At 40.3% G+C, this 70,222-nt stretch overlaps 5 protein-coding genes across 6 annotated transcripts in view; 3 read left to right on the top strand and 2 right to left on the bottom strand.

The window, feature by feature from the left end:
* LOC146483956 (tetratricopeptide repeat protein 16-like) overlaps positions 1-10,049 on the bottom strand; it is a 10,286-nt gene extending 237 nt beyond the window's left edge. The window contains exons 1-11 of the mRNA XM_085105284.1: positions 9,626-10,049; positions 8,113-8,448; positions 7,521-7,650; positions 7,089-7,202; positions 5,541-5,641; positions 5,202-5,360; positions 4,522-4,610; positions 3,758-4,002; positions 2,316-2,523; positions 1,191-1,330; positions 1-693 (exon numbers count right to left, since the gene is read on the bottom strand). The exon at positions 1-693 is cut by the window's left edge and continues 237 nt beyond it. Of these exons, the coding sequence (XP_084961410.1) occupies positions 517-693; positions 1,191-1,330; positions 2,316-2,523; positions 3,758-4,002; positions 4,522-4,610; positions 5,202-5,360; positions 5,541-5,641; positions 7,089-7,202; positions 7,521-7,650; positions 8,113-8,448; positions 9,626-9,951 (2,025 nt within the window). The 5' untranslated portion in view covers positions 9,952-10,049 and the 3' untranslated portion in view covers positions 1-516. The remainder of the gene's footprint in view (positions 694-1,190; positions 1,331-2,315; positions 2,524-3,757; positions 4,003-4,521; positions 4,611-5,201; positions 5,361-5,540; positions 5,642-7,088; positions 7,203-7,520; positions 7,651-8,112; positions 8,449-9,625) is intronic.
* Positions 10,050-12,021: 1,972 nt separating this feature from the next.
* Positions 12,022-19,225, bottom strand: LOC146483955 (uncharacterized). The gene is made up of 5 exons (XM_085105067.1): positions 18,893-19,225; positions 16,513-16,604; positions 15,647-15,812; positions 14,107-14,278; positions 12,022-12,559 (listed from the first exon to the last, which is right to left on the bottom strand). Exons 1-5 carry the CDS (start codon positions 19,025-19,027, stop codon positions 12,111-12,113), a joined length of 1,014 nt encoding a protein of 337 aa, XP_084961193.1. The 5' UTR covers positions 19,028-19,225; the 3' UTR covers positions 12,022-12,110.
* Positions 19,226-22,746: 3,521 nt separating this feature from the next.
* On the top strand, positions 22,747-29,927 carry LOC146483954 (uncharacterized). Its single transcript, XM_085105486.1, has 2 exons — positions 22,747-23,070; positions 29,014-29,927. The coding sequence occupies exons 1-2, from the start codon at positions 22,747-22,749 to the stop codon at positions 29,920-29,922; spliced, it is 1,233 nt and encodes a 410-aa protein (XP_084961612.1). The 3' UTR covers positions 29,923-29,927.
* Positions 29,928-34,269: 4,342 nt separating this feature from the next.
* Positions 34,270-38,647, top strand: LOC146483953 (uncharacterized). 2 transcript variants are annotated; one of them, XM_085105066.1, is made up of 3 exons: positions 34,270-35,775; positions 35,832-36,880; positions 37,563-38,642. In XM_085105066.1, the coding sequence occupies exons 2-3, from the start codon at positions 35,867-35,869 to the stop codon at positions 37,677-37,679; spliced, it is 1,131 nt and encodes a 376-aa protein (XP_084961192.1). In that variant the 5' UTR covers positions 34,270-35,775; positions 35,832-35,866; the 3' UTR covers positions 37,680-38,642. The 2 variants fall into 2 exon arrangements, with proteins under 2 accessions (XP_084961192.1, XP_084961191.1); XM_085105065.1 differs by having other exon boundaries at positions 34,270-36,880; positions 37,563-38,647.
* Positions 38,648-44,338: 5,691 nt separating this feature from the next.
* Positions 44,339-69,970, top strand: LOC146483952 (transcriptional protein SWT1-like). Its single transcript, XM_085105297.1, has 23 exons — positions 44,339-44,448; positions 47,022-47,232; positions 48,044-48,910; positions 57,289-57,330; positions 57,457-57,498; positions 58,687-58,771; positions 59,200-59,261; positions 59,620-59,670; positions 59,953-60,063; positions 60,482-60,569; positions 60,743-60,831; positions 61,476-61,545; positions 61,675-61,727; positions 62,356-62,450; positions 62,878-62,940; positions 63,542-63,630; positions 64,506-64,587; positions 65,261-65,468; positions 66,237-66,373; positions 67,139-67,282; positions 67,723-67,810; positions 68,234-68,301; positions 68,795-69,970. The coding sequence occupies exons 2-23, from the start codon at positions 47,080-47,082 to the stop codon at positions 68,886-68,888; spliced, it is 2,781 nt and encodes a 926-aa protein (XP_084961423.1). The 5' UTR covers positions 44,339-44,448; positions 47,022-47,079; the 3' UTR covers positions 68,889-69,970.
* Positions 69,971-70,222: the final 252 nt, after the last annotated feature.

Below are 70,222 nucleotides of genomic sequence, written 5' to 3'. Positions count from 1 at the left end.
AGCCAATAACAACACAAAATGAAAGTACTGTTCAACGGCATTCGTTTGAATGGTCACGCTTCGATTTCATCTGCAGACTGGAAACTACTTTTAGAACTACATGATCAGATAAACGGTATCACAAGAAAGTATAGCCTGACAAAACAGACGACATTTCACAATACGACCAAGGTTTCCCGTCGTCTTGGGGGGAACTATGGAGCGGTATCGGGGTTAAAAATAACTCGATGTCTATTTCTTATTTCATCTTGTCTGTTAGGACCACCTTACACAGCACCACAGAAAAGTGCTGCTCAGTAGCTTTCGTTTGAACGGTCACAATTTAGGATTTCATCCACAGACTCAAAAGTAAGAAGAACCGTGTACAGCCTAATAAACAGCACCACGGGGAAGTACTGGTCAGTAGCTTTCATTTGAATGGTCACAACTTAGGAATTTATTCTAAAGACTTCAAAGTTAAATCCGTGTCACAAATTTAATTTTGACGCGTGAAGAAAACCTGGTTTGCTTTATTTATCAGGCGAGATGAACCAACAATTTTTGATCTTTCGTCCTTTTTTCAGTGAGTCCTTCAAATTTCACCAGACTTCTCTCCGCATGCGCTGACGACTTGTGAACCTTGGACTGGACCCTTGGACCTTTGAAGCTTAAATCTTGACGGGCGCTCAACGCCCTTTGCACTGTTTTTGTAGCCTGGAATTCAAAACAACAGTTTTGAGATGACAATACAAGCTTATTCAGTATTCAGTAACATTCACTTTTCAAAATTGATTCTCCTGTCGCTGGAACAGATGAGTAAGAACGAATGCTAGGTTTATCAACAGAGTTGATAACTAAAGGTAAATTGACCACCGTTAAAGAGATTCGAGTGCCGACGTTTCGAGCGTAAGACCTTTATTACTGGAGCGAGTCCGCTGTGACAAAGGGCTAACGCTCCAAACGTCAGCACTCGAATCTCTTTAACGGTGGCCAATTTACCTTTAGTTATCAACTCTGTTGATAAACCAAACATTCGAGAGGTATTGTAACCTGTGTAGCAAGCGTTTCCGTCTTATTTTTCCCTGCGTATTTTTTTGTTCTTTGATCTTTGATGGGACAAATGCAAACCGCTAATAATGGAATTGAACGGTTTTACTGTTTCCTTACTGGATAAGTTTTGCTGTAGGACTATACATGTACTTGCCGCTTACCTTTTTCTTTCCCTTTATAATGTTGATGTGAAAATCTCGTTCCTCCATACAAGCTTTCACTTCAGGAAACACGGAACCTCTGATGGGTGGAAGAACAACTTTACCGCCAAACTTGGATGCTGATTTAGAATCTTTTGAACCTTAGACAAAAAAAATCAAAACTTTGAATGCACAGGACGAGATCAAAATTCTCTTGAACAAAACGTTTACAGAAGTAAATAAAGGTAAAGAGCATGAGAATAACAATTACACCACAAAGGAACGAGAAAGATGGGAGGCTTTTTACGATATTTCGAACTTGGAATTCGTCGGACAGATTTGTTCGCTCACATTGGTGCAGGCCAAGTAGCGAATGAGAGACAAGTTCCCACCCCGATTTTTTCTTGCTAAAAATAAACATGGAAACAAATTTTCCACGTCAAATCGGAGGTGTGAATTCCCCCACTTCTTTGAAGGGCAAACTTACAAAGGTTTTTTTCTTCTTCCTGAGAAAAACAGTTTCTCGTTTTTCTGGCTCTCAGTAGATCAATATGTGACATGGGCATGGAGAAACGAAGCGCATATATGAAGTGCCGTTGGGCTTGCGAGGCGAAAAGAATAAAGAGAACGGACCGTATCTTCAGCCTTTGGTGGCTTCTGTGATTCACTAAACAAGCTGGCACAAAATACGAACTCTTTTGCAGTCTGAGCATTGCTCTTTTCATTGCAAGACTCATAAAGGCTTTGTAACACAGTTTTCAGTCTTTGCTACAAAAGAGTTTTTCGTGGCTTTAGCGAACATCACAATGTCATCATTTGGTGGCCATTAATTCATTAAGGCGCTGTTTCACTAGGCAATTTTTCTTGCAACTTGTCTCGCAATTTTGTTGCGACACAAGTTGCCCGAATCATTGCCTAGTGTTACATTCCCTGAAATCAACATGTCTCGCAACGTTTTTGGTGTGAAGTAAAACCGACTTCTACTTCTCGCAACGATTGCGGCAACAAAAAATAACAAGACATGTTCATTTCAGAGCACGTTACACTGGGCAACGATTCGTGCAACTTGTGTCGCAACAAAATTGAGAGAAACTCGACTAGTGTAACAGCGGCTTATGTTGTACCATTGAACTGCTTGAACATTACCTGCAGCATGCTGGGAAAGTTCTCGATAACTGCTTGTTTCTCTGATAGCAGCCTCGGCCTGACGTGCAGCTGCCATACCCACGTGACTCTTCATGACGTCAGTGATCGCTCGCCCAGGAAACAGCCGTGAAAATATTGACACGATCTCCTTGTTTTCGGGGTCTAAATACAACGACATAAGGACATCTTGTCGAGCACCATCCATGTCCTTGTAAGAAACGCAAACAAAACCGTCAGGATTGCTTACGGATATGGATATATATTAAGTAAGGAGCAAGTCGCCTATATACCGGCTGGACAATTTAAATATTAACTTCTGAGAGGCACGCGTACTTGCGGCGTTGAATATAAATTGCTGCAGTGTAATATATAGCAAATATATACTAAGGACGGGAACTGCATGTAATGCAATGTGCATGCATTTTGTGGATACCTACAACACTGTGGGTGATCAGAAGCTATTAGAAGAATACGCAATAAAACAAACCTTATCTATTTGCGGCGAGGTCTTTATTTCTCTCTTAGTGGTTAGTAGACTGATTCATTCCTATCTGGAGTATTTTAGGCCTACCACTAAAGGTTAGGCCCAGGACTAACTTTTCATTTCTTTACCTTCGAAATTTTCGAACGTTCAGGCAACAGAAACGTTTTAACACAGACTTCTTGTAGCGAAAAGATCAGGTTACATGTATAGTATACTAGTATAAAGGGATGTTTATCCGGCACTAGCGATGAAGACGTACTGGATGCGCCTAATAACATGACGACAACCTAGAACATTGCGGGGTCACTAAAAGAACCGCAATGAAACCAAGATTTTGACATTTTGTGGTTGTGTTTTAAAGGAACATTGAGTTCTGCCGTTATTTTTTTTTCTAAGTGGCAAGCAGAATTCATTTCGATACTAGTATAAGGGATTTTTATCGCTAGCAATGAAGACGTGAAGTCCGTAGTGACGTGATGTCAGTGGCATCAAAGTGTAACCAAAGTGTGAGCTCAGCACAAAGTCAGATTTGCAGACCACAGCCTCGTACTCCTTCACTGTATCTCATATCATAAACAGCAATTAAAAACTTCTTTCTTGAATGGCTAAAGAAATGCTTAGGTTGGTCGTGTGTTTAAACGCTCTGTGATATTGCACTGCAATTAGAGTAGTATTATTTATTTTGCAGGTAAGAGTCATGTACCGTTAAAAACTATTATCAATAAATCGCTTAAGAAAAATTTCCAAATGACTGGTAAAGAATATCTGAAAAATGCGCCAAAACCAGGCTTGCAAGTTCTCTTTCTCAAGGTTTTTCGTTCAAAAGACAAAGGTTCAAAGGTCTTTAATAGGTTCGACTCCTGATAGGAGCACTCGGATTTCCTTTTTCCGAGTATGCCTGTGTCACTCACTGAATAATACATCATTCTCAAGATCCAAAAATGTTCAACTGTAGTACCTCAATCATGTATCTTGCCCTGGCTCGTGATAGATAATATGCTCCAATCCGCGGGTTGTAGTGGATGGATGTGGTCAGGTGATCAATAGCGTCAAGATAGTGTCTGTCGTAATACTCCAGTATACCAAACTCATTAAAGACAATGGAAAGTCGGCATCTAACAGACCAGTCACTGTTGTCCATCTCTAGTGCCTGCTGATAGTCTGACAGCGAGAAGTGAAGCTCATTCAGGCGGAAGAAACAGTCTGCAATGCCAAAACAACAATATTGTAAAAAAAAAAGTGTCTGACACGTGTGCATTTTTTGCGTTATATTTCGGAGTAAACGCGCGCGCGCGTTTAATGTTAAGACTGGAGCGAGCATGGAAATGAAAAGCGATGCCCACGTGTGGCTTTCAACTCTTCATGTCTTGCAGTTCCCGCTTTCGTGGAAAACAACAGAGTATTTTTGCCGGGAAAAAATGCACAAAAGGAGTAGAGGTCAGGATGAATGTAGCTTGCGGTACTGTACACTACTGCACGTCTAGCCTTTACCAGCAATTCCATTCCGGCATTCTGCCATTCCTCCTGCAGCCAACGCGCTATGAAAGTGGGGTGCAGGCGAGCCCTATCAAATTGCCTGTAGTGGCACACGACGTGAAAAAATTCTTGAAATATTGCTTGATATACTTGATTTACCTAGCAGACTGTCCGATGGCAAGACTGACCATGCCAATTAAATTAACAATAAAGAAAAAGAAACTGAGCATTAACTATTGAATTCACCTCCTCTGTTAATGTAAAGCCCCTTTTCTTTCTTTTCTCCTTTGATTGCTTTGTTTAATAGAACCACTGCTTCATCATAATATCCTTTGCTGTGAAAAAAGAACAAATTAAAGAGACATAAGATCAAGGTACAAAATACCAATACCTGTATGCTACCCAGGTGGGTTACTCCAGGTTAAAAGTGATGGGGATTAGAGATGCGAGGGATTTTTTGGGGTTTGAAATTCACGATATTGGAATTTTTTTTTGGTAGTTTCATTTTACCAGGATTTTTTTTGGTTTATGGGAAGATTCGGAGTAAAAATTTGTTATGGTATGTTAAGCACACGTTACTCTTTTCTGAGTGTTTTTATGGTTCTTAAATTCAGCATAGGGTTTTTTTGGGGGATAACTTTTCGTTTAGGCGATTTGTTTGGCTCTCGCTTCGAGTCCGAGGGATTTTTGTGGGTGTTAATTGCGCCAATTGCACCTCCTGTCACTTTTAATTTGGAGTACCCCTCCCCCCTGGGTATGCTACTAATGACCAATTTACCAATAACAAATCCTTAACATGCCAGTAAATTTGTATGAAACACAAATCTCTTCCTGCTACTGCATAAGGAATTACACATGTGATAGTTACAGCTGTATGTATTTTCAAAATACCAACATACGCTTTTATCTTAGCCAGTTGTTCTTACCTAAAGCACTCCACAGCAAAGTCATTATAACAGAGAAGAAGCTGTCTGTGTGCTTCTTTGTATGTGTTGTTTGACTCATTGTGATCTGTCTTGTCCATGGCTAAAAGATAATCATCTATTGCAGCATTAAAATCAGCCTGTCTTCTGTGGAGTGCACCACTGCAAAGAAATGAATTTTGATTTAATTTAGCAAGAATCTGTTAGAGCCACACTGTACATACATTTCACTCACATGCAAACAGCTGCAGAACAGGAAATTACGTTTAAAAAATAATTGTAATTCACCTTTGTTTCAACTCTTTTTAAAGCAAAGATTTCAGAAACTATTAAATCACTCACCGAAAGACATGGAATTCTGCTACAGATGGATTTGTTTCTATGGCGATGGAAATTTTAGACAGGGCTTCTTTAACTTTTCCTACTAGATGTAATTGTATGGCCTGCCAAGATAATTAGATAATTGTCACTGACAATACAATAATTTATGAAAAAAATTACTTCACTGTCTGTATGAAGATACATCAATGCTGTGATTACAAGTGACAGCCAACATTTTATGGCAATCAATTTGCTTGGCTATAACCAGCTGTTATCTGATGACCAGTTATCCCAGTGTTAAATAATACCCCTATACAGATTTATCTATGAACTATTACCATTTAGCAAGGATATGGTAATTAGGAGAAGCAGACTGTGTTCTTGTGGTTTCAGGGGTCCCAAGAGAGAGAAGGGATAATTAGTTCATTAAAAATAAAAAACAGAAACGACTGATGTCCAGCTTTCATAGGAAATTTTGAAACATTACCATTTAGCAAGGATATGGTAATTAGGAGAAGCAGACTGTGTTCTTGTGGTTTCAGGGGTCCCAAGAGAGAGAAGGGATAATTAGTTCATTAAAAATAAAAAACAGAAACGACTGATGTCCAGCTTTCATAGGAAATTTTGAAACATTACCATTTAGCAAGGATATGGTAATTAGGAGAAGCAGACTGTGTTCTTGTGGTTTCAGGGGTCCCAAGAGAGAGAAGGGATAATTAGTTCATTAAAAATAAAAAACAGAAACGACTGATGTCCAGCTTTCATAGGAAATTTTGAAACATTACCATTTAGCAAGGATATGGTAATTAGGAGAAGCAGACTGTGTTCTTGTGGTTTCAGGGGTCCCAAGAGAGAGAAGGGATAATTAGTTCATTAAAAATAAAAAACAGAAATGACTGATGTCCAGCTTTCATAGGAAATTTTGAAACATTACCATTTAGCAAGGATATGGTAATTAGGAGAAGCAGACTGTGTTCTTGTGGTTTCAGGGGTCCCAAGAGAGAGAAGGGATAATTAGTTCATTAAAAATAAAAAACAGAAACGACTGATGTCCAGTTTTCATAGGAAATTTTGAAACAGTTCTACAGTACTATTTACAACTTATAACCTACATAGAGAACTATTAAAAAGTAGTGAATTAATTTAAATTCTAATATTTTTCACACCCTAAATCGATTGATCAAACAATCAATCAATCGATCGATCGATCAGTCAGACTGTCAGTCAGTCAGTCATTCAGTCCAATCAATCAATGAACCAACCATTCAATCATTATTTTATACCATGTAGCATCTGTAAATAGTATTTGATTGTGCCTTATAAAAAACACTTTCTATTTAACATTACTAAAAAAATTGATCAATGAGCCCTACGATCCCTCGCTCCATTTGGGGAACATCCAAAGACTGGAGATGAGCCACTACAGATGCTATGATATACAGCTGTATTAAGGATGGACGGATCATTGGGCAGCCAACCTTGGCTTCTTCTAAATATATTCTATACCAACTGAAGGCTAAATAAATTAAATTAAATATAAAGTAAATACTGAATTGCGGCTGATCTGACCTGTTGTCTACTATCCTTTGCTCTTTTTTCAAGTGAGGCCATCAGAGTTTTTGCTTCTGCCTTTTCAGGGGCTAGAGCTAATGCATCCTTGACGTCATAGTAACAGAGAGTAGACTAAAAAATGACAGACAAATTAGAAAAGAGAATTACACCGGTAACATGCTGTACATAATTGCATTGTTCAGAGTAAAAAAGGAAGGGCATCATTAATTTTGGCAGCATTGCTGGCAATGGCCTGATGTTATGACCAGTGCACTGTATTCGGTGTTTTCATCATCATCATCCTCATCAGCCTTGCCACAATATAACAATCATAGTTTGCAGAATTTTAGTTTGGGCTGGAAGTTTAAAACCATTGTACAGTTGACGTTTTTAACAGAAGATAGCTGAACATTCAAATGATATTGACCCAGCTGTTGTCACCACACTTACATTACGGAATAGCTCATGGAGTCTGGCTCTCATTATAAACAGGTCAGGATTGTCAGTTTCTTCTTCAAGTCTTTTATTCACAAGTGCTAAGCATTCTCCATGTCGCTGAAGAGCAGCAAGGCAAGCCACACTGTTAAAGAAAATATACAAATAATTTCATGAATTCATGACATTATGAATACCCCTAAACATTAATTATGAAAACCCCTAAAAAAAATAAGTTCTTGTCAGAAATATTTCCTCCTAAAAAAAAGTCCACCAGAAAATTTTAACCAAATGACAGTTGTATGGGATTTCTACATATAGGTATAAGGATAGCAAAAGGTCTTTCAAAAACCTCAACTTGTAAAATTTGAGCCAAATTTCATGGGTTTTGCAGTCCTTTTTTTTATGAAGCTGTCTTGGAGGAGCTGAGTTCTCACGCTTACAAAAAAAACTACTTAGTAGTCCTTTCTGTTTTGCAAAGTTGCAATTTACCATTCCCTATTACTTGTATCCACAATGTGTTTCCTTAAGACCACATATATACGTAAATGATGCCAAAAAAAGAGAAACAAGTGTCATCCCAAAAAAAGGTGAATAAGTGTCACACCTTCTTGTGTGATAGCCAATCACTTCCGGCTTCATTTCTGCTGCCCTTGAAAAAGACTCCAAAGCTTCACCATAGAGCTTCTCATCAAACAAACACTGCCCTTGAAGGAAGTAGAGAAATGCTAATCTGGAGTATGTCTGTTCATTGTCTGGGTCTAATATACACGCTTTCTTGAAATTTAAGATTGCTGATTGGAAGTCACATATCTGTAAGTAACTCTCGCCTCTTGTAATATAATGTTTGACAACTTCTGGTTTCAGAGAAATAGCTTTGTTAAAACAAGATATGGCCTGGTTGTGGTCGTCCCATTCTGATAATCTGCAGCCTGCGATGAAACTGAAAATAGAAGACAGAAAAAGAACATTACTTTAAAATCTGTGCAACTCCGATATATGTGTACACTGCATTGGTGGGAGTGCACATGTAATGGTGATGATGGTACAAATTAGGTACATTTTAAAGAAAAAGTGCTGCTGCATTGGTGGGGGAGTGGAAATAAGATTAATATTTGGTTTCATCAACTGAGTTGATAAGATAATTTGGCTGACATTTTGAGCATTAACCTTTCATCAGAGCAAATCAAGGAATTTAAACACATTATGCTTGGTCACTTTGAAACACTGGACATTCGCATTTTTCTTGTAACGCTCTTCTTCATTTCATGTTAACTTTTCACATTGGATTGGCCAAACTGCAAATAATGTTATTTACAGCTGAGTTACTAGCCAGTTACAGCCATCCAGCCATTTAGCCAGGAAAGCATTACACACTGTAATTTCATTATTATATAGTATGTTCATCTCTTATTCTTAAAACAGTAAAAAAAGGAATAACATGCATCCACAAAGCAATGCATGTGAACTGGGCATAGAAGTATAGGAGCAATTTCAGAATACCCGTCCACTCGCAAGGTGCATTACTCTGAAACCCGTGGTCCATGCTACCGCACTCAACAGATGAACAAGTAAATTAATCTTAGTATTAAACTGGAGTGCTACAGTGGTCCGCAGTCCAGTAATGGATGGATTCAAAGAACGAGGAATGTATTAAACTGGAGTACTAACGCAGTCCGCAGTCCCGTAGTGGATTAAAACTGGAGTGCTACTGCGATCCGCAGTCCCGTAGTGGATCATCTAAGTATTAAACTGGAGTGCTACCGGTCCGTCCGCAGTCGTATAGTGGATGCAAATTAGATGACTGTGGGACTGCCGTAGCAGGTTTTTAAGTTCTAGATTTAGTGGCCGGGTATTCTAGAATCTAGCCGAAGTATATATAGTTACGCTTTTATTTTTATAATTATGTAAGGTTAAGATCTCCAGGTTATATGATGGCTAGGTGGCTTTATATAAACTAAAAACAGACACTGTACACTACTAATACACTGTTTATAAATTACACATTTGAACGTCTGCATACACCACTATGGTTAACTGTACCTAACCTGTGAAGCAAAAAAAGCGCAGTTAAGACTTGCCAGGTTGTTTAACACTTGACAAAGCTTTTAAACACTTACTGTTCTTCAGCCTTCGCGTCAATCACAGTTTCCGTCGTCAAAACTGTGATGGATTTTCGCCGGTACTGCGAATGCGGTGTGTTTGTAGTTGGGACCAGTTCAGCGAGCCGAAAAGAATTAACAATAGTGTTTCTTCTGTTTCGTATTTCCTTTGTGGCTTCGCGTGTAAGAGGTGAAGGTTCGTCGCCACTGTTATTATCGTCCGATTCCGAAAGATGTTCGACGAACTTTACAAGCGGTTTTTGAAGAAGTTCAGTTTCCTGCAAATTGTTCTCACTTTCTTCTTCATTTCCTTCAGGTAATTTAGCTGGTGGGTTGGTCTCCATTTAATGCAGTCAGGTGTTTATAACTCTAAGATTATTGGATCTAAAAGTGGATATTTTCACGCGACTTTTCTCTGAAGCACAGACGCCATGTTTGTTTCGTCTCAATGGAAACGAAATATGATACCGTTCTTGTATCGCTGGCTCAGGAATGTTCCCAGTCCTTCGCGGCTATCCACAGTCCACATTCCACGCGCACCCGTTGGATACAGACGGAAGCCAGAAGCATACCACCTTGACAGGGATAGCGAGGTGCGCTGTGCCAAGTTGGTTATAGTCTTCCCATATCCAACAAACACGAGGCGGAATAATTTTATTAAAAACAGGATTAAAAACAATCAAGAAATATTGTCACACCTCGATGGACTAAAGGCTAGCCTGTGAACAGGCTCCCAAGTGCCGGGTAACCTGGAAGGGCGAAAAGAAAAAATCGGTGAGCCGGGCGGGTGGAGCGCCCTCCTCCCCCTCTCCGAGCTCGATTTTTGTCTTCGCACTATACCCCACTTGGGAGCCAGGCTAACTAAAGGCATGATATATAAATGACAATGTAAGTCGCAGGAGGAGGGGAGGGGTGGGACTGGCAATCAAATCCTGGCATGAAGTATTAGTATGCGAAAGGAGGCAAAATGTAAAATGAAATGTTAGCGTTTTCAAGAGTCGCAAAATAAACTGTCAACTGAAGGGGGAACAGTTAAATCCAACTACTGTATTAGGGCAAGAGACTATGAGGCTCTTGATTAGGGGTAGCAGAACTGAGCAGACATTCCTGGCAGCCAATTACATGGAAACCCGCTTATGAGATACTCTTCTGTTAGTGCTTTATCTTTGTAACCTGTGAATCGAACAGGCTCCCAAGTGGGGTCCCACAGAATTCCGAAAGTAACGGTCTCCCCGAAAGTAACGTTAATTTTTTGATCTACCTATTGAACTTTCGGAAAGTAACGCCATGTTTTCAACTGCGCATACGTTCTGCGCATCGCGAGATACTCGGGTTTCCTATGGGTAGTGCCTACTAATACAGGAACATTTTTGCATGGTTTAAAACTATACGGAGAAAGCAGAACATACCAAATGCTTTTGGTATCTCAAAAAAATTGGGGGTAACCATGCATTTTTCAGAGATAATTAAGCTTCAATTTAGGAAAAAATCCCACAAATTGCTTTATATTTGCGCGTTTTCTAGCCGGATATTAATGTTTAATGATCTCTGAAAAATGCGTGGTTACCCAAAGTTTTCTTTTTGGATTCCAATAGCCCTTGCTAAGATCTGCTTTTCCCGCATAGTCATAAACCGCACAAAAATACTTCGGTATTAGTAGGCACCGTCCTTAAAGAAAAATTGAAAAATGGCGCCGTCACTGAAGGTATTACACATTGAGTTGTATGAACAGTTTTGTGATCAATGGTTTTCCTCAGGAGTTGATCCGGCGATAGAACTATGCAGAGTTTATGGGTGGTCACATACCAAAGAAACAACGAAGAACGACTGTAAACCTCGCTTTACGAACACTGGTTATCTGCGCACTGTTCCTACTGTATAAATTGTCTACTATTCACATGTATTCAGCCCATCTGGCTGAAGCGCAAAATGGAAATGTCAGTTGCGAGAAAAGTAACAGCCGGGCTATTTTAAATGATTACGTTGTTACGAAGCACTCAAGGAACATTAAACAAAGACTCCAGTAAGAGAAATTAAACCCCCTTATTTTCTTTTGACTCCAGTAGGCAAATAAATATTTTTAGTTTCGCTATTCTTAGCATATTTTATTTTGACTTGTAAATATATCTAAGTTTTTGTTGTAAAGGTGTGAAATAAAGGGAAATGTCTTGCTTAAAGCAAACGCCTTCATCACTATCACATACTCTGATAACACTCCTACAATTTTCCAAAACTTCAAGCCGGACATTACATTTTCCTTGCCAGGTCACCAACTGGCAAGATTAAAATGATAAAACTATTACTGATAATTTGAAAGGAAATATCTTAGCTAATATCCATTTAAAATCAGCGGCATGATCACTTCTACAACCAACCCCTATAAATTTTCACAATGATCCCCTGGATGATTAAAATACTCAAAATTATTCGATACATTTTTAGAATTTTGTCTTTGATTCTTATAATTATTTTTGTTGTCGTTCAATTGAAGCATATTTTCAGTTTATTCCTTTCTCTTTTCGGCAGCCTGGTGCTGTTTGTTGTTCTCAAACACATCATAGCTTCTTTCATAAGGAAAAGGCAGCGATATCGGAATATTCACCATTCGAGGGTACAAAGTCGGCGAACCGCGCACAACAGTAGAACAAAATCGTTCCCAATCCACTGGCCCTTCGACACCATACCCCTGCGGTCCAACAACACCAATGAGAGGCCACGAATCTGTAGCACAGTATTGAGTAAAGCACACTCGTCGCGAGCGAGTAGAGTTGTTGGAACGCGACGCATGTGCAGTTCGCACGTGATGGAATGATGCACCACCGGATGGGACTTCGACGTCTACTGCTTTACTGGGGTCAAAGGTCGGATCAGTTATTGCTGATACAAAGACCCCGTCTTTAAAGTGAGATAGGATTGGTTCTTTATGAGTACCAGGAACGACCTGCAGGCACCCTAAAGTTGAACAGAAGAGACAAGGTGGTGTTAGATTAAGCAACATTTCTTGCAACTTGTCTTCAACTGCGTTGAACGCCCGCGGGAGGGGGGGGAGGTTTATTCCCTATAACGGACTACCGGTATACGGGGTGGCTTCGCCCGAACAGGTACGGATTTCACGAGCTGGCCCAGTTTGTTCAAAGAGGGCTAACTTTATCCAGCGAGAATAAGTCACTATCCAGCGGATAGTGACTGTATATGTATATGTCCGTCGCACGTGGACGTGCGACGGAGGGGTAACTACAAACTCGTTTTGTTATATCCATCTGGCGTTAGGGTTAACCAGGGCCAGTTATAAATATGTCTCCTAGTTCTGGTTTGTAAAGGTTAGCCGTAGCCGGTTTGAAAGGTCAACAACAACCGTTTCGTGAGTGGTTAGATTCCAGGTTAAGGTTACCTTATACCTTCAGAGGTGTCTTCAGAGGTGTCTCGCGTCCAAGCGATGTAGCGCGTCCGGTTTAAACTGTAGATACCTGAACCCTTATATCAAATTAAAGCTTATAGAGCTGGCTATCAAACTAAACCAAGAATTTTGAAATAAAATGAATTGCCGAATTTTTAGCACTGTTTTCTCGAATCAATTTTTTTCACTTGGAGGACCCACTTCAAAGAGCTAAAACTCAAAAGGAATTTGTTCGTTTGCCTTCAAATTTGGACATTAGCTAGTTTAACAAATAAACAACAAAAACGTGTCTGCAAATTTTTTCTTTCGAAATATTTTTTCTCCGAGAGCGATTTTTGTACGATCACTCCACATTTTGTTCATCCTATTTTGAAAATACTCTATAACTTTTCATTGCGATTGAATATGGCAAAACGCAGACACGTTTTTTAGCGCTTTGGGTCCCGAAACTGAGGAGCAAATTAAATTAGCGAAAAACAAAATTCGCTTTGACTTGTAGCTTTAAAAAGGTGATTCGGAAGCTCGCATTTAGCGGTCGTGAAAAATTCGTCAAATCATTTTATCTCAAACTTCTTGGTATAGTTTGATAGCCAGCTCTATAAGCTTTAATTTGATATAGGGCTTTAGGTATCTACAGTTTAAACTGGACGCGCTACATCGCTAAAACGCTAGACACCTCTGAAGGTATAGGGTAACCTTAAAGCGAGTGAGACAAGTTTGTAGGAAAACGCGAAATAATTTACAAACAGAGGGAAATATTTGCTCAACCCATGGCTCAAAAAAACGCACCTGATTGGCTAGGGCAGTTTGAAGTGACAGATAGGCATTTCTTTGAAAATCTTGGTAAGAAGTTTTCGGTTTATTGTAGCCTGCGAACAAGCTCTCTTTTAGGTTCGCTGCGACCTAAAAACTCTAGGCTCACAGGCTAGGTTCATTAGCAAACAGGTTCCTGTTGGACACGGTGGGGGTTGGGGTAACTTATTGCTTATCCTGTGTTGGCAAAAAAAAAATTTGTTTACGTAAAAGTGACTTATGACGCTGTAATATGATTTTAGTACGAAACTAACATGCCAGACTTTAGTTACAAGTTATGAGTACCAACCATTTTCTTTGGTTGAGTCATCTACAGCCAGCCCCACAGTAACTATACTGTCATTTGTGTGAGGAAGGAATGCCCAGTCCTGATGCCACTTGATTGCTGATGAGCCGTCTTCACCCGGAAATTTCATGTGAATCTTCTCTTGCATTATGTAGCGGATTGAGGGGCTGTCAACCTGGATTTAACAACAAAACAAAACGTAACGCAAATGGGTGTGCGTGTACGTTGTAAAACCTATTATCAAAAACTGGATCATTAATTGTATAATGAAATTCCAGGGATTTGAATGGCTAAGCGCCCATGGTATATGAGCCATTATACCATGCCCGAGAAAGAGCAACCATTAAATTGTCTTCTGTTTGTTCATGCAAAGCGAAATCAGGAAGATCTAGCAATATTTAAATTACAAAAAAATCTTGATTGTTTATATTAAAATGCTTATTCCAATCGCGCTTGCTTGATATGAAATGATTACAGCCAACGTGGTGCTACGCCCCTCGATGGCTATCTATCATCTTATATCCAACGTACGCTTGTGAAATGACTGTTAATTATTACATGAAAGAAAACATCAGTAACAAGCCCAGAGACCGTCATTTTTTCTAGCCTGTGGAGCAGCCATGAGCAGCGTAAGCCACGACAAAATTTTAAATCGCATGTTCCACATTCTCCTGATCATTCGCCCAAACTTGCGATTACTATAACGATCGCGAAAAACTGAGAGAACTCGTCCCATAACTTTTCTGCGGCAAGACAATTTCAAGGAAACGTTGCCTTGGGTGTTGCCCTAACAGTGTCTTGATACAGGTACGCTCACGAACCAGATACGCGCGACCACGAGTCTTATTGAGAAACGAGCCGACACATTTAAGCTATAGAAGTCTAAGTTAGCCTTGGATGAGAAATTTTGATATTAAAGACAAGCCGAAACGGGACCATGTAATCGTTTGTTCTCTAAATGGAACGAAGCAGCTAAAGATGAGTTTATTCTGTAAAAATGCTCTGATAGACAAGTAAATCAGAGATTATCGCCCGTGTAAGTTTCCTTTCTGACTGCGCGGGAGGCTCCCTCCACTTATTTTTTATTTTATTTTATTTTTTGTTCCTTCTCCCCGGAAGCTCTTGTTCGCTTCACGCGCCAACTTAGGAGGAAACAATTGCTATGCGCGCGCATGCTACGATAACTATTGTATCAATTCGCGTCAGTCCAATCCGTTTTTAAAACCGACTATTTAACCATACACATCTTCATTCAAGAATTCCCTCCCATCTAACCTTCACACAGATTAACGATACCCAAAGTTAGAGATAAGATTGTACCTAAGTTTTGAGTCTAATACAGTGCCGGTTGTACAGCAACACTGAGCCTTAAACATGAGCTCAGCAATTTTCCTTGCATTCTTCCCCAGAGTAGTCTATCAAAAATTAGAATGCGCTAATAGTCGACAACTAGGCTATGGGCTGGCTATGGGTCATGTATTATTTAGGACTGAAGGAGTAATAATCTATTTATAAAGATTGAAATGATGGAAATGCATATTACCAGTTGTGAAATGATGTCTAGTAGCTTAGGATGCCGTAATGCTTTTTGCCAAACAGGGTGTATAAGCGATGGGCAAATAACACGTGACCGTTTTAACAACGATTTGCCGGATGAGTGGCCCTCTTCCAATATGAAGTACTTGTCTGATTTGGTTTTACCCATGCTCCTGACAACAACAAAAAAATATCAGGTTAGAAAATAACTTCTCTGTCGTCTTCTATACAGATCAACCGATTTTGTTTGGTTGAGTTGGAAGTTTGTTTGGTGGAGTTGCAAGTACTTGCGTGTTCCATTTGTAAAAAGCCATTTTCAGTTGCTTTGTTTGGTCAACTTTTTCAACTATCCTTGTTGTTTGATTAAGTGTTCTGCTGGGTAAAATCAACCAAATCGACCAAAACCGGTCGATATTGAAACAGTTGGTCCTAACAGAATACAAAAACCTTATTAGGTTGCCAAGGAGAAACCTGAGTCACGAAGTGCAACATGTATAGCACTATGTTCATCCTACAGTGGATATGGTCATAACCTCTGTAACAGATGGAGAGGGGCTGACTGGAACCATTTTACAATTTAAAAATATGTAGCCCTATGGATCTACCTAAGAATTGTATTTCCTGGCAACACAACAATCATTGCGTGTTTGCGCAAAAATTTTACTCTGATGTTTCTAAACCCCTAAAGAAACATGAAAATCGTGTGTGAGCAAGCTATCTTTGGCAGGGGTAGGGTAGAGGAGGGAGGGGGGAGAGGTTGGGAGTTTCTTTTTTCTGTTCCCTTCCCTCCCTCCCCCCCCCACCACCCCAAAGAGAGCTTGCACACACGCTTTATGAAAACTGCTTTGAATCTCCCAATTATGAAAAACTCACATCTGTAGGAGCTCGTCTGTAGCATCGATAAGCTCCTTCTTTTCATGTTCATTTAATACATCTTTAACCACTAGGAAACCATCTTTCTCATACTACAATAGAGGAAGGAATACAATTGGTCACAACATAATACAATATGACTCCTTTATTTATACACTATCTGTCTACTTAAGCATAGATTAGCAACTAGTCACAGGAGTCCATTATCTCAACTACTATCATTCTACTGCCACTAACAGTTTCCAGACCTTCAAGTAAGTTGTGGGGGGTGGGAAGGGGGGGGGGTGGCTCTCATAAATGCTTGAATGGCTTCTCTTTCTGAAATTAAATATCTGAGAACTTAGCTATAGATGGGTTTACCTAACCTTTGGAATCTGGAATACGGAATACGGAATACGGAATAAAAAAAAAATGAAAATTCGTCAACATGAAAATTTCAATGAAGGTTAAAGTCACTCGGGAAACAGTTTTTATAGCTCTTGAAAAGTTATAATATCAGTCAGGAGCCTAGTGAAATTTTCAAAAGTTTGCCTTAGATTTCAATTGCTTAGGCAGTTGAGCTTCTCATTTGGAATAAAGGTCCCTAATCTTCAAACGTACTCTTAAAACCCCCACACCTCTTCCTATTTATTAACGTTTCCTCCTCCCAATAGCACGTAGAGAGATACTGAAAGGTAACTAGAGAAAAGAGTCAGTGTTGCATTTATCACTCATCAACTCTTCACAAGACTCACTGTCTTTGCATAATAATATAAAAAGTCTTGAAACAAGTTGGTATGGGGGGGTGACTTAGATTTCATCTAAATAAAGCCTTGAATTGGTACTGACCTTGGATAGACAGTGGGCAAAGTCATTTATTTATTAACTCATCTGTCCATCCCTCTGTTCGTTCATTCATTTATTCATTCCTTTGCTCAATCACTCACTGACACTCACTCCTGGTTCTGTAATGCCTGCAGCATACATTCCTATGTTCAGTCATGTATGCATGTATTCATTTATCCACCTTTTTACAAAAGACTGTTGAGCTGCCCATACAAAGGAAACATTTTATGCTGATGGCCTTTTTTTGAAATACAGTAAGAACTTCAGGAGCCTGTGAACAATTTCCCTTAATTTAGTAATCACAATAACAGGAAATAGATAACAAATTATTTTACATCCTCTAATTCCAGATACCTTAGAATTCGTAGATCTATTGATTTTGATTTAGAGATAACAAGTCTAAATATTTTAAGCCCCATTCCCACCCTTATGACCAAAACATTTGTTGAGCCATAATAATATGTTAGTCACAATGTTATGACACATGTAAAGATATATTTCCATTGTCACCATCATGAATGCGTTAATTTGCCTACTGCATGTACCTGCCAAAATGCCACCAATCATACACATCTCTCGCCCCTCTTCCAAAAGAACGAAAATCCCCTACTCACAAGCCAATCAGCATACGGCATGTTACACAGAAAAAGAAAAAAAGAAAAAAAAGAAAGTCTTTTCTGATTTACAAATTCTGTGTATTTGATTTTTAAATACATAGATAGGTGTAGTTCTGGTGTGTTTTAAAGTTTTACGCTTTAAAGGGACTGCCTTAGAATACTAACACCATAGGCTTAACTAGTACTGCAGCAACTTCACTGATATTATAATTTTTCAAGAGCTATAAAAACTGTTTCCCAAGTGACTTTACCCTTCGCTGAAATTTTCATGTCGACGAATTTTCATTTTTTTTTTTTTTCATTCCGGATCCCGTATTCTGGATTCCGGATTCCTGATTTTAGGTAAACCCACTATGATGGAGATGACCTCTAGCTTTTGTCTAAAAATAAGGGGCCCCAGACAACGCCGGATCACCACTGGCTGTGTGATATCAAATGATTTTACCGACCTAATAATGAATAAAAAGAAATATACATATATATTTATCAGTGGTAGAAAATTCTGGAAAGCCGTGACTCGAACTGTATAAGATTATTGGGTGATGTATGTAAAAGTTCAAAACCTTTGGCTATGAATTCAAATACAGTCAACTGAGTCAAGCCTCTATTTAATAAGCGGTCACCCTCGGGAAATAGCCATATGACCGCTTAAAACTGAGGTTGACCGCTTACTAAAGGTGCTTTAAAATTTACAAGTAATACGGCAAAATTCTAACTAGAATGCAAAATTTGAATGGATCAGATGTTATGTATTTTATTTACAGTAGAACCTCTTCATTACGGACACCAAGGGGACAGGGAATAAGTGTCCGTATTATAGAGGTGTCCGTTTTAGAGAGGTAGGCTTTGTAATAATGGATTTCGGTCTCTATATTAACTGACTAGGGACCAAGTAAAAGAGAGGTGTCCGTAAGGAGAGGTTCCATTGTATACCATACCTGAGCTTTGTCTTTTGCATCTAGTTTGAAGAAGGAGCCTGAATCAGTTGAATTGCTGCTTAAGAATCGGTAAGCACCAGCACGTTTCAAACGCTTATAGCAATGGCTTCTAAACAAGCGAAGCGACGATTCCATTAATGCTGTTATTATTTACCGTGACTTGTGTTTGTAGAAAGTTCAAAGCTGTAAACTGTGAAGGACATGCAAGTCGTGATACGTGAAACAAAGAAATTATTTTCCGTTTTCCGTGATAACTGACAAGACAAAGCAATTTTTTCCGTGGAAAGTTACTCGCCGAAGACCTACGAAGTCTAAAAAATCTACATGCAAGGACTTCAAAGCAACGCAAAGCTCTCCGGATGACCTTATGTGACCTAGGGTCACGAGACTGAGAGGCCCTAGGGGACCTTCAATGACTTGTTGCGTATGAGTCATTGCGGTCTCCCGACGGCCTTTGACACCAGTGATTTCTGTTTCGTATTACAGTACTACAATTCAATGAAATAATTTTTTTTAATTGGAAGTGATTTCCATGTGTGTTAACAACAACACTCTGTACGTTTCGCATAAAGGAAATCCTGCGGGGTGTGGCAGCCATCAGCATGTCAGACTCGACGGTGTGCATGCAGCTAATGCGTGGTTCAATTCTACCTGTTACCATCCCCCCCCCCGGGCACACCCCCGGGAAAACCCGGTCCGTCTGGCCCGGGGGTCGGGAATTTCCTCAAGCGGTCTTGCCCGGGGGTAGGGGGCGGGGCAAATTGAAATAACTACTCGCGCAAGGACTTATGGGGTGACACAATGGCAGCTAACCACGCGGAAAAGGCCACGTTTTTCGCGGGCAAGTCCATTGAGTACGTTAGCGAATGGCTGGACCAGAATAATCTCTCGAAGCTGAAAGCTGTGTTTGAAGATAAGTGTTATTGGCAATTTGCTGCTGTTTTATAAAAAGAAAATACATTTTATTTATCGATCTGATAGAGGCGATGTGATTTATAATTCATTCATCGATTTTAAAGCTTATCCCAGAACTTGCTTTGACGTAAGTATTTGAATTTTAGTAGCTTTATTTCGTATATTCAAGGCTGTTTCATTTTCATACTTTGATCTTAAAGGTATAGGCTTTGGGTAAATGTTTCGGTTCCCAGATTTGTTTTCAAATTTTACAGTTGGATTTCTGCATGCAATGCGTACGCGTCGCTTCGAATTCAACTCGAAACGCCCTTCTGGTATTAGTGTGTGTGTCGAGTTTTAAAATATTCGCTTTACTTCGGAAGGGAGTTAATTGTTCTAAAAGTTTAGGATTTTTCAGGTTCCTGGTTTTGTTTAGATAAACAAATAAATCATCAAAACGAAGTAGTTTATTTTTAGTCCATGTCATGAGTCCCGGGGGTGGGGAATTGTCTCTTTCTGTGTGCCCAGGGGAGGGGAATAGGACGTCAAGTACACAAATGCTCGGGGGTGTGTCCGGGGGGGGGATGGTAACAGGTAGAATTGAACCACGCATAAAGAATAGAACTGTGCACTGCTCTGAACGTGCACATATCGCTCCTTACAGAACTGCTGAGAACTGGTACTGTTTTCTTTGACACTGAAAGCCGCCAAATTAAGGCGAGTATCCCAAGTGAAGAAGTGACAATTATTGCTGGAAGTGGAAGGGAAGGAAATTCGAACGGAAAAACCAACAATCCTTGCTTTTCTCATCCTATGGGAATTTGCATGGAATGCGACCAAAGCATTTTTGTAACTATCGCACAAACCCGGGGGGTACTCCAAAAAAAATTGGGTAGGGGTGTGCGGCCCGCTTCCCAAAACCCTTACCCTATTTATGACCAAAATCTACGATTTTCCCTACCCTATTTATGACCTGAAGTAGCTTCTTCTAAAAAAAAAAATCGAACCCAGGACTAGAGTGCAAAAATCGATACCCTATTTATTACCAAAATGGCAACAAAATAGCTAAAATCGATACCCTATTTATGGCCAAAACAGCCGAAAAACCACACCCTTTGGCGCCGCACATACCTATATAGCCCATATAAGGGAGTACCCTTCCCCCCCGCGGGCGCACAAACTGGGTCTGTAAAAGTAATTACTACAATTAAAGGTATTGTGCAGTTCCTGAGACATTGAGGACTTCTGTACAAGGCATTTTCTGTCCACCTAAAACATATTAAAGTGCCAAAGTTGTCTCTAGGTGAAGCCGTACAGAACTTGGAAACGCTCGACGGATTCTTGAAGAAGACCGTTGAAAATGTAATGGAAAACTTTTGCAAGCCATGCCAACCCTCGGGTACAGTTGGGTCAGTTAGAACTTTATTCAGTCAAGCATTATCATCAGCTAGTGAAAATGATTCTCGACGGTTTGACAGCCCGGGGGGGACTCCCATATGGAACAGACGGGGATGCTCGTCATTTTGAATTCAACCCCTAAAGGAGACCATCTGGGCGTGGCTCAAGCTTTTTGTGACCCCTAAAGGAGACCAATCTGGGCGTGGCTTAAGCAAATTTTGACCCCTAATGCGGTAAACAAAAAGGTAAAAAGAAAATTTGACCTCTGTTTCTCTTCGCGTAATTCTGTGTTTCTTCACGGAACCCTAAACGAGTCTTTGGCGGCTTAAGGGGGGACTTAACCTGAATTTGAATGAAATTTGAAGTGGTTTTAAGAAGGGATAGAAGAAAGAAAATGATTTTTGGAGCACTAACAGACAGTTGATACCCACGCAAGAGCACCCCAGGTTGCTAGTGGACTAACTTGATATCCGTATATTAATTATTAACTACAAATTCTTATTTAAAACTTCACTAATTCTTCAATATTTCTTATTTCTCTTAATTTAACCAATCCTTCTAGAAAAACTATCTCCTCCCAAATATACCCAAAAATCACCCCAAAATTCACAAAACACCCCACAACATAGATTTACGGGATGAACATAGAGTTTTTGGATCGCTTGAAACGTGAACGAGATATTTCCATTAAAGCCATGTAAAGTGCGGTAAAATGGCGTTTACGTTAAGTCACCCCTTAAAATATTGGCGCTTTCCCCGGAACATTCTAAGCGAGACCAAAATCCAAAATTAATACCCCTAAGCGAGACGACGAGCATCCCTATATATACCCTGTTCAGGACAGAGGGGCCAAAAACCATACCCTATCCAGCGGCATGTCCCCGTATAGCCCATATAGGGGAGTACCCCCCCCCCCCGGGCTTCTCAGGACAAAGATTGATCCTTTACCGAGGGCAAATAATAAACATTTTTTTCATTTTTTTTAAACCCTCGGTAAAAGATCAATTCTCATACCCTGTATGCTCGATGATTCATTTATCATGAGCGGGAAAATGACAACAATTTGACCAAAATGCATTTGTGATAAGAATAGTTTCACAACCTTTCACACAACCAGTGTCGATAATCAAACCCCGCCGGGTTTGAAAGCTCTATAACAGCTCAGGAGTTGAATCCGAGTTACGAAATTGACCTGCACGCTTGCCTCACCGTTCAAGTAGAAGAATTGCATGCAGTGGGTCACTTTAAGGAACAGTTTCCCACTTTGCTACAGTATGCGCGGAATTTGGCAAATACTACAAAGAGGGTTGTACAGTGGGCCGCATACTTAACTTCACACACGAGAAGTCTTACTATCCCATTGTCCCTCAAGTAACTCCACGCAATGCCCATCCACGGATAAGCCACCTTGGTCCGGCCAGAAAAGAGAGCGGGAAATCATGTTAGACTGGGCAATAAACAACGGTAAAGCGGTCAGGCAAAGAATGGTGTAAAGCAAATAATCTAAGAAAAGAGCAAGGCAGGAAACCGTCACTGTTCAAAGCAGGTATCCCCCACTCAACATGTATGCCACCTCATTGAAACCAACGGAGAACATTAGGTTTGGGAAAAAGGTTCTGGATTGTCCTGCCAACAATACGGAAAGTCCTTCTGAGACGCATTCTGAAAACAACAACGACAAGCAACCAGACTCCCCAAAAGGAGGTGAGATGGAGTTAGAGCGTCAAACATCAGAGCAAGGTAACGACAACTTTGAAATCGATCACCAGACTGATGAGTACGACACCGACTCCGATAGTGAGCTTCTACTGCGACCTGTGAGTAACCATGAGGATGAGACGGTGTTTCTCCACGCCGTAACAACTCGCAGCGGAAGAACTGTTAAAGTAACATCAACACTCTTTTAGGTAGTATCCGCGATGAATACACCTTACTTATATTTAGTTCTTTGATCTTCTCAGTTTTACAAAAAGGTGTCATCGAGTAAAGAAAACAATGGAATTGACGCTTGGTATCAAATAAGAATGAAATTCACAATGTAAAAAGGTTTTCAAAACCGCAAGATCTTTTTTCAGTTTCATGTTAATTACCGTGAAGCGTGAAATGGGAATATTAATTACGGTGATCCATTATTTGTCATATTTAATAGTCGTGAATCGTGCAAAGGACCCCCCCCCCCCCCCCCTTACGGCCCCTCTTGTAAAAGCTCGACACTTTAGTAAGTTGTGAAATGGATGACCAGGAGATTGAACAACTTGGCCGGGCCAGTCACGCGTCACGCTAACAACAGTGAGTTGTGGAACGGACTTCAGAATCACGGAGCAGCGGAGCAAAGTCCGAAGGAAATGGCGCCATAAGCGCGGAATTTTACGCACTGAAAAGCCGATTTCCGTATTTTAGATGAGCGCGAAATGGAGGGTAGGGGAGAGGTCCTACCCTCTCCTCTCCTCCCCCCTCCGGCCACCTACGTTTTTTTGTTTTGTTTTGTTTTGTTTTGTTTTGGTTTTTTGTTTGTTTGTTTTGTTGTTGTTTTAGCTATTGTCCCACTTTCCACGCCCGTCAAACCGGTGAGGGTAAAAGGAGGAAATAGTTTGCGGAATGGTATGTGGCATGGTGCGCGGAATGGCATAATTATGCAAAATACGATTTACGCGGGGAATAAATTAACTGAAGAGCGCATCCTGTTTTCGCGCCAATTTTATAAGAGCAGCAGTTTTTTCGATGTTGCGGACTATTAAACAACCAAACAACAGATCGAGGATTAGAAAATATACGCCTGGGGTAGAACATGTCTGATCGCTGGTTAGGAAGTGAGAGTGAAGAAATCGATGAAGTTTCGCATTCAAGGAACTAAGAATAAATTAAATTTCTAGTTGACAAAAAGAACATGAAAGAACGTGGCAGCGAGTAGCCTAGACAAAAAGCAACACCAGACTGGAGAAATAACGTCAGTCCAAGGCCAAAACAATTATGTGAGAAATTTTAAATTTAATCTCGGTCATTTTATCAGACTCTTTGACGGTTACAATTTGTACCGACTCATGGGAAAAATATGTTCTACTTTTTCTCACCTTACATTTTCGTCGAGCGACGTGCACGCAAGTCATTGTTGAGCTGCTGAGCTACCTACCTAGCTATTCAATACGGCGATTCAGGTAGCTATAGTTCAGTTACGCGTTATCGAACTAAACATATCCGTCTTTAATTAAGGTCTTTCAGTGCCAGACGTCCCAGCCTAAAATGAGATTTAAAAGCGAAAAAGCCCTAGAGCAAAAAAGCAGATGACAAGTATGGTGTCTAATTATCGACACTGGTTGTGTGAAAGGTTGTGAAACTATTCTTATCACAAATGCATTTTAGTCAAATTGTTGTCATTTTCCCGCTCATGATAAATGAATCATCGAGCATACAGGGTATGAGAATTGATCTTTTACCGAGGGTTTAAAAAAAATGAAAAAAATGTTTATTATTTGCCCTCGGTAAAGGATCAATCTTTGTCCTGAGAAGCCCGGGGGGGGGGGTACTCCCCTATATGGGCTATACGGGGACATGCCGCTGGATAGGGTATGGTTTTTGGCCCCTCTGTCCTGAACAGGGTATATAATTTCAAGCGAGTCTGTCCCGGACCCGTCCGTAGACAGGGTATGGTTGCAAGACTGTCGTCGAGTATTTGGCAATCCGAAATCAGAGACGTTAGTCTGCATTTATTTTAGTGAACAATGCTTCACGTCAATTGAGTTTCCACTTAAGGTTCACCGCTGTTAATGCGAAATTTTTAGGGATTTTTCGCCATCACTTCTAGGAAGTGCATTATTTTATCTGTTGTAATTGGTATTCGCGTTTCAATGCGTGGAACATCACGTCCGGTAAGTGACAGTGGGCCTTTAAATGTTATTACTATCGCCAATAAACACTTGTGTAACACATGAGCTAGACGTTGTCCTCTGTCCTAAATAGGGTCTTAAAATTGAGGACATTGTCCTACACAGGGTAGCTATTTAAGGTTATTTTCGTCCTAAACAGGGTCAGGCAGTTTCAAACCCCCAGCGGCACCCCTACACCCAAACATGGGTCGAGTGCCCCCCCGGGCTGAGAAGACTTCACGCTGCCACGTTATTTTTGTAAACCGAAGTCGCATGGAGTAAAGTGAACATGAAATTTAATTTACTACGGATTTACTCATAGTTCCTTGAATGCGAAAACTATAAACAGTTTTCATCGCTTTCTTTACCCTCACTTCTTCCAAATCAACAATCAGACGATCAAATCCTCGAATTGTTGTTAATATTTAGCAAGAGTCCGCAGCATCAAAAAAGCTGCTGCTCTTATAAAATTGGCGCGAAAACATGACGCGCTCTTCAGTTAATTTATTTCCCACGTAAATCGTATTTCGCATAATTATGCCATTCCGCATGCCATTCCGGAAACTCATTCCTCCTTTTACCCTCACCGCCGTCAAACAGCGAAAAACGCACAAAAGGAAACGCTTGCTGCGCAGGCTAATGGTGCCACGAAAGTTCTTGAAAACTTTCGTCGCATACAAGATGGCGGATGCAAGACAAATGACTAAAAATAAGACTTTGGCATTCATAGAGAGAAGTATCTCGGAAATTCTTAATGACTACTTTAAATCATTTCTGTCCAAACCGGATATCCGAACCTGAACAATGATAACGGAAAACGCTTGCAAAACCAGTGATCACCACAAGATTTGGTAGAAAGCGTAGAACACTTGAATGTGGCCTTCACGACGATCATACCGCACATTGCGATCTTTTAGCGTCATCATGACTCGGGATCACACAGATACATATCTGACTCACGCTTAGTGTTGAAACATAATTAATATGTATAAATGGTTTCTGTCTCTAAATCAAGGGTGAAAACGTAAGGATTAAAGCCCGGGAATTAAAGCATCCCGGTATGAAGCACAAAGTATTCCACTTATCAAATGTCGTTTTTCCCTGTATTTCATTCTGACTGCAAGAAATGCAATTCTATCTGGTGGTTACTTATTGCCTCACTCTATCTCTGTATCTATCGACTTGGGGGAGTTAGCGATGCTGGAGGTTATCACTGCTAAAAGGTCGTAGGCTTGCGCACCACGCGGTCAAATATGGCCCGAGTTTAAGCTGGTAACAGCTTCAATTCTTGTTTACCATAAATTGGTGCTGTCATGAAGACTACTTTGGTTAAATAGGAGCAAACAGGGCAAATAAGTCTCACAATCTTTTTCATATAGCCAAGTTATCTCACTGCTGGTCGATTCCCAAAAACAACTGCCGCAAGCATTTATGCGATCCGTCTGAGTCACAATGTCATTTTATATTACCAAATTGGCAAGCTGGAGGTTTTTGTTAATGGGAAGAGATACTCATATCATTAGCACCGGCAGCTGTTTTAATAAACACAACAAGAGCGAAACCTCCATTACGGGATCGTCAACACTGTCATTATCACAATGAAGGCATGGATAGCAAATTCAACGGATGAAGGCTAGCTAACTTGCTGTGGAAAAAAAAAAACGCATGTATAAATAAAAGAGTTTAGGCTGCCACAAAGTATGTCTATGGCTCACACAAAATCTTTCACCAGCAGTTCAACAGATATGTTTCATATATTCATATTAACGAATCTGGGTTTTTTTGTTTTGGATAGTTAAAATTTTTTTGTTAATGGGGACAGATACTTAATTGTTAAACCTCATTAGCACCGGCAGCTGTTTTGCTGATAAGCACAGCAATCACAGCAAATGAGCCGTTCATGGGACGATCTGGGACCGTCATGCACTGACCGATATCAGCGGGATTTTTCCTGGAGAGGTGCGTGTGAGTGCTGGATCGAAGGAGCGAGTTACTTGGTGTATACTCCCCCGGAAAGTTTTGAAAATTGAAGTTGTCTGAGGTTGCATTTCGTGTGTTTGCGACGTAATTACACCGTACCTTAGACAAATGATATTGCTCGTAAAACGCCCAGAAAATCTTAGAATACTTTTCAAAATTCGCGCTTACGTTACGGAGGGGTCTGGTCACTCGTAGAATAATTTCCTTTGGTAAGTATAAAACAAGTTTGGCACGAAATAGATCGAAATGGAAAAGCAGAGCATCCGGCTCCCACTTGCACGAATGATAGTGATCTTCAACAATTCTACTAATTCAGCGAGATGAAATTTTCGTGTACCTTTCAGCATGACCAAAAATTAACCGCGTCAATGGCGAACAAAAGGACCTCAGCAGTCCATGAGGGGGGTACGTGCGCACCCATATGTCACCCCCTCCCCCCCCCCCCCCTTCCCTACGGACCTGAAAAGGACGCTAGTATTAGTAAAAGAGTTTAGTTTCACTCATTTGTACAGTTCTCACGTACAATAGATCCGGCTTCAAAATGTTCCCCCGTCTTATCAAGTTGTCCTTCATGATTAGAGACCCCCATTAGAGGCTTCATACTCGCCTTATGGCATGGCAGGGTCTTATCTTTTTTCGGCTCCAAAAACATTACTGTTTTGACTTCCTGCCCTCTAAATATAACTAGAGACTCCCACGGCACGTCTTGCAGTTGGGCAATTGACGCGCTGAGGGGACATACACCATCTAGCTACACTGTGAACTGAGTCAGGTAAGTTTAAGTTGTTTTGCAGGTTGATACTGTTCTAAATAAAGAGCAAGGCTGATTTCACGGTTAGGGAAGTATATTTTCCAATATTTCGGAAGGATCTGATTAGATCCTTCACTACAGGATCCGGTACTTTTATTTTGTTGCAAACACCGTTTATCACTGGTTTTTACTGATACTGTTCTGCGTGGTCTCTGTTTGACCAGACTCAGAGGAGCTGTAATATAACTTGCTGAGTACATGAGCATTCAGGAGTATATATATATAGCAGATCTTTGGTATTAAAAACGTGCTTCACTTTTGTTGGAAAGTCAAAAGGAATCATTTTTATTAGAACGCTTTTTAGTAGTTTCAATTAAGGGGTTTACGTTTAAAGGTATTTTTCGGTTAGAGTTTGTTCTTTGTTTAAGGTAGTTAGCGGGTAGCTATTCTACATATTTGGTGGAGAACTTTACCTTGTTGCTGGATACTCTGTCAGTGAAACAATGTTCTTTTACTTTTGTGCACCTGGCCATTGCAAGCTTGATTTGTTTAGCTTTTGCCAGTTATGTGGTTCGTTTTGTTAGAGAAGTATGTTGCAAAGTCGGTTTCCTTGCTTAGTGTATGAGTTCTGTTTCTTAGTTGCCTCAGTTTAGTTTAGTTTTTGCATTCTTCGTTTTCAAAAGAGAGATCTGGTTCTGTTGGGCATTTCTCGTTTTCATCCTGATTACTAGGCAGAGAGCGCGCGCCCTGGCTGCTCAGCAGGTCTTGCCTGACGAGAATTCTCACGGGTCTGACGAATTTTTTTCATGGCCTGATCCTCCCCCTCCTCAGCCTTCGAGATATCGTAAATTATTTAGATCATTCAGAAGGTCGACTAATACACCGCAGACAGAAGTGCAACAGCCCGGTTTTGTACCAGAAAGTGTGATCCCTCCCCCTAGTGAAGGTTCCGAGTTTTCTTTTTGTCCTGGTAAACACAATTCGGATAGCGATTCAGAGAACGGGGATTGCGAGTACGAAAACGTAGAGCGCAGTTCTTTTGACCAAGGCAAGGTTTTTGCGAGGACGTCGGAAATAATTCAGAGGGAAGCTCTAGTGACTTGCAGTTAGACTCTTCTTCTTCTGGCAGTGTAAGTCGTTTTTCTTTAATAGTTTCGGAGACAATGGATGATCGAGTGTCTCTGTTGTGTGATGCTGTTAGGGATATGACCACACGATCGACCTCGGCTTGAAAGTTAGTTGTTAACTTTCCGATCATTTTCAGAGGCGACGAGTTTGAGGATGTTCATGACTTTGTGGATAATTATAGGCGCGCCGCTAGGTTGAACGGTTGGAGCGAGGAGAATTTAGCTTTGGGGCTGCCCTTGTATCTTAAGGGTCATGCTAGTGCCTGGTTTAAGTCTTTGCGATGTCCTAGTGAAATGTCTTTTGATGAGCTGACAGCTGTTTTAGTTGAGCATTTTGCGTCGGGTGCGAGTGAGTGGCGCGTTAGACAAGCTTTGAGCCAGCGTCGTCAGCTAGATGAGGAACCGGTTGCTGATTATGCGTACAGCTTGCGTACCCACTGTGCTCGCTTAGATTTACCCAAGTCTGAGTGGACTCATTATTTCCTTCAGGGTTTAAAGCCTGATATTCGAGAGTATGTAGTGCTTCAGCAGCCCGAAAGTGTCGAGGCCGCAGAGAATTTTGCAAAGCTGAAGGAGTCTGTTTTGGCTAGCTCTGAGAAACCGCCGGTGTTTGATCCGAAGCAAATGTCTTCACAGATCATTGAGGAATTGAGTAAGGTTATGTCGCCTAAAGATAAGACAATTGGTGCTGTGGGTCAACAGGGTTCTGATGATAGTAAGTCGGCTATGAGGCAAGTGTTTCGAGAAGAGTTTCAGCGGTTTGTGGGCAACCGTGCTCCTTCTGGTTCGGATAGATTTCGCCCACGTAGGGATCCTACATTTCAATCAAGAAATTTTCGGACTCGCAGTGGAGATCACGTTTGTTATAATTGTGGTAAAAAGGGTCACTTGCATTACTATTGTCGAGAAAAACCTGACCCGAGGGTTCCGTTTCCGTACAATGGCCGACAAAATTATGGGCCCCGTCAACGGCGTGGTCAAAACAATTACAAGTGGGATACCAATCAGGGAAACTAAGTAGTGCCCCTGTCTCGTTTCGAAATAAACCCGTGATGGGGGCTTCAGAAATAGTAAAATGTAGTCAAAATGTGGCTGTGGAGTCGCGTAATGCTGAAAAATGTGCCTTCAGTGAAGCGCGGCCTGCTGAATCTTTGAGTGATAGTTCTCGTGTTCTTAGCTCGTCAACTGATCAACTTTCTGAAATGTGTAAGTCTTGTCGTTCCGTCGGAAGTAGAGTACCGTCAAAACAGTCCACTTCTCTCCATGATAGTTTTGTTGTTATTTTAACGCTTGTTGTCGCTATTGTTATTAAAATACTTGAGTTGATAGAAGGGGTCGTAACACGAGTGGTGTTTACGTGTTGTCTTGACAAGAGTTCGTCAAGGTTATCAGTCTCGTCTACTCAAAGTGATATACCGAGTAAGGGGTTTAATGAGCGCTCGAAAGAAGAAAATTCCCCTGTTTTAAAAGTCGCCGATGAAGAAAAGGTTAAGCCGGCGTTTGTGGTAGTTCAAGTAAACAATAATGACGCATTGGACGGAGAAGGTGTTGATGCTGATGAGGTCAAGTTTAATAGTGTTGTTTTGAAAAGCGATAATGTTGACCCCGCTAGCCCTGTGTTCAGTGAATTGCATGCTACGCAGCCAAGTGATAAGTTGTTTTCGCCGTCTTCAAATTCGACTAGTGTAGATAGTTGTCGTACCAAAGTGGTCAAAGATGGAGATCTTCCTTTAAAGGCGTCTTCTGAAGTAAAGTTGAAGGATGTTTGCAGTGGTCAAGCTGTTTTGTCTGGCATGGAAGCAAGTACAGTGGACGGTGTTTGTTTTCCTTTTGTAGCTAGTAATTCCACTATTTTGGTTACCATAGGAGGTTTTCAATTTCACGCCCAGTTGACACTGGAGCTGCTGTCACGGCAGTCAGTGCGGATGTTTGGAATACATTTTTGAAGTGTTCTCACCCAAATTTAGATGCTTCAATTCCCGGTAAAGTTACTTCGGTGAGTGGTCGTTCTTTAGTCACGTTAGGGAAGTTGATGTTTTCATTCGTTATTGATTCCGAAATTTTTCCGTTTGAAGCTCATGTGATTCAGGATTTAACGTTTGATGTGATTATTGGTAGAGATTTTCTTCGGAAGTTCTCTTCAAGAATTGATTTTGTGAAGAGTGTTGTTGAGTTCTCCCGAGACGAGAACCCCTTGCCCTTTTGTGATGCTAGTGATGGTACCTCAGTGGGTGGAGATTCTCTTAATGATTTTGTTTGTTCTGTTCATGCTGATTTTTCTTTTACAGTTCCCCCTGAATCAGAATTTGTAGTTATGGGTAAATTGAATTTACTGCCTGAAGAAAAGGAGACATGTGGCTTAGTTGTTCCTAGATTTAACCTGCCGCACCGTTATTCGATTTTCGGAGCTTCGGAGCTTGTCAAGGTTACTGATGATGGTACTGTTCCTATTAGGATGGTGAATCCTTCTGCTCAACCAGTGAAGATTTTTCGTAGGACAAGATTGGCTGATTTTGAATTGTTTGCTAATAATATAGCAATATACGAGCTTCGTGAGCCTGAAGAACTTGATATTTCTGCTGTGCCTTGTGATTCGGATGAACGTCTCCAGCCGCAAAGTGATTATTCGGATCTTCCTGATTTGTCAGATAGTGTTTTGAGTGATGGTGATAGAATTAAGTTTCGAAATTTGTTTAGGAAATACCGTGATGTTTTTGCTTTTTCGGAGGATCAGCTGGGTAGAACATCACTTGTTCAACATGTAATCGATACTGGGGATGCTATGCCAATTAAGCAAAGGCCTTACCGTACTAGTCCTGAGGGTAAGCAAGAGATCGATCGCCAAGTGGGAGAAATGCTTCAGAAAGGAATTATTCAGGAATCAGTTTCACCTTGGAGTTCACCCCTAGTCTTAGCTAAGAAAAAAAGATGGTTCTTTTAGGTTTTGCATTGGTTTTCGCAAGGTTAATCAGATCTCGAGAAAGGATAGTTTTCCCATGCCTTTGGTTTCTGATACTTTAGATGCTTTGTGTGGTACTCAGTTCTTTACAACTTTGGATTTAAAATCGGGCTATTGGCAAATTGAGCTCCATCCTTCTGCTTGTGAAAAGACTGCGTTTGTTACTCATAATGGTCTTTACGAGTTTTTAGTTATGCCTTTTGGTCTTACTAATTCTGGGGCTAGTTTTCAGCGTCTTATGGGTCATGTTCTTAGGGGCTTAGAATATCGTTTTGCCTTGATATATATTGATGATATAATTATTTTCTCTAAATCGGTCGAGGACTACTTGGCTCATCTTGGAGAAGTGTTTAGAAGGTTGCGTGAAGCAAATGTCAAGTTGAATCCAAAAAAGTGTAGTTTTGTTAAGCAGAAAGTAGAGTATCTTGGGCACGTTGTGACTCCTGAGGGTATTATTCCCGACCCCAATAAGATTCGTGTGGTAGAGAATTATCCCACCCCTACTAATTTGAAGGAATTAAGGAGTTTTTTGGGCCTTGCAAATTATTATAGGCGTTTCATCAAAGGTTTTGCAGAAATTTCTAGTTCTCTAAACGCGTTAACTAGAAAGGGAGTTAAGTTTTGTTGGACTGAGTCGTACGCAGACGCTTTTGACAAGTTGAAGCGTGCCTTGGTTTCTGCTCCTATTTTGGCTTATCCTGATTTTAAGGAACAGTTTGTAGTCTATGTTGACGCAAGTTCTACAGGAATAGGTTTCACACTTGCGCAGAATCAGAATGGTGGAGAGGTTGTTATTGCATATAATGGCCGCGGTCTCAATAGTGCAGAGCGGAATAACGCCACTACCGAAAGAGAGGGCCTGGCACTAGTGGAGGCAATTAAGAAGTTTCAACCATATTTGTGCAACCGTAAGTTTACAGTTTTTACTGATCATAGTTCGCTTCGCTGGCTAATGAATGTTAAGGATGCGACAGGTCGTTTAGCTAGGTGGGCGTTGCTTCTTCAGCAATATGATTTTGATATCGTTCACCGTCCTGGAAGAGAGAATGCCAATGCTGATAATTTATCTAGGCGTCCTTTCAAGGATACTGAGTTAAGCGCTCTTGAGAGAGAAGATCCACAAGTTTCTTCAATTCTTGAGAAGCAAAGTAGAGACCCTGAGTTAAGTGAAATGATAGATTTCTTGGCGAATGATGTTTTACCTGTTTGTGATAAGAGAGCGAGGAAAGTTTTTCTGACAAGTGATAGTTTTTATCTAGGCCAGGATGGTTTGCTTTACCGTTTAGATCGCAATCAGAAGCGTAGTGTTCGTGATTCCTTTTCTCAGCTTGTTGTACCACAGTCAATGAAATACGAGATTTTGTCTAATGTTCATGATCATGTAGCTGGTGCTCATTTTGGTATAGACAAAACGTTCCACAGGCTTAAACAGAGGTATTGGTGGCAGGGCATGTTCAAAGATGTTGAGTACTGGTGTAAGTCTTGTGTAGAATGTTCTATGAGGAAATCTCCTCGGAATTCCAAAAAGGCCCCGTTGTTGCCCTTGCCTGTGGAAAGTGCGTTTGAAAGAGTTTCGGTGGATGTGCTAGGTCCATTCAAGCCATCTAAGAGGCAAAACCGATACATTGTGATCTTTAGCGATTATCTAACTCGTTGGTGCGAAGCGTTTCCAGTGCCTAGCGTTGAAGCAAGTGTGATTGCTCGCCTTTTAGTTGATGAAATCATAGCTAGACATGGTGCTCCGAGGGTTTTGCTTTCGGATAGAGGAGCGAGCTTTTTGTCTAAGCTTGTAGCCGAAGTTTGTAAGGTTTTCCAGATTCATAAAGTTAATACTTCTAGTTATCATCCGCAAACTGATGGTCTCGTGGAAAGGTTTAATTCGACTTTGTGTCAGTCACTTTCAACTTATGTGGCAAAGAATCAGAAAGACTGGGATGATTTTGTACCGCTAATTTTGTTTGCACATAGAACATCCATTTCGGAAGCTATTGGTGATTCACCTTTTTATGTTCTTTATGGGCGTGAGCCTCGTTTGCCCATTGATGTGAAGTTTTTGCCCCCTGTAGCTGATGACGTCACTACGTCAGTTCTTGAGCATCGTAAGCGGATTGTAGAAAGGGTTGAAATAGCTCAGAATTTAGCAAGAGACAATATCCAGCGTTCCCAGCAGAAAATGAAAGAGTACTATGACCGCAATTCGAAGCCACCTGTTTTTGAGGTTGGTCAGCGTGTCTGGGTTTACTCGCCAAAGACAAGAAAAGGGCTGTCAAGGAAACTGTTGTATAAGTGGTTTGGTCCTTACAGAATCGTTGAGCAGTCTTCCCCTGTCCATTATCGTTTGCGTACTGAAACTAATAAGAAAGTGACTTTTGCCGTTCATGATTATCATAATAGAATGAAGCCGTTTTTCGATCCCGCTTTGAGACCGATTGATCCTCCTCTCGAGGATGACCCTAATGAGCCGTATATAGATGAGGTGGATATTCCTGAGGATTGTTTTGAAGCTGAGAAAACCGGTGAATCGAGTGTTGTGACTGTCGACACTTCAGCGAAAACTGCATCCTCGCAATCAAAACAACAGACAGATTGTCAGAATGTGCAGTCTCCGGTCAATCCCGATGGCGTTGTCATTGATAACCAGACTGTGTTCCGCGCTGAAAAGATTCTCAAATGTCGTAGAAATCGTGGAAAGACTGAATATTTTGTTAAGTGGTATGGTTATCCAAAGAGTCAGTCTACTTGGGAACCCGAGGAAAATATTTTAGATAAGCGTCTTCTCGAAAATTTTGAGTCGTCTCGAAAGTGACTCTTTGAGTGTTAGTAATTTGTGTCTTTTCTGATATTCTTTAGGAGTCCAGGTTTTTGCAGTGTGCCTGTGAGTCCGGATTGACTCAAGCGATGGATTCTAAGGGAAAAGCCCACCTTTCTGCGTTTCGTTTGTTTCTTCTGTTACTTCTTTCCGGTTTCTCATTACATTTCGTTATGTCGCAGCAGTTTAGTTCTTTAACCCAGAGTGTCACTTTTTATCCAGCGTCGTTAATGATTAGTCATAGTCCAAAGCCGCTAACCTTTTATGATGACACAAAACTATTGAATATCCATACCGTCTTGAACTTTACAGGTTTCAATAAGTGGTTGTTTATGTCCAATAATTCGTGTTCCGTTTTTGACAGCAAGTTCTTTGATCAAGTGCTAGGTTCAGTACGTAGTTTTCAGAAGGTTTTGCGCAGATTGTTGTCGTTGCCAGGATTTTCAACCTTAGTCGAGGGTGATGCCTATTTGCCCAGGTATTTTCAATATTTGACAGGTCAGCCGTCCAGAATGTCTTGCCCGAAAGCGTATCGCAGTTCGATTGCACAGTGTAAGTCCTGGGCTTTGCGCTTTTGTCGTGGTTTTTCAGTCGACGAGCGCCAATGGCTAACTACAAAAGAACGAAGTAGACGTTCAAATTGGATGTGCCATGCTGGCGTTTTTGGTTTGTTTAGGGCAATTTATAGAGGTACTGGTCACGGATGCGAGCCTAATCATGTCTCGAATTTAAAACAAACAATGAGGGCTTTAACTCGTGCCATGGCAGTTTCTCAGCGTTTGACTCGAGTTGTCAATGGCAAGGTTGTTTACTTGTTTAAACTTACTGACCAATTGAACAGTAAAATGGATGTTTTGGCCCAGAGCTTACGGACAGTTGACAGAGTTTTTTCCCGTTGGCAGAAACAGTTGGATACATTTTCTAATTCTGTCAAGTGTCATGAGAGTTTGACGATGGAATTCCTTTCTAAGTATTCTGCAGAGGTTAATCGCGCATTTGCGGCGTTCCTCAGGCTTTTTGAAATCCAGGACACGTTGAGCCAGGTATCTCAGTTGAATGGAAGAATGTTAATTGGTTACTCAGATTTGCCTACTTTTGTTTCGTCACATTTGTCTTCAAAATTGTCCACTGACCCTTCTTTAGCGTTAACAGTGTCAGCGTTAGAGGAAGGTTTGTCTGTCCTTGGCAGTCCTATGGTTGATGTTGAGCACGATGGTAAAGATTTGAGTGTCGATATTTTGATGTTACAACCAGAAATTACTAGTAAGGACGATTTTTGTGTTGTGGAACACTTGACCCCACTTAAATTTAATATGTCCGGAACTTGTTATACTGGTCCGGTTAGACAGACGAACCTTGCCCTAATTTCTTGCCCAAATTCTAAACAGATAGTATCACTTGAGGCCTTAGATAGGTGTGTTAGTAGTGAAGTAGGTTTTCTTTGCCCTAAAAACGTGTTAAAGTCAATAACAAGCTTGCAGTGGTTGGGTTTTGCCTGGAATCCTGAGCTGAAGTTATCATTCCCGAGGAATCACTTGTCATCTCCGAACTGTGATCATATACAGCCACTAGTTCATCTTGCCGGACGATATTTTCTCTCCACAACTTCCGGTGTTGTGACTACAAGCAATGGTCAGCTTAGTATTTCACCGTTGGCAATATACAGCTTCCCTTGTAATGTCAGTGTTGACGGCATGGAAATGAGCTTAACAACGTGCCCAGAGAGTCTCACTGTCTCTCTTCCTGTGTTTTCTAACGACACTGTCACTTATGTCCAGTGGGACCCCAGGTCTGGTGATTTGTCATCATTGCACTTACACCACAAGTCTTTAACTGTCCCACCGCCTGTTAAGATCAATCGTACCGTGATCAACGACTTTGATGAGTTGTTTCTACACTATGATAGTCAGCTTAGCTCGTCAATTAAAAAAGCAGATAAAATGATTGAGCAGATAGAGGAAACTACAGTGAGCTCTTACCTTGTCTACATTGCCTTTGCTGCACTTGCACTATCAGTGGTGAATCTCATCGTGTTTTGTGTTGTTTGTCGCTGTGTCTTCAGGCGTTTTAGCCATCGCCCCACCTGTGAGCTTTCACCACCGTCGACAGCTTCAACCTCACCAGTCCGTCACCACGAAATCTGCGGACATTGTTCCAAGCCAGTAAGGAAAAATCCTCGGCAAAAGAGAGCCAAAAGAAGTTCTAAGGTGCAACGTTCTGCGTCAAAGAGGCTTGAAAAGGAACTGTCGGAGAAACTGAGTTGAACTTTGTTGAACTGTTTACGATGTCAGTCTATATAATAACCTTAACTCTAGTTAACTTTTCCAGAATGCTAGATGAGATCGGAGCTATTAGCCTAGCCTCAGTTAGCGGTCTTTTTGCGTCATTTAAGCTTCAGAATGATAGTTGTCTCCCAAGGCAAACACCACTTGTTTTTCGTATAGGATACCCTTTTTCGTGGCATTCTTTGGATTTGTTTTTGGGACTATTTTCTGGATTTGGTCGAAATTAGCTTTGGCAGGTCGATGATGTCGTTGAATTTATTCAAATTTGTCATTATTTTATGGTGAGCGAACTATCTCTTCACGACATTTTTCGTGCTACTTTCCCGCCGGATTATTGTTACTCGTTTAGAGAAAATCAGTTTTGTGAGGTGTTGTTTGCCTTGAAGTCATCCGGTTACGTCAGTCTGGCGCGGAACCTTATGTCTTTCGCGTCAATCCAGTACGAAGACATTTTTGTGTTTGAAGATTTGGTGTCAGCTGCCAATGTGGCTGCTTTTCGGTATTCGGTGGACCGTCGTTTTAGTGAGCTGGACTAGAGTTCATTGTTAGAGTTTATCTTATTTTTATTATTATTTTTATTGTTGGTATTTCGTTAACGTTTCAGGAAGTATGGATCGCGTTCATCACATTGCGAAGTGGGTATGTGTTTTCTGTTTCGTGGAGAAGAATTCAGTGGTTTATGATTGGACTGTGTTTCGGTGCAACCATTTGGTGTGTTTGAAGTGTTTTCGGAACAGAGTCGAGGAGCTTAAGAGGATGTTTGCATGTCCGTGTGGAGCTCAGTTCCCCGAAAGTGCATATGACTACATGGTGACTTTTACGTCATCTGCTCGCGAAGAGGCGGAGCTGATGTCTCGTTGAACATTTACATTCGCCGGTTGTATTTTGTGACTTTTTTTTTTTCGCCACATCATTTTGTTTAGGGCCTTAAATAACTTTAAGGCGTAAATAACTGTAATGCAATCTATATAATAGTTTTTACCGTGTCATGTTAATCTCGTTGGCCTATTTTAGTTTTTGAGTCATACAGCATGGGGGACGATGCCGAATTTAACAAGGGGAGTATGTTGGAAAGTCAAAAGGAATCATTTTTATTAGAACGCTTTTTAGTAGTTTCAATTAAGGGGTTTACGTTTAAAGGTATTTTTCGGTTAGAGTTTGTTCTTTGTTTAAGGTCATTCAAGTTTTATTCAAGTGTGAGCCTGTAGAGGCATTTCCTTAGTTTTTGAGTAGTTCGGTTTTCAAAAGGGTTTGTCGAGTTTAGCTGTGGTATTTTTAAGTAGGCATGCTTGAGGATTTAAGCTGACCTTGGATTTGATTGGCCTTGTGATTCTTGTTTGGGTTTATTGTCTAACTTTGTACTTTTGTTGTGGAGTTTACATTGGTGGTCCTCCACTTGTTATTGTCAAGCATGTAGGTATGTTTTCGCACATTGAGTTAAGCAGTTGAGTGTGAAACTAGAGCTCCCTTGGTCAGCAAACCCAAACATGTCTACAATTATAGTATATATATTGAGGTTCGCAAATAACGTTAGTCAGTCAGTTGTAGGTCAGAGCTGTGCCAAGAAATAAAGATTTGCTTAAAAGAAGATTCCTGGTGCCTCCGTAACAGTCGCGAGCGGGTAGCTATTCTACACTTTACTTATCTGGCATAAACTAGCCATGCAAGGTGGAGGCTGTCTTCGTGATATGTTCATCAAAGCTCGGTGCCATCTCCTGATTTTCACATTGCTTCTTGATCAAAACAAGCTTTCTTTTCGTGACAAAAGTGCAAACTGTTGCTAAGTTTAAAGATAGGCTTGCAAACGTTATTTGGGATGAATTACAAGTCTGAATGTAACGACCCGGTGGCGCTTATCGGTGTTTCCTTGATAAATACACTACCATTTACAAAAACTGCTTTCCTCTCAAAAAAGTGAAAGTAAAAAATGTTACTTTGAGAAAACCATGGATAACTAAAGGTCTTCTTGAATCTGTAAGAAAAAAGAATTTATTATACAAGCTTGCGTTTCCTTGTTAACCCAACTTCATACCGTGAGAAAACTTACAAGAGCAGTATAAAAACAAATTGACACATTCCCTTCGCGCTGCTAAACGTCTTTACTACAATAAAAAATTAGATGAATATAAATCAAATGCGAAATAAACGTGGAAGTTACTTAACGAACTTATTAACAAGAAGAAAATTAAGTGCAATTTCCCTTCCATCTTCAAACCTAATGAAGAAGAAATATTTAATCCTACTCATACTGAGCAAACCGTTTCTGCGAGTATTTTATGAACATTGGATGATCAATTTCGGCATCTGACAAATCTCATCGTTCTTTTCTGAACGGAGCTTCAATCGGCATCAGAACCAGAAGTTGCTGAGATTTCTATTGGTTTTCGATCCGGTATTGCTCCAGGAAATGATAGTATTTCAATGAACATTGTTAAAGTCAAAGTCTTTTAAACCTAATCTGTGCACCTTTGACGTACATCATTAACTTGTCTCTTAACTCTTGAGTTGTACCCCAAGAAATTAAAATTGCACGAGTTATTCCATTGTTTAAAGCTGGAGATAACTTTTTGTTCACAAATTACAGACTCGTATCAGTTTTACCGGTTTTCTCTAAATTCCTAGAAAGATTCGTCCGATAATCGCCTCAATATTTTTTTTTAATAAATACGACATTGTTTCCCGGTATCAGTATGGATTCAGAAAAACAAGATGCCTGCTATACTGGCATTACGCGTGATGCTGTGGCTGATTCATTCATTCCGAGTGTATGCGCTTCGCAGATTTATAAAACTATCCTTGCTAATGGAATAGTTTGAGTCATGAAGATCGCGTTACGTTGTTTCCCTTGTGTTACGCTACTCGGGGTTTCAAGGGAAATTGCGCAAATTCCATTACGATAATGTAAGAGACCTCTTTTCAGTCTGCCATCGTGGTCTAAGACTGTCACACAAAGCACGATGCCTTCGCCAGGAACTCTCGAAGATGCTGTGGCTGATTCATTTATTCCAACTATATATATGCCTCACCGATTGATAAAATTACGGTGAAAACTATCATTGCTAATGGAATATTTTGAGTCACGAAGATCGCGTTATGTTCATTTCCCTTGTGTTACGCTACTGAGGATCTCACCGGAAATTTCGGGAATTCCATAACGATAGCGTAAGCTTCTCGATGATCTCTTTTCTGTCTCCTATCGTGGTTGGGGACTGTCAAACAAAGCACGATTCCTTCGCCAGGAACTCTCCAATTTCCACCGTTTTAGATGTCGAGTGCTTCTTAGAAGTTATTCTTTCGATTTACCGATTCAAAATGGTAAAATTTCCGTTTGAAAACGGCACACTTGAGTCCACAGCATGTTAACAATATGGCGCCACAAATTTAATCCGTTTTTAATAAATATATCAAATGATGCGTTGACGTCACACATGTAGGGCTGAGTGGGTCCCCTGCCCCGCGATATACGCGACAAGAATGGATTTTGATTGGCCTGCTTTTGTTGAAGACAATCAGAACAATACATCCCGAGTAGGGGAGGGGAGAGTTTAATGAACAAGATGCCTATACTGGCATATACGCGAGATGCTGGGGCTGATTCATTTATTCCAACTGTATGCTTCGCCGATTGATAAAACTATCATTGCTAATGGAATATTTTGAGTCACGAAGATCGCGTTGCGTTGTTTCCCTTGTGTTACGCTACTGAGGATCTCACCGGAAATTTCGGAAATACCATTACGATAACGTAAGCTTCTCAATGACCTCTTTTCTGTCTCCTATCGTGGTTCGGGACTGTCAAACAAAGCACGATTCCTTCGCCAGGACCTCTCCAATTTCCACTGTTTTAGATGTCGAGTGCTTCTTAGAAGTTATTCTTTCGATTTACCGCTCAAATTGGTGAAATTTCCGTTTGAAAACGGCACACTTGAGTCCACAACATGTTAACAATATGGCGCCACAAATTTAATCCGTTTTTAATAAATATATCAAATGATGCGTTGACGTCACACAGGTAGGGGTGAGTGGGTCCCCTCCCTCGCGATATAAGATTCACAATACTTGAGAGACAATTGTTATTCTTGAAATACTTGTGCTGTAATGTAAAGAAAAATTCATAGTTTTATACCGTCAATAAACTAGGGAAATTTCTACGAGAACTCTGAAATCTCATTGCCGACATCAAAACTGACATGTAAATAGGCCTTATAATTTCAGTTTTGATGTCGGCAATGAGATTTCAGAGTTCTCGTAGAAATTTCCCTAGTTTATTGACGGTATAAAACTATGAACTTTTCATTACATTACAGCACAAGTATTTCAAGAATGACAATTGTCTCTCAAGTATTTTGAATCTTTTTGTCAGTTAATGCGTCTTTTTCGGAAAGATTTCCAGAGAAATGTTCTACATTCCATTCAAATACCGAGCTTTACAAAGCAGGAATTCGAAGGCATGTTTATTTCATTATCGGAAATAATAGTCACGCGTGACATGGATTGACTGTAACAGACGAGCACGATCATGGAAGGCGGCGGGGGTGTTCATAGTAAGTTCATGCACATTCTAGTTCACGAATTTGTTAGTTCAAGGAAATATATTGTCTCGTACCTTGTATTTTTTGCCTCATTTCGTTTCCTAGAAGAATAAAAGGTAGTCAATTCACGGAACCAACGTCCGCCAGAATACGGAACTGCATCGAGTGTTGTCACCGATGACCTATCCTAAGCTAGTAAGCTTTAGAGACTTAACTATTTTACATTGGCTTTAACCCTTATTTGACTCACCAATTACCTGTGATGTTAAAAAAAAAAAAAAGAAGAAAAACAAAAAAAAAAAAGACAAAAGACGAAAAAAAAAAAAGAGACCCCGACCCCGGCCCTGGCCCCGACCCCGCGTTTTACTGACACCCGAATAGAACGGCAAAAGTTCGACTTCGATTCAGACGTCGAACTTTTCATGTGCCGAACCAAATGCATACGTTACGTATAAATTATATAAATTATATCTATCCCAGAGGTCTGTGCATTCCATCGACTTGGCATGTGCGCAAAGGACGTCATTCTGAACAAGATGGCGGGAAAAGTGGAATGTGCTTGTTCTTCTTGTTGCGAGACAACGGAATATACTTGTCTGAGATGCGAAAGATTAAAAAAAAAAAGAATCTATTCTTGAAGTGCACACGCACTTCAAACCGACACAAACTTTCCAATACAGGCTATATCAAAGGCGAAGCGTCAAGACTTCTCAGAACAAAATCTTCAAAAATAACATTTGAAGAAAACATTACTCAGAGATTACGCAACAGAGGTTACCTCGATAACCTTATAATAAAACTCTTTCAGAAGTCGACCTCCGCGAAAGAATGTCGACACTACAAAACAAACTAAAACCCGGAAAAACATTTTGAGGTTTGTTATGGAATATCGCCCTTCTGTGCCTAACCTAATCTCGTACACATTTCGATATTCCCGAACCGACGACTGAGATCAGGGTACGAGATTATGCCTAACCTAAAACAATTCAGATGAGTAAAAACAGGAGCCATAATCAGGAATGGAGACCGTAAGCGTGGGGTCCACGCGTCCCCATGAGTTGTCCCAAAAAAATCTATTTTTAGAAAAAATTGCCCTCCCCCCCCCCCCACTCACGTCATAAACCCGCGTGAATACACGCAAATTTGCGTGGGACTACTATCTTATATGTGACACGGAAAGCAGCTGAGAAAAAATTCACTAAAGATAAAAAAGTCCTTACCTGTCTGAGTACATGTCCGTAGAGTGTAAGCTTTTTTCATTCATTCAACAGTAGAAACGCACGCAGCGCCACCGTTTTGGCGCCTTTTTGACTATACTGTGAGAGTCATGTGATCAATGGGCCGCCTATTCCAACTTTTCCCGTCTTCTTTCAATTGTTACCTTTTCTTTGTTAGAGTCTAATTGCTTAAATGTGGGCACTGAGGAGATATTCCCTGGCAGAATTTTAAAATTTGGACGCCATTTTGAACGGGTAGAAAAAAATTTCAATTTCTCCACGCGCGATCCTGGCCGTTAACACGGGTAATTTTTTTCTAAAAATAGATTTTTTTGCTACAACACATGAGGACAGGCCCACAAGTCAAAATGGCATCTCGTTACGGTCTCCATCCCTGATTATGGCTCCTGGTGAATGACACTTGATAGAAAAATCTGCCTCTGCTAAGGGAGATCTACAAAGACCCTTCCTTACTTTCGTACAGAAAAGGGAGATCTTTGAAAGACGTACTCGTAAGAGCAAATTAGCTTTGAAGGTCATATTCATATCTCGATCAGTAGGAGCCGTGTTTGGCCTGTCTTTATTTTTTTACCAAACAAGCTCTTCCATGTCAGAATTCATTTTGCCCGCCATTTTGAATCTTGTTGAGTAAAAACAACAGCCGCTGACCATGAAAATCTACTTTCTCACTTTAGCTTTAATTAAGTTCGACTTCTGTTAGGTTCGACGCCTGAATCAACTGCCGAACTTAATTATTTGGGTCGACCTTAATAGGTATTAGGTTCGGCTCATGTAAAGTTCGACGTATGAACCGGGCCTAATGTGCAGTGCAGCAACATCACATGACACCAGCGTCCTTAATTAATTTTATTGGGGATGACAAACATAATTTTGAATCACCTGTATTATGCGATTCCAGTGAGCCGCTCAGGGGTAACGGGTAGATCATTGATGTAAATGTTAAATAATGCCGATCCCTTTGCGTGGGCTTGAAGTCTTAGTACTAGCCTGCAGAACAGGCTTTATTTTCCCGGTTTTTTTTTTTTTTTTTTTTTTTTTTTCGCGTTTTCAGTCGAAACTGAGGCAAGCACGAAGCGAGCGCGGAGTGCGAGTCACGCGCGACGCGAGGGGCGCCCCTCCCGTAGCGCGTGACTCGTGCTTGCCTGCGCTAAAAAAATATCGCCTGTTCTGCAGGCTATCTTAGTGCCTGTTCTGACGCACTGCTTGCGCTCCGAAAGGCAGTTTCTAAATCATTCCAAGGCCGCATCAGAGAGGCCAGTGTTTGTAATTTAGCCAGAAGTTGACTGTCGAAAGTCTTTGGCAAGTAGAACCACGTAGCAGATGTAGGACCATCAGCGTCACTTTTCGTAGAGTGCACTCCGGCCGGCTTCTTCGGGTTCAAAAAACGCCACTTGTAAAAAAAGGTTGTACAAGCGCGCTGTATAAAAATCGGGAGATGAAGCGTTGTATCGCATTAAAATTTATTGCTGAGAGCAGGAAACAAACAAACAAAAATAGTGTAAACAACAACAAACACCAACTACTCATCCCGCGCAAAGGACTCGCCGAGCGTTTTTCGGGAACTGTCATCTTATCTTCGGCAATCTCCGTATTTTAAGACGCGGTTACCCAGTTTGCACATGGTCGCTAGTGATGTTGTTTTGGTGTGGTGGTGAGATGGGCCGAAAGTGGGTCATTTCGTTGGAATTTAGTTCAACAGAACTGCAGTATGTCGCAAGAGGTAAAACAGCTATCTCTAACGCCTTAAGACTGTAACTTTCTTAGATTTTTTGTTTGCGAGAATGCGCCAAAATACCGATTTTTGCAAGCGCGCGATTTGGTATCCCAATATGGAGGGTTCTTCAGCTTCTTCTGCAGCACGGTGCCAAATCTTGTCAAGCTTGAGCACGAAAAACATATTGTGCAACCAGCCTTTTTTGTTGAGCTTTTATTTTAGGTAACTGCTAATAGTTGAAGAAATCTAGAAGTCTAGAAATGCTCTTCTTGCATGAGTTATAAACTTGCGCCTCTGTCGTGACTACAATGCTTTATTCATGGTTTATTAATAGTTCTTCTCTGTTCAGTTCTAAGAAGAGAAAAAGAGTGCGCTCATAGCTATACAGCTCGTATGTCGTAGAATAGGATTTAAGTTGTTTCGATTTGGCTTTTACCCTTTTATTCAACGTACAAATTTTTTAGAGGAATTGGATCTTCAAAAGTGACACTAGATCGAGCGAAGGGGTTGGGGAAGCGCCATACTGCAGAGTATGACAGAGCTAGACGAGATCCCGGGCGTGCAAAGGCATTTGACTGGCATGCATCGCGTGCAGTATAAACTTTGTTTATTTATTTGTTATTTTTTACATGATCTTGAAAGGTAATACCCATGTGCACTGAAGCGTGCAGGTTTCTACACTTCAGAGTAAAACCTTACCTGGAGATACTTAATCCCAGGCCTGTAGGTGTTGGAAATCTTGATATCCAATCTCTATGTTTGCAAATCCTAAAGAAATCTTGATGAAGAGGTTTTCTGTGACATGACGTGACATCACCAAATTCTAGAATTCAAAACCCGGGAGGTCTACAAAATTTTTATCTTCATTCAAGGAAAGATTACCTAAAACAAGATGCCCCTCTAATGGCATTACACGGAATGCTTAATGTAGCCCCAATTATTCCCCATTGTATGTTTCGCAGGTATTTAAAAACTATCTTCCCTTGGCAATTGAAATAATTGTCTGAATGGTTTTATTCAGATATATTGAGTGATACTTATCGTTGTGTTACTAGGAATCATACCAGAAATAACTATGCAATAACGTCATGACCCCGCTGTACTGGTCTGGCCTCCTCTAGCTCTAATCCTTCGCGTTGATCATTCGATCTGTTTTTTAAAGCGGAGTTTCTTTGCTGTGAACTCTCCCAATTTCCACCCTTTCAACTGTAGAGTAATACCTAGAAGTTATTATTTCGATTTACTGCTTCAAAAAGGTTTGTTTTCTCTCTGAAAACGGCAGATCAAAGTCTTAAATTCATACATGGGGCCGCCATTGAACAAAAACAACTTTTCGAAATGATGACTTGCTTTGACGTCACACAGGTAGAGATAAGTGGGTCCCCTCCCTCGTGATATACGCGCCGATAATAGATTTTGATTGGGCTGTTTTGTTCAAGACAATCAGAACAATAAATCCCTTCTGGGAGAGGGTAGAATTTAATCAAGGTTTAATGAATAAATCAAATAATGATTTGACGTCACACAGGAAGGGATGAGTGGGTCCCCTCTCTCGTGATATGTTCCCGAATAACAGATTTTGATTGGGCCGCTTTTGTTGAAGACAATCAGAACAATACATCCCTACCTGGGGAGGACATATTTTAATGCATAAATTAATTTGTCGATTTGTGACTATGACGAAGAAAAAAAAAAGATACCCGACTGAAACCTAGACACGTCATGCCCTGCGGGCATTCCGTGTAAATATGTCTTTTCACAATTTCTTAGCTCGATGTCGTACTTCCTTTTGAAAATAGAACAGTTTCAATTTCCAACTTTTCATCATACGTGACATCAGGAGGACGGCCGTGACAGAGCTGTTCCACATCTTAGAATCGTCAAGTGATTTTCAGCATTCTAATCAATTTAAGTTTGAGGAGCAATATTTATCTAAACATTTGGACATTCACAAAGAAAAACAAACCTCTTTTCTGGCAAAAGTGAACTCTAGATGTTTTTTCTTATTTCCGGCCGACATGTTGGTGCCCCTTAGAGGGACACCAACATGGCGTCTCCATACTAAGCTCTATAAATTTGTGTGGAACATTTTGTCAAATAACTTGAGTACAGATTACCGCACAGACCTGACACTTGGACAGATTCCTTATTTATTTATCATCAATAACATGTCAATTTCTTGACTTCATTCATGGAATGGTTTCGATTTTTTTTCAATGGCGTGACAGTGAAAACCGGCAATAGTAAATAGTATCCAATAGTTCTTCTGCGTTTAAGTTAACCCCCCCCCCCACCCCCTGCCCCAAACACAAACTACATATTATTATACTGTGGAGTAAATATACTTTCATATGGTGCTCTTCTGGAGTATAACTGCAACTAAGGCATGAACTCCCAAATTATAGTGCTAGCAATATTGACTGACAGTGAGAAAACAGTGATTCTTGTCTTCATGAAAACCCATGGTATTGTAACCAGAACATAAAACAAGGTAATTTATCATTCAGAGCAACACACGTACAGAGGGTGTTGGTGTGTGTAGCTCAAATGAGGTGACTATTATTGTGACTTTCACATAGGTAATACAACCCTGGCCTGTACAGTTAGTTGTGTGCTGTGAAAAGATGCAAAGCAACCATGAACCCTACTGCTGAATCAGATGATAGGCCTCTTCCGGTGGGATGGTTATGTCGACAATCCAAATCAAGAAGGAAACATTACTATTTCAATACTGTGACAGGGGAGTCAAGCTGGAAGCATCCTCTTGATATTGACTTGCTATCAACACACGTGAGTGTGAGGCTGAATATTATTATTATTATTATTATTATTATTATTATTATTATTATTATTATTATTATTAATCATAGAAATGTAAGCACCTGTTTTGTTTTTTTATCATATTTGTTTGTTGTTGTACTTCAAAGGTTTACTTAGAGATTTCAGGTTTTCCACACTCTGGGAAGTCTAGAATAAAGATTTCTAAATTACAATTCAATTTGTGTAATCATTAGCAGTGCCTGACCAAAAACCAGCCCAGAATAATTTTGTTGCTCTTGTGTTGAAATAGATATGTTGTGGTTCAAATTTATCCTTGGTTTAAATTTTGTCTTTCTGTTGTTCTTGGGTATGGTAATGTATGATAATGAGTTTAAAAGGAAAAATTGAGTCACAGCATTCATGTGACTTGATGAAAGAGTTGAAATATGTAAAGCGTGATAATCCCAGGGATTACCATTACTAACCTTGAATTACATGATTGTACACTGTAACAACTGCATTATTTTGTATGGAAGATGGGTGCCTTGTATGTTCAAGGGTCTTCACTGTGTCAAGCCTTCCCCTAGACAGTATGCCTTGGCTGGCTATCCCTGCAACCCAGCCATGATCATACACACCTAGTTATCCAGGTACCCATAACAATTAGTTAACTGTTGAGAAGGAGAAGGGAAAGGGTACAAAAAGACTATGGGGAATTGACGGGAAAAAAATGCTGTAAAGAGGCACACACAAAAAACTAATCCATGTGTTTCTATAACTGCCACACTTAAACACTCTAGTACAATGGAATTATCTGGATGCATTTTTTATATGATTACAGAGCAAAGAAAGTACACAGAAAAGAGGAATAGAAGGAGATGGATCAAGCACCAGCTCAAAAAAGAAGAAAAAGAAGTCTAAATCGAAGAAACATAAAATACACAGTCCTGGCAAATCAGATAATAGCCAATTATCCCACCCATATTCAAATGAAAAGACAACCAAAAATAACCAGATGCCTCAGATGCCTACAGGTGCCGTAAACACTAATGGACAACGACAGTTATGTAGTAATTCAAAAGTTCGCCGCATATCTGAATGGGTTGATTCTGTGGATCATTCATATGAGCCCAGTGAACAAGGAACCTGTATCAGTAGCCCCACACATAGCAGTCATGGTGGAAATGTTGACTTTTTCAATTCTGTTGGTGACTTTCTGTTTCCTTCTCCTCAAGAACAAAATAGAACGCTAAGTAGGCCAGTTAAACAGCTCAACAAAAGGAGTGCAGATGACGGCAAATGCAATAACAACGTGACAACGAATTCTAAACATCCTTCTCCACTAAGCCAAAAAGGCTCGCTCTCTGCTAGCAATAATGCATGTGGAGGGAAGCATGCTAAAGAGACAAAAACAAACAGTAGTATGGGAGGTCATGGTAATCTTCATACACCTTTTAGTCCTTTGTCTAATCAACCAACTCAGCTTGGAGAAAACTCTGACAAGAACGATACCGGACTAAAGTTACCCAGTGCTGCGGCATATCAAACACATTCCATGGAGGATATGCAGTTGGACAGTCAGATGTCATTTAACGGTCTTGAAAATAATCATTTTGATAGTCAAGAAAGAGCACAGCTTCATGACGGTAGTGAAATGGCAATGGAGATTGACAACTATGAACAACTTGAAGATCAAATCAGGCTTGAGGTAAGATTGATCTCTACATGTATGGCTGCATGTACTCTAGAATGATTATTCAATGATCTGTGGCTATAATCTTTGGGTGTTAAATATTTATATGGAATTATTTCTGAAGAAATTGCATTTGTCGAACCCCTCGTTGATATACTGTTTGTTATAGGATTTAGATGGAGAGATACTGTAACTTTGCCATGTTGTCGCCTCTTGATTATTGTGCAGTGGAACCTCTCCTTACGACCACCTCGAAATTACAACCACTTTTAGTTTTACTTAGTTTTACAACCCTGTTTATCCGACCACCCCATTGTTGTGATCACATTTTCCTGGCCTGAAGGTGGTCATATTAACGGGATTCCACTGACTTTATTTTTTTGTAAATGTGGTCACACCTGTCGTTCTATTGAGAATTATATCATAATTTTATAAGCATGTCTAGATAATAATTTTTGTAATGTACACTTGCAAAACTGATGGTGAGATTTGAATCTTTTATATTTATATTTATTTTTTAAAACCTGACAGTGCATTTATTAAGCTAAGGTAGGGATATAGAGATTTTAACTAAGATTTCCAACATGTGGAATTTGAACAGTCAGATTAAGAAGAAATACGTTGTAGATAGTGTAGCGGTCTCGCTCAAGTTAGAAATGAAAGTCTCGCTCCCGGGTTGTCACACGCGCAGTCGAGAATACCAAGCCAAATTAGGTTACGATTCTTTCTTTACTGTTCCTTCGTATTCCTATTCTTGTGGCCTCAGGGCACTTATCGCAGCGGTCAACTGAAATGATTACATGAAGAAATTACCTAAATATTCGTTTCTTTTATAGCTAAAGATGATCACAATCCAAGCGCACGTGATATTGAAAAGAACTAAATAAAACAGTCAAGATCTAGTGAAACTAATGGAATAGAAACAACTTACGACCTACATAACAATGTAATCTTAAACATAAGTAAGTTGTCGCTTACCAACGTTCGCGGGTCTTAATTTCTTCGGAGAATTTCGCTCTAACTTGTCTTCTAGATCTTGATCTCAAGGGGTCTTAGTTTGAACTGAAACGCGAGCTATGGGCTATGCCTATCTATAATGCGGTAATCACGGCGGTAACATAAATCAAACCACAAAATATTTCGCGACGTATTTGATTCCAACGGAAGCGGTTACATGGCTCCCCTAAATTAATACCTTAATTTACTCTAACCACTATATCTTATTTGCAAACGGTAACAAAATTAAATTTTCTCACTGTTCATCTTATCTATCATCTTAATGTTCATGGTACTTATTAAGAGTTCTCTGATGGCTCCTCGACGGGGATTCCTGGCGGGGGACGGGGATTCCTGGTCTTCACTGATCTTCTGAAATCAGCAGCACTAGCTTGTGGATTGGTCTTTCCAGCGTTGACAACGGCTGCCTTCTTCTTCCGTCTGGTGTCAGATTTGGATTGCCAACGTCTAGCATCACCTTCCGTACCAATCCATCCTGGTCTGGTTGGGCCTCAATAATACGACACATCTTCCACTGATTTCTTGGAGTATCTTCATCCTTGACTATCACGACGTCATTGACTTGAAGATTTTTCCTTGGTCGGGTCCACTTCTGTCTGGTTTGTAACGAGAGAAGAAATTCTTTCTTCCACCTGGCCCAGAATTTGTTTGTTAAATGTTGAACCCGTCGCCACCATTTTCTTGAATACAGGTCAGCGGATGTGAATTTTCCCGGTGGGGGCAGGACCACCTTCGTTTTCAACGTCAGGAAGTGATTTGGCGTGAGTGGTTCTGCTGTGTCTGATGATGTGGTACCTTCTGCTGTTAGAGGTCGGCTGTTAACTACTGCCTCTGCCTCGCACATGAAAGTCCGTAGAGCTTCGTCGTTCATTTGGTGGCCATTTTTCTCTAGTAGGGCGGAGAGCACACTTCTCACGGTTTTTATTTGGCGCTCCCAAATTCCACCCATGTGACTAGCGGTGGGGACGTTGAGTTTCACCTCGAACCAATCACAGCTTTCTTTTAGCATCTCTTGTTTTACTTGACTTTGGTCCATTTCCGCTAACGCTTCCTTGAGCTCTCTTCGTGCTCCAATGAAATTCGAGCCATTGTCGCTGCGCATCTGACGCACGGGACCGCGCCTACATATGAAACGGCGAAGGGCGTTGATATAGGAGTCTGTTTCCAAGGAGTTGGCAACTTCTAGGTGAATGGCTCTTGTTACTAGGCATGTGAACAATACACCATATCTCTTGAGTTCCTTGCGTCCTTCTCTCACGTACCAGGGTCCGAAATAGTCCACTGCGCAATATGTGAAAGGAGGGGTAGGTGTTAATCTGTCTGCTGGGAGATCTGCCATTTTCTGTTCTTGCACCTTTGCTCTAAGCTTTCTGCAAGTGACGCATTCATGGACCAGCCTGGAGACTACTGAGCCACCGCCTATGATCCAGTAGCCAGAGGAACGAATTTCGTTGAGTGTAATTCCTTTTCCTTGATGTAGAGCCCTTTCATGGTAGTGTCGGGCTAGAAGCTTGCTAACGTGCCCATGTCCAGGCAGAACAATGGGGTGCTTTACATCTTGAGATACGCTAGCTTGCCTTATTCGTCCACCAATTCTTACTAGATTGCTATTATCTAGGAACGGATCCAGACGGGAGAGTGGACTGGCTCCTTTAGGTTTCTGAATCCTGGGTCTTGAATCATCTTTTCTAGGGGTTTCGTAATCTGTAGTTATCTTCCTCAGTTTGCTCATCTCTTCTTTAAAAGCTTCTTTTTGCACGTGTCTTATGATTTCTTGTTCTGCTTCTGTTAACTCATCGACGTCAATCGGATGATACTCGCGCGCTGCAGATCTTGTCTTCACTCCATCCATAGTTGCCTGCTTTCCGCGTGTTCTTTCTAGTAAGATCTTTCGGTACCGCAAGCACAAAGCAACGGCGCGTTTTGCTCTGAACCAGCTTGAAAGGTATTCCAGCCGTTGAAGCAGGGTTGCGTATTGCTCTTTGTTTGTCGTACAAGTTGTAAAGGTGGATGCCTTCCTTACTTCTTTATCGTCAGGCTGCAGGGATTCGGGCACACTCCTCTCTAAATTCTTCCAGCTATCGTGGTGATCCCAAAGGAAAGAAGGTCCTCGTAGCCACCTCGAAGGCTGCAGGAGGTCTTTAGGGCTCAGACCGCGCGAAGCATCGTCAGCTGGGTTGTTCTTTCCGTCAACGTACTTCCATTGTTCGGGGACGGTGCGTTCTCTGATCTGCTGAACTCTGTTTGCAACGAAGGTGTGAAACCGGCGTGCATCATTGTATATGTATGCCTGAACTACTTTGCTATCGGTCCAGAACACTTCTTCGACTTCTTCGTATCTCAGCTCTCTGCTCAGCATCTCGCTAACTCGGACGGATACCAGGGCGGCTGTCAGCTCAAGGCGCGGTATGGTTATCGGCTTCAGAGGGGTAACACGTGCTTTACCCATAACTAGTGAGCAGTTCACTCGGTTTCTTGTGTCCACCAAACGGAGATAAGAACACTGGCCGTATCCTTCTGTGCTAGCATCCGAGAAGTGATGTAGCTCGACTTTCTTGAGGTTGTCCGTTTCCTTTAATTTGAAACATCTTGGGACTTCCATCATCTCTAGAAGGGGGAGTTCATTTCGCCACATTTCCCACTGCATCCGTAGCTCGTCGGGTATGGCGTCATCCCAGCCTATGCTTTCCTTGCATAGCAGCTGCAATATTCTTTTTCCGCGTAGCAGGAATGGGGCCGCGAGACCAAGCGGGTCGTATATCGAGCTTACTGTTGACAGGATGCCACGCCTCGTCAGTGGTTTATCCTTAAGGGTAATACGGAACTTGAAAGCGTCGTTCTCAATGTTCCATTCTACGCCGAGCACACGTTCGGGAGGAAGTAAATCGCGGTTCAAATCAAGTTCCTTGATCTCCTTTGCGCGCGACTCTATGGGTGTGGACTCGACAACTTCTTTACTGTTAGACGTGAACTTGTGGAGTGTAAAGCCTCCTCTCATGCACATCTCAGTGCCGTTCTTGATCAATTCAATGGCTTCTGGTACGGTTGGGACTGACTTAAGCCCATCATCGACATAGAAATTCTCCTTAATAAAGGAAGCTGCTTCTTTTCCAAGCTCATTTTCACCGTCATCAGCGGCAGTTCTTAGGGCTAAATTAGCACAGCCCGGAGAGGATGTAGCACCGAATAGATGTACCGTCATTCTATATTCTGTTGGCTCCTTTGAGGTGTCTCCTTGTTCCCACCAAAGAAAGCGGAGAAGGTCACGATGTTCCTCATTGACGTGTACCTGGTGAAACATGCCCTCGATGTCACAAGCGAATGCCACAGGTTCTTGTCTGAAACGACACAGGACACCAACCAAGGAGTTTGTCAGATCAGGGCCTTGTAGTAGATGGCGATTAAGGGAATGTCCTTGAAAATCTGCTGAACAATCAAAGACTACTCGTAGCTTGTCGGGCTTCTTAGGGTGATACACCCCATGGTGCGGAATGTACCAAACTGTTTCATACTGCTCGGGGGCCTTCTCTGCGTGGCCTTCTTGGAACATCTTCTGCATAAATGACACATAATCTTCCTTGTATTTTGGGTCAGCGGCAAATCGTCGACTTAACTGCTTTAATCGTACTTCAGCGTATTTCTTGTTGCATGGTAAGTGAACGTTTTCATTGCGGAGTGGTAAGGGGATTTCATAGTGCCCATCTTCTGCTTTATGTATACCATTAGAGGTAATGTTCATAAACTTCAAATCTTCCTGAGACATGGCTAAGTTCGCATCTTGAGGCTCAGAAAAGTCCTGCTCGAACATTTTCTTGATTGCTAAAGGTGCCATTATCTCCTTACAGCTTCTCAGAGGGATGAACTTGCCAGTTGAGGTTTCTTCGCTTGCTATTTCTCATGTAGCGACGCGATGGCATCCAGCTGTCATTTCGATTTCATTATCATGATCTCCGTGGTTTCTTTCTCCTACCACTCCCCAGCCCAACGTTGTGCGTATAGCGTATGGGTCGTTTGACCTTCCAGGAACTATGGATCTTGGCTTTAAGGCACGAACGCAATTGTTGCCTATCAGTAGGCCGATGCTCAAGTGCTCTTCATATGTTGGGATCTCTTCAGCAATTTTCTCTAAGTGCTCGTACTTTCGGGCGGTTTCCGGGCGAGGAATTTGTCCACGTTGGCCTGGTATATTCGCTCTTGTGTACGTCTTAGGGAGGGGTATGTCTACTTTGCCGTCAAAGCGTGATACGATGAGACCATCAATTCTTTGTGTGTCAATCTTTTCTATGGCGTGCATGGTGCCCAGCTCTAGCTTAATGAAAGGACCAGTTACTCCAAGCTTGTTTATTACGTCATCGGTGACAAAACAGGTATCACTCTGATCATCTAACACGGCGTAAGCTTTGACTCGACGATCTGGGTCATTCTTGTGGTGAATCCATACGGGGAGAATCATGGAGGTTGTAGTGTTACTGCAGTTTACGCAATTGTTCGTGGCTCTTACGGTTTCCTCGGTGCTTTCTTGTCTCTTTTCTTCAGGTGAAAAACGATGGAGGGCAGTCGCATGTGGCTTCTTACACACCTCGCACTGAGTTTTCTGCTTGCATTGTCGTGCTGTGTGGCCTTGACTTAGACAGGAGAAGCATATTCCTCGCGACATGCAGAGTTCCAATCTTTCTTTGAACGGCTTTTCCGTGAAGTTCTTGCACGCGGCAAGGCCGTGTTTTCCCTTGCACAGCATACACGAACTCGCATCCGGGGGGTGTTTGCACGACGATTCGCTGCCTGTGGTGGTTAGTGAGATGCCATGTTGCTTCTTCCTATCCTTTCTTTCAGGGGTTCGCCTCATCCTATCGGCAGGAAGGTTTCTTTCCTTTTCCAATTCTTTCCTAGTTGAGGTTAGGGCATCGTGCGAGAATACTGGATGATTGGCGTCAAGGGATGCTTCTTGTGTGAAATCGACGAAGTTTGCAAAGGAGTATTCACCACATTTTGCCTCTAGTTTCTTTGCGCTTTCTCTCCACTTATTGCCGTAGAAGATAGGCAAGCGAGCTGCGAGTTCTCGAATCGTTGAGTAGCTCTCGAGTTCCTTTAAGCACTTCACGGATTTCATCGTTTCTTGGGTCATGATAAGAAAGTCGCTGAATTCTTGCAAGTCTGCGCTTGTTATGCATGGCTTCCAGTTCCTCAGTTTATCTCTGTATGCTTCGTAAATTCTAAAGGGGTCTCCGAAGCGTTCTTTCAGTGTTTTTCGCGCTCTTTTGTAAGCATCTTCGGTCCGCAATCCTAGCAAACCACTGATCGTTTTTTGTGCTGCTCCACACGTGTATTCGCCTAAATAGTAAAGCTTGTAGTTGGGGTGAACAACTTGGTCTTCGATCAATGCGTCGAAAGCGTTTTCCCATTTTGGGTACTCTAAGATATTTCCGTCGAAAACTGGAGGCTTGGGAACCGGAACTGTCATTCTTCACAATAATTCGACTTGCGTTTTCTGTATTTCTGCGTTCTCCTCCTGAATACGCCAAATTTGAGAGTTGTAGTGATGCTCCGGTGATTCGACACTTCTCACTGATTGGTTGATATCTCGATGAGCCAAAGGCGTGTTGACGTCACGTTGCGAGAGAAAGTGAGGCGATGTTCCCGCACTTGTATTCGCGGTTTGTTCGTTCACATCTGGTGATTGTTTTGGTGTTCCGACAACAATAGGGTCGTTAACTTCGTTATCTTTCTTTTTAATTTCCTTGCGGGTAGTTTTATCCGCTTGTGGTTGACCAACTGGCTTAGAGTCGGAAATTCTTTGTTTTTCGCTTTGTTTTTGTAACTTATCCGTGGCTTCTTGTAAGACAATGGTGTCGTTTAATTCGGATTCTTGCAGAATCTTCTGAATTGATTCGGCCGCGGAAAGTTCTCCATGCAATTCCTCTCGCTCATGTAAGCGCTCGAGCTCCTTTTCTTGAAGTTTTAATTCGTCTCGCCGCCTTTCAATTTCCTGTCGCCTTTTAAGTGTGTCTAATTTTGCTTTAATTTTCGCGGTTTCGATTGCGGCTCGCTTTGAGGAGGTCGTTGAGGACGTTCGAATGGACGATGCTGATTTTCTGGAGCGTAGCTTTGAGTTTTGCGAAACTAGCTCAACTCTTTCTATTTCTTGGTCTTTTATTCTTACTTTGATGTCTGCTAAACATTCTAACGCCGCATTGTTTACGTCGAGGAATTCGTCATGTATCTCTTGTTCCGTTTCCGGAAGTTCTAATCTGATCAAAAGATCAGTCACGTTTTCGTGTGCGGCTTGAAAGGTTTTTAGGTCAGCTTCTAAACCGTCCTTGCAAGCATTCAGTTTTACAAGGTCCGCTGGTTCTCTTAAGGATGCATAAATGGCGTTCGTACGCGATCGGAGGTCTTTCATTGATCTTTGTCGTTTCTTTGTACCGATTTCCAAGTCGAGTTCTAGACCCTTTTCGGTGCGGTTTCTACTCCGACGCTCCCGACATTCTTCGAATTCTTCATTAGTAACGTGGCTATTTTCTTTGAGGCTTTCGTCGCCACCACGTGCTCCTTCAGAAGTACGAACTTCTTTGGTATTTTCTACTTTATCAGTATCCATTCTCTAATTTCAGTTCATAATCCTCTTAGACTTGAGTTCTTAGAGTTCGTTAACCCTCGTTGTTGACTGTAGCGGTCTCGCTCAAGTTAGAAATGAAAGTCTCGCTCCCGGGTTGTCACACGCGCAGTCGAGAATACCAAGCCAAATTAGGTTACGATTCTTTCTTTACTGTTCCTTCGTATTCCTATTCTTGTGGCCTCAGGGCACTTATCGAAGCGGTCAACTGAAATGATTACATGAAGAAATTACCTAAATATTCGTTTCTTTTATAGCTAAAGATGATCACAATCCAAGCGCACGTGATATTGAAAAGAACTAAATAAAACAGTCAAGATCTAGTGAAACTAATGGAATAGAAACAACTTACGACCTACATAACAATGTAATCTTAAACATAAGTAAGTTGTCGCTTACCAACGTTCGCGGGTCTTAATTTCTTCGGAGAATTTCGCTCTAACTTGTCTTCTAGATCTTGATCTCAAGGGGTCTTAGTTTGAACTGAAACGCGAGCTATGGGCTATGCCTATCTATAATGCGGTAATCACGGCGGTAACATAAATCAAACCACAAAATATTTCGCGACGTATTTGATTCCAACGGAAGCGGTTACAGATAGTCAAACAGAAAAATGATGTGAACAGACGTCCGCCTGCAAGTTTGTTTGTTTCCAGCTTGTCACTGTAAGGGTGTTTTTTTGTTGACTTGCTAATTAAAGTGAAATGTACATTAATTAATGCATTTATTATTGTCTTTTGCAATCTTTCCTTTTTTTCTGTAGCTCCAAGGAATAAGATCAGAATTTGTCCTTGATCCGTCAAAGGTATGTACATGTAGAAGTGAAGGCAAGTATTGTGTGTATTAATGACAGCCAGAACCACTTGGTGCATTTGAAAACAATTAACTATTTTGACTACGATCATTTTAATTTGTGTTATTTTTTAAATAGGCTGCAAGGGACTTTGACAAGCCTTCAACAGTTTCATATACAGTAAGTACAGAGTAATGTACGTTGAATTTACGGCCTTCAAGCCACTGTAATCAACACTCCAAGTACAACTTCAAAATTCACCTTTAGTACTTTACAATTCACGGGAAACAAATATTAACAAAAATACAGAATTAACCCTTTTGCTGTGGGCCATTTGTTCATCCCTGTGTGGACCAGACTCGTCAACCATAATCTTCATCACTTGCTGTCGAATTCATGGCCAAAAATGTCTTCCTCATTGGCAGAATCATTCCACACTCTCTCTAGAACATCGTTAGCCGTGTATCCACTCATTGCTTGTAAGTTTCAAGTGAAAAAAGGACAAAGTAATCACAATTCACCCAAAAAACACAGGGGGAAAATCCAAGATGGTGGACAATTTGCACTTTGACAAGAAAAACAAATCTTATAGCTTTTTTGGTCATGCATCTGTCACCAAATGTACAAGTCTTTACCAGGCCATGATAAGTTTAATTATACATGCAGTTTGATTGTTTTTACTATCTATTCATACAAGCACTGTAACTTACTGTAGGACGTACTGAGTACGTCCTCATAGCAGATGAGTAATCTGATACAGGACGTACTCGGTACGTCTCTGTAGCAGTGAAAGGGTTTATAAACACAAACTTATTACAAACTTAACAAAAACTGAATGCACAACAAATCAAATAAGAAACAAGCAAAAGTTCACAAGGAAAAATATTAAGTACTCACAAGATCTGTATGGCAAGTCCGGGATCACAACAACTGATTTATAAATTCGAAATACACAACTTACTGGTAATTCTGATTTGAAATGAAAAAGTATAGATTAGGCCTGATGAACTTATGAAATTGAAAATAAACAATTATGTAACACAACACCAAGAAAACAACTTGCACAAAAAATATGAATTTATATTTAAACTAAGTTACAAAAAACTAAACTGAACGCGATGACAAATATTTCAGACTGACTGCACAACAATAAATGAACAGAAAAGATCAAATTCCAGTGGCTACAAATACAAAATATGATACTCAGTGCCCAATTTACTAACCTTACAATAAATATGACATGTTATTTAAAAATGTTATTGAATTAATTTATTTTAAAAATTTACATCTTAAGAGTCAGACACATTATAAACTGAAGTGCTTAACATAATTGATTCCTTTTTGTCTTCTATATGTGTGTTCTTACAGGATACCCTGTATGTTGTTTTGGATACAAATGTTTTATTGTCACATCTTAAGCTCATATCTGAGTTAAAAGACTTTCCTATTGAAGGTGAGTGCAGGTCGTATTGAACCTCGTTTGACTCAGCTCCTACAGTCATACATACACCCTATATTTGATAAGTAGGTCAGTAGCGGCAACTGACGAGCTGATATGGACCTTCAACTAATTAGACCCTAAATGACTACTAACTATGTTATTTACAATTATATTGGTCTCATTTGTTTATCCATGCAATTGTGACACACTTAGTGTCACCTTTTTCCCTGTTTTCCCGTGGAGGGTCACATTTGATGTCAGTCGAAGAGGTTAATTGTTTCATGTTTGGTTGCGTCACAGTTATCGGGTTTCATCCCCTTACCTTATGTTTTACTATTTGTGTAAATCCTTAGAACTGTGTTTTCTTGGCTTTGTAAACCTGCCCTCCCTCCCAGGGGATAAAGAGATGTTCACATTCTTTGTAATGTCAAATGTTTTAGGGGTAGCCAGACCTGTACTTGTTGTCCCCTGGATTGTGATTCAAGAACTTGACTCCTTAAAGGTACCTTAACTTAATTCAGATGATTAATTTTGTTATTGACAAACATGCTGTAGATATATTGTATACCTTATTTAGACTTGAATGATTTGAACCTTAGGCCCCTAGTGGGAATCGCTAATGTATCGAGTTACAAATATAAATTAAACCAACTGAAAGAAAAAGTAATTGCTGTGTTTGACCGCACAAAATGTACAAAAGCAAATAAATTCTAACATTGCTTTACATCTGTTGACCCTCACCATTACAGGGGGCAAAAAACTGTAAGTTTTTGAAGCGGAATAATTTGTGAATATGAGGAATAGTGGCATTGACATGTAACGTAAATTGTAGGACCTCATTAAATTTTTGTCATCTTTAGAGTGATTCATGGAAAATAAAGAAAGGGAAGCTTGTAACCAATCAACAACAGGTTTGTGCACAATTTATTTTCTATATATTTCTTTAATTTACAGCTCTACTTTATCTCAGGATGCTAGAGGAGGTTAAAAGGTTGATAGTAACTGGACTGTGGAGTGGTGCTATAGTGTAATGTGTTATAATCATTGGTAATAAATTTTCATGTGTCAAGCTGAACTGTTGAAAAGTCTTTTCAATTGTTTCTTTCTAATATTAGATAAATTTGATCAATGTATTTTTTGTATTATGATTTTTTTCTCAGTTTGTATTTTGTTCAAGCTTTGTTGTTTTTTAGTCTCAGAATGGCAAGTTTGGTGTTGATACTCTTGCAAGGCAGGCAGTAAGGTTTCTTCATACCTGTTTTGAGAACAATCATCCACGACTCAGAGGACAAACAGTGGCAGAGGTCAGGGCCTTTATCAAAATTTAAATATTTTAAGCAAATCTTGCTGACAAAATTTTTGTCAGATTTTTCTATGTCAGTAGTTCTTTTTTCCCTTGATTACAATGTGTCAGCCTGGAATTCCCTTGGCTTGTAACTCAAGGCTTAGTGTTGGAAATAATTTTTGTTGCTTAGCAGGTTGTGACAGTGTGTCCTTTCAATGATATTGAAGGGCTGGGTGAAGAAAGAGCCCGTGTGCATTTTTAGGCCGAATTTTAAATTTTACCCAATTTGAACAAACGTTTTTTTGCACTTAACATGAATTGGTTGGTTGAGGTGATTTCACTAGCAGAAATGGTTAAATTGTAGTACAGATTCTGGCCTGTCTTGAAGGATGACCCACAGACAAATTATCATGAAGTGTTTCATTTTGTTGGTTCAGGCACAAGAGATGATGGAGAGCTGTTCAATAGAGAATCCAACTAACGACGACAAAATACTTCAGTGCTGTCTCTTATTCCAGAGGAAAGGTGAGTATTTTATTATCCAAAGGTGCAAACACAGTCACAAATCAGACAATATTCGTCCAAAATTAGTCCAGGTCGAACAAAATTCCAGCTTTGTTTGGATATCACCTCAAGACACTGTTTTAATTATCAGTACCACTTGTTTCATAACTGACTGGTTGAATAATTTTTTTTAGCTGATTATGGACATGCAGTGCTGTTTTCAAATGATCAAAACTTGTGCAGCAAAGCAATTATCAATGGACTGAAAGCTTTTAATCACAAGGTGGGTACAGTGCAGTCTGGGCCACATACTGTATGATCTTCACACCTGGGCCCAGTTGTTCAAAGGCTGGATTAACGCAAACTTTGACTCGAGTTTAATTGCTAATTAACAAAGATTCTTCCAAAAGATTTGTGGCCCTCAGTTTTTACTTCGACTTTTCTTTATCTAGCTCGGAATTAACCTTTAAAACCATTTTTAACGAGGGAGATGAAAGCCTCGATTAACTTCTAATCGTGGATTAGTGTTATTTGGCTTTCGAACAACCGGGCCCTGCAGTAGTCATGTTGCTTTGTGAGTAAAATGAAGCTTCAACATTCAAGATTACCCATGACATCAAGTTCTACCAAGGGTATTCAGCTGAAACAGTTGTTATGGGTTGTGCTTTTGATGACAAATATTATTCTGACTACTCTGTATGTATAGTTAAAGTAAATTCATTTGTAAAGAAGTCAAAATTTATGAAACGCTGAAATGTCAGCACTGGAATCTCTTTACTGTGATCAAATAATTCATTTTCATGTAGCACCACAGCTTCCATTGAAAAGAAGGCCAAAACAGTTCTTTCTGTACCTTGTCAAGGGCAAAACATTCCTATATTATTGTAATAATACTTGTTATACTTGAACTTCTTTTCTTTGTTTTAGAGTCTGATTGGCGGATTGAAAGAACTTTTTCAGAGCAGTGCTATTGTATTAAAACAAGATTATTTTCAAGGTGATGATGATTTTGATTTGATGTTGTATTATAAGGGACAGTTTAATTTCTGTGAAATAAGTAATATTTTACCTTAAAAGGACCATGGAAATTAGTTCATATGATCAATTGATTTTTAATGTATTTTAGATTATTATAAAGAACTTAAACTCCAAGAAACACTTGCTGAAAAAAGAGCCAAGGTAGAGTGTACTCTTGTTTTTTTGTACATTTTATAGTTTAAACAACTTTCTGTTGCTCCAAACTCTTTTTGAAAATCAGCGTTAGCAACCTATACTCTGATAAAAAGAAAAGGTAGAAAAAAATCTGGAAGGAACTTTTTTTTCAAGCTGCAAAAAAATCATGTAGTTAGATTCCCAAAAAGGGGTCAATCGGGTGATGAAGTTTTGCACAAAACTTATCAATTACACCAAGAATCCTGCCTCCACACTGGCTTTCTCATTCTATTTTGAAATGTCTAAAATTGAAACTAAATCATTCCACAAGATTCTTATCAGTCTCTGACTATCGTAACAACTGCTTGTTTAAAAAACAAATGTTTGGTGTATCAACAGAGTTGATGCGTTGGCCCTTCGTCAGAGCAAATCCATTCACTCTGAAGAAGGGCTAGCACTTAAGACATCACAACTTGAATCTCTTTATGATGACCAATTTACCTTTTGTTGATAAACCAAATATTCGTTTCTACTACCCACTGATGCAGCAACACAGTTTCTTTAGAATTTAACCTTCTTACCCGTTTGCTAGTTTAAAAGCTTTCTTACTGAGTGATGTTGAGTGCAGTTGTTTGTTGTCCTTTGTTGAAACTAGGCTGATGACATCATCTGTGAGCTGCAGTGTATTATGAGGGAAGGACTGGCTGTTGTCATGGAAACAGAAATGAGAGCTGCGTATGACGAGTTATGGTAAGATGCTTGAATATTGTTATGGTAATATTTATGAAGAATAATAAATTCATACCATTTATTTCATGTTAATAATACTGTGGCGATATCAGTATGTTATTGTAATTGGCAGTCCCGTAATAATTACAGCACATTACGTCACTACTTGGTTAATATGTATGAAATTTGTCATCAAAATGTCACATTTTGAAAATGGAAATGTTTGTCTCAATAAGATAAACAAGAACCACTGAGGTATTCACTGAAAGTAGTGAGAATGTGAAAACAAAGAAGACCAAAAATGGCCACATGGCTTCTATGGAACTGTATACAGGCATTTATTCCCAGTTGTGCTTTTTTCATGACAAATTAGTCAATAAGCATGTGATGTAACTACAACTGTAGTCATGTAACTTTTTTGAGCTGTCATTGATTGGATTATTTCTAGGGACAAGATTGTGTTTATAAAACCACCGTGGACTTTGGCCGACCTTCTTCAGTTGTTTGACAAGTAAGTTATTATGTAAATTGAATGTAAAAGTGCAGTGAGCTCATGCTTACAAACATTTGGAGTGGGTATGGGGTTAGTATGTGCATAGAAACATCTGCAGACTTAGTAAACTTAGATTCTGATTCGTGAAGATTAAAACTGTGATATACAGCTAATCCAATTAACATTGTCAGAAAGGCTAAATGCTAAGATCACAAGGTCATGTGGGTAAGTTATTAATAAATTTATCAACTCGGTTAGGGCTTATCCCTACAGAAAATAAAGGCAAATTTGTATGGTATTTTGACCCATCCTATGGCACTGATAACCGTGAAATTACCTGTAGCCAAATTACAAAAGATTTGCAGCTACCCATACTAGCTTTTGGTATTCTTGCATAAGCTTGAGGCTTTTAAAAATCCTACAACGTTATTTGAAATAGCTAGTTGAAAACTTAACGATAAATTATGGTCACTGTTTACTCTTTTCTCAGTCCAGATTAGTTCACAGATTTTCTGCCTTCCATCTTTGAGAACGGTTCATTTATCATTGTTTGCCTGTCAGTCTTTAGAAAGAAATTGAAAAATTAGTTTAGCCACAAGCACTATACCACTGTTTTCAGGCACTGGATAGCTGTCTTTGGCCAGGTGTTACAAAGGAGTATTAAATCCACTGTAGATGGACTGCGCAAACACTTCAGTGGGTCAGGAGGTGAGAAAGTGTGTACCTATATGGAATTTGATTCAATACAGTGGAAGCCCCTCTATGGACACCCGCTTAATATAGATACCTGGATATCATGGACACTTTGGCATGACCCCTTGGTGTCCGTATTAACCGGGTTTTACTGTAATTTGCCCTCATGTCCAGCCAAAAGACAAGTTTCTGGATTTGAAGTGAATCCAAATTGTTTTAATGTTAAATTCATTTTGCTGTTTACATACAAGATGGCAAATCCAGGGTTAGAATGGTACTAGTTTGATTGCATGTTCGCATCTTGAATTAAAATTGGAAACTTTTTTGTCTAAATGCTTAAAGTTTAGAAAACGTTTCAGTGCAAAAGGTTTGTCCAATGGATCTTGATATTATTTTTTTTCTTTATGCATGACTGTTTCCATGTTCATCAGGTTTCTGTATAATTGTAGTAATGCTTCCAGAAACCTTATAGCTTACACTTAGTTTGCATTTGTGGCATGCCTATTGTTTTGGCTATACAATTAAGATTTTTTTGATAACTGCTGTCATAAAGAATAGGGACCGTGATCCGTTCAACAGAATCACCAATGACAGTGGCCATTTATTGTTTGCTTGCTTTCACCTAAACGTAATAGAATGCTTAGAGATAGGGGCCATGATTTCATACTCCCTAGAGTGAAAACTGTTTTTTTGTGTGCGTGTATGTGAATGGATGCCTTTTTAGATTTTTTTCTTGATGTTTTTTAACTTAATTTGTAATCTGTAATTTGCTTGGTTCCTCATTGATTGTAAGTTCTACCTTGATTGTAAAGCAACACGTACTGTATGTTGTGTCTTATTTTTTAATAAAGATTAAAGAAGATTATTTAATAAGAATGCACTTTGTTTAGGCTCTCCTGGTTGTCTTGCTATGGCTTCCACAATACTGGGTCAGGCACACACGTTGTTTGCCGCTATTGCGGTGCGATCAAGGTAAACTACAAGCACAATTTGCTGCAGGTTAATTAGTCACATACACTGTACACATATGTTTATTCAAGATGTTCATTTTTGTCCAAAAAAAAATTTTAAAAGAAAGAAGATCTTGAAAAGGAAAAACAATATTAAGTCGTTAACCCTAAAACATTTTCCAAAAATGACAACCAAAATATGAAGAAACAACAGTGCTGAATCATGTTTCGATGGGTTTGGCTAATTTAAGAATAATTTTAACTACTGTGATACAGTGTGTTCCCCAGTCAACAAACGGAAGTGTGTTTCTTGTCAAACGTTTTGAGCAATAATAATAATAATAATAATAATAATAATAATAATAATAATAATAATAATAATAATAATAATAATATAACAATAATGAAGATGCATTTTTGTTTGCCTGTTTAAACGTTTTTGCTCAGCCGTTCCAAAAATTTCCTCGCCTAATTGAACGACAATGAAAAGGGTTTTAACACCTTCCAAGTGCAGTCATTTGCCGTTCATTATCCATTTATTTTTGCCAGTTCAAACGGATGAGCGTTAGTGTACGTTCCTGGGGAAGGTCACATTAATTTTTGTTTGATGGCAACATGTTGATCCATCTGACTTTGGCCTCTTATTAGTTTATCAGCAAGTTTTTCCTTACCTATTTTTTACTGTTGTACTGTAGTTACAATGGAGCTATAACCAAGTGTGTGACAGCCATTATAGTCTTACAAAGAAAGTGTAAAGAATATCAACAGGAAGGAGAGCAAGGACAAACCTCATCAGGATCCCAGCATACACCTGTGATGGGTCCTCCTGCTAAAGTCCGAGCTATCAGGGGGCCTGGTACTAGAGACTCTTCACGGTCCTCGTCCAATGAAACTGAGCAAGAGGTTGGGGTTTTTGTTTTTAACTTGTCGATAAGCAATTTCAAATGCAGGGTAGGTGCCTATTGTGAGCAATGCAGGCGATAAGCAAGTGAATGTGGGCAAAATACAAATAATAAAGGGGTAAACATGGCAATCCGTCACACTAACATTTGTATCCCTCAGTGGAGAATAAAGAACACCAAGAGAACTTACCTGAATGAGGGACCTTCAAGGAACTAAGAGGCGGGTGGGAGGGGACTACTCAAAGTAAACCACGAGGGCACGGCTACATGGCGATGACTCAAATGGGCATGCGCAAGGCAATCACTTGCTGGCCTACAGAAAACCTCCCAGTTAACTATGATTATTGATAATCTCATAAAAAAAACAGTGTTCGCCAACTGCATGCTTTACAGAGTAGTCTCTCTTTAATGGGTTTTGTTGGCCAGGAGACCTTTGTAGAGGAGTGGCTGTTGTGAAACGGATTTAAACGTTCTGTTGAAATAAATAGGTTGGAATCAAGGGACAACAAACATTACCTTTCTGAACAGGTGGTTATCGAATATTGCAGTCTGCTATTTTCAAAATATGTTTCCGAGTCATCACTTCTTTTACGTTGAGCGTTGCTTCACAAGAGAATTGGAAATCGTTATCTTGAAATTTGTTGAACTAGTTTAAGTTGAAATGGGTTAGGTCAGTGCTGAACTTTGGCAGTAGTAATGTTGAACTAGTTAGTAGTTTTAGTGTTGAATCGGTTGGTTGTTGCGGCTTTGTATTTTTCCACATTTGCAGAATTCTTCAGGGAAGAACGAGGAAGGCTCAGAAGTGGGTTCTAGTGTGTATGAGATTAACACAGCTCAGGCCGGCAATCCTCATGCTTTAGTATTGTCAACATTTGAGACAATATGGAATGCTGTCAACCAATTCAGGTGAGACAAAATATACTCCCTAAGTGAAGTAGTATACAGTTGCATATGGAGGCACTTTGCTGATTGGTTACTGGTCAGGGCAGTTTCACTTTTGATTGTTAGCAATAGAGTGGTTGTTATGTTTACATGCAGTAGACGAAAGTTGTACAAAATAAAATTGTTGCAGGTGCCACACCACACATGAATATAATACTCTAATGAACCTATCCAATGGAGTCTTTCAGGAGCATTGAGCTAACTTATGCATAGGGTTGGCGACGTTCATCGTTTGTAGCCTCTCACATTATTGGACGAGAGAACACAAGAAGAAACAACAAAACAATATGCTTAGACATAAAAACAATTGAGCTGCAGCAGGTTATCAGGGTCCAGTGAAAATAGAGCGTACAACAGGTACAACCCTACTGGAACAGACAGTTGTTGACCCGGTACAGGCGATTTATTTTCCACTTGGCATTATTTTATACGTGCTTGCTGAATGGAACATCAAGTTGCTTTCAAGCTTTGTAAAACCAAAGGGAGATTTTAGTGCTTCTTTTTAGCTAAGCTGTGTTTAAAGGGTTGTTCTACATAATAGTGTAGGCTGAAAAAACGAGAGCAGGAAATTTGAATAAAGGCTGGACGCAAATTTGTTGAAATTGTATTGAAATGGACATAACGTTTTACAAAGCTGCATAAATGAACTCATGTGCACTGACAAAACAGTTTTCAGAGGGTGGTGTGTGAACACTGTCACACCAGTATTGTTAATGGTTATCATTGCAGTGCCCAGATCTTCAGCGGTGTAGGATTTCCTCATCCCGTGCCTGATTTCCTTGGAGACCTCCCCAAGCCCACAAGAGAGGAAGCCATTCAGTTCTTGGGCCGACTGTGTTCATGTTTGGCACTTGTGGTCACCGCAATTCAGAGGTATCCAGTGTAAAATATTTTTTCCCCATATTCACTGCTGTGTTTTACAGTTGGACGGTTTTCATGCGAACACGAGACGAACCGAGCCCATTTCTGCTGGTATTAGTACGAGGAGGCCTCCATAGTCTGTTGGAATAAATACAATGAAGTTTCCTCTATGTTGCAAAATCTGAACTGTCACCTACTCTTGAAAATTTCCTGTAAGATTTAAGTGCATTTTACTTCATGCTTTGTCTGACAAGGTTGTTTCTCTCAGCAATAAATCTACTCATTCCTATTACTTTATACCTAACAATGGTTGGATTTGTTTTCAGTGTTTGTTCATTGTTGTTGTTGTTGTTGTTGTTGTAGTTGTTACTGTTCTCGCCTTGTTTGTTTTCTTTCTCATGTGCGTATTCTTTCTTCTCGCTAAATTTCTTCTGTTTTATTTTGTTTTAAAGCGTCCTTCAGGAGCACAAGGGAATTGAGACGGGAAATCTCCAGTTGTTTGAAATGCTCTTACAAGCAATAATGCAGTTTTTTCAACAGGTGAGAAATGCGACAGTGAACGTCAATGTCACCTCAAACGGCCCTTGTGAGGACTACATCACCCGGATGACCATATTTTACGTTCTTATATTCAGCTTCATGTTCAACATCCGGGAACTCGAGAGTATGTCGCATGTTTGGAACAATATTTGGCCACGTGGCCCAAAGAGTCACGTGACAAATTAGCCGCGAGGAAATTTATTCATTTTTTCTGAGGACGTCCTTGCGATAAGAGCGAAAGTTAAGAACGTTTTTAATTTTAATTTGCTGGTCTCTGCAGAAGTGAACCGTCACAGGCCAAACTAAATACAGTTCTCTTGAAATCAAAGTTTAGTGGAAGGTGAAGATTTTTATGGAGGAATAACAGGTGGTTATGGTATTTCTACTTTTTGACACGAAGCTAGTGATTTGGTTTCTTTTTAGATTTTGTCTACGAACACAAACGTGACAGTGGTTGATTTGGTGAGATTCGCAAGAGACTCAAACGCCAGGTATGTTTGCAGTTTGGGCGACAGGTAATCTGCTTTTCACTTACTTGTGGGATAATGAAAAAGAGCCCCTCACAATTGGCGAATATGGGAACGTTTTGTGTTTTTATGACAGTCAGTATGTTTTAAAGGATTTGCCATTTTCTGCCAGGCCTTTAGCTGAGCTCGCTTTTCTCAATAAGCGCGTAGGGCTGGGAAAGAGGAAAGTTTAGCTTATTAGTAGTTTTGCCTTAATAGAGTTCAACGTAGAAAGAACGCACTCCTAATACTGATTGGAGTCGAGTTTGTATGGGACAATCAACTAATCAATTGATCTTACGACGCACATCTGGCATCCCCCGCAGATTTTGCAGGGGCAGATGACATCATCACCAACTTGGCAAAGGAGAGAGAGCCTGGGATCGAGATCATCGAACGCACTCCCCAATCTTTGATAATAACTAGTATTTTTATTATTATATTTATTATTAGTATTTGGTTCCTATTTTTTCCTCAGGATGGGGCTTATTCAGGGGTGCTCACAGCTGGACCGTGCATTGGCCACCCTTCAGCAATGCTCCACTTGGGTGGCAGCATCCACTGAGCAGTAGTTAGCTTCAAGCATCGTCGCAAGAAAAAGAAAGCTTTGGCGTTTGCGTCAAGACAAAACCAGACGACTTCAAGAGAAGGGCTGTGGATCGTTCCTGGTCACTTTAATGATCCAGTCGTCTGGAATGCTGCCGTTCTACCACTGGCATATGAACTGTGTCGTTTGTGAACCCAGCGTTTTACCGATACCCTGTCAAGCAGACAGAACTGGGGAATAGAGCGCCATTTTTGAGCTTCATATCCTGTCTACATGGGAAGAAAAAGATTAGAGAATTTAAATGGTTTACAGCCGCTTTGCTGAAAATCAAGGAAATGTGCTATTTTCACGAAACGACTTGCTCACTTAGAGATGATTATATAATGATTTCTTAACTTCTGGAACAATTTTGTTATTTCCCTGGGTGTTAAAATAGAGTGAGTCTTCTGGGCACATGCACTGTTAATACTTAGTTTTCTGTTATTCATGTTTAGTCACTCGTCATGTTTCGCCATTCATATTTTTTATAGTGAATATAACGAAACATTATACAGCAATGTTTTTCTTTTTCTCCTTTTATGTGCAGGCAAGGTCCTGTTTGAGTTTTATTTAAATTTGTGGAAACTGTATTTATTTATTTAGTCGCCGGATTTCGTGTCATTTCTTGAGTGGTAGATATATGTTTTCAAGATTCGAACAGCTTCGGTCAAATAATTTCGTTTCGTTAGTGTAAAATTTTAAACCATGTGGTTAGTATTTGTCTTTTGTACAAAGCCAAAAAAAAAAAAAAAAGAAAGAAAGAAAGAAAAAACAACAACAACAAAATACGAAATTAAAGGCATCAACGTTTATGGTCATTTTGCAGCTCAAAGATGCGAGATTTAGGCTAAGTTCGTTTTGAGATAATCATTGCATAAGTGGAAAATTATATTTTTGTACAAAAATTCGTATTGATCGCAACACCCTTAATACAATGTCTTAATGTTCACGTTCGTTCCTCATTACGATTTATATCTATATTGAAAGTACAAGAAAAGAGTATATTGAAATAGAAATATATTGATTACAAAATAAGTTGGCTATTAAAACCCTCTTATTTGGTGTGCATTTTGAGCTGAATTTCCTCAGTTATGATAGTCGACAACGTACACCAGAGCTGCCCCGCCTTTGAAAATGCTGACAAGACTTTTGATGACAAGAAATGCCCAGGGTTGTAGCTAAGAAATTTGTCTGCCGGTTAGCTGAGAAATTGAGCCGGCTAAAGAACGTGCGAAGTGCCTTCTGCCGTCGGCGTAGCCGACAGAGGGGTAGGTATGGGAGGGGGTCGCCCCCTCCTATTAGGGGGGTCTGGGGGGCCTC

Source organism: Pavona decussata, unplaced genomic scaffold (assembly GCF_977016875.1).
Source record: "Pavona decussata unplaced genomic scaffold, jaPavDecu1.1 SCAFFOLD_37, whole genome shotgun sequence".
In the NCBI taxonomy this organism is placed as follows: Eukaryota; Metazoa; Cnidaria; class Anthozoa; order Scleractinia; family Agariciidae; genus Pavona; species Pavona decussata.
This window is presented reverse-complemented; position numbering and strand designations above follow the sequence as displayed.

Excerpts from the sequence above, each read along its gene's own strand:
- LOC146483955 (XM_085105067.1), bottom strand. The coding sequence starts at position 19,027 with ATGGAATCGTCGCTTCGCTTGTTTAGAAGCCATTGCTATAAGCGTTTG. Across the intron at positions 15,813-16,512 it reads ACAGACGAGCTCCTACAGAT|GAGCATGGGTAAAACCAAAT; the intron begins GTGAGTTTTTCA and ends TGTTGTTGTCAG. Across the intron at positions 12,560-14,106 it reads TGACTCAACCAAAGAAAATG|GGTGCCTGCAGGTCGTTCCT; the intron begins GTTGGTACTCAT and ends GTTCAACTTTAG.
- LOC146483954 (XM_085105486.1), top strand. The coding sequence starts at position 22,747 with ATGTATGCCACCTCATTGAAACCAACGGAGAACATTAGGTTTGGGAAA. Across the intron at positions 23,071-29,013 it reads GCAGCGGAAGAACTGTTAAA|TTAGTTGTTAACTTTCCGAT; the intron begins GTAACATCAACA and ends TCGGCTTGAAAG.
- LOC146483953 (XM_085105065.1), top strand. The coding sequence starts at position 34,763 with ATGGATTCTAAGGGAAAAGCCCACCTTTCTGCGTTTCGTTTGTTTCTT. Across the intron at positions 36,881-37,562 it reads GAGCCAAAAGAAGTTCTAAG|GAAGTATGGATCGCGTTCAT; the intron begins GTGCAACGTTCT and ends TTAACGTTTCAG.
- LOC146483952 (XM_085105297.1), top strand. The coding sequence starts at position 47,080 with ATGAACCCTACTGCTGAATCAGATGATAGGCCTCTTCCGGTGGGATGG. Across the intron at positions 60,064-60,481 it reads GAGGACAAACAGTGGCAGAG|GCACAAGAGATGATGGAGAG; the intron begins GTCAGGGCCTTT and ends TTGTTGGTTCAG. Across the intron at positions 67,283-67,722 it reads GTGGTCACCGCAATTCAGAG|CGTCCTTCAGGAGCACAAGG; the intron begins GTATCCAGTGTA and ends TTTGTTTTAAAG.